The sequence below is a fragment of the Zingiber officinale genome, chromosome 8A (genome assembly GCF_018446385.1).
Source record: "Zingiber officinale cultivar Zhangliang chromosome 8A, Zo_v1.1, whole genome shotgun sequence".
NCBI classification, from domain to species: domain Eukaryota; kingdom Viridiplantae; phylum Streptophyta; class Magnoliopsida; order Zingiberales; family Zingiberaceae; genus Zingiber; species Zingiber officinale.
This window is the reverse complement of record NC_056000.1, coordinates 133,152,598-133,223,833: the sequence shown is the minus strand read 5'-3', so window position 1 is coordinate 133,223,833 and position 71,236 is coordinate 133,152,598. Positions and strand designations below refer to the sequence as shown.

Sequence of the window (71,236 nt, the reverse complement as noted above, 5' to 3'; positions counted from 1 at the left end):
TTACCAAATTCGTTTTGGGGATATGCTCTGGAAACAGCAGTATACATTCTGAACTTAGTACCTTCTAAATCAGTTTCTTCTACTCCCATAGAATTGTGGAATGGGCGAAAACCCAGTCTAAGACATATTCGGATTTGGGGTAGTCCAGCACATGTGCTGAAACCAGATGCTGATAAGTTAGAATCTCGTACAGAAGTTCGCGTGTTTATAGGATATCCCAAAGGAACGAAGGTGGTTTATTTTATAGTCCTAAGACCGTAAGGTCATTGTTAGCACCAATGCCCGCTTTTTAGAAGAAGACTATATAATGGATCACAAGCCCAAGAGTAAAGTTGTTTTAGAAGAACTTAGAGAGGACATGTCTACTTCAATAAGGACAAGATGAAGTACCACAAGAGACGCAACATGTGTCACACATGATACACAACCACGGCCTCGTCAGAGTGGGAGGGTTGTGAGGCAACTGAAAGATTCATGTTTTGGGAGAGTCTTCGACTTGATCCCTGGTGAACCTGATCCTCATATGACGAAGCACTCCAAGATATAGATGCAGATCTTGGCAAAAGGCAATGAATTCAAATAGAGTCCATGTACTCTAATAAGGTTTGGGAGCTTGTAGAACCACCGATGGTGTAAAAGCCGTTGGATGCAAGTGGATCTACAAAAGGAAAAGAGGGATGACGGAAGGTAGAAACCTTCAAAGCTAGGCTTGTTGCAAAGGGTACACTCAAAAGAGGGAATCGATTATGAGAGACCTTTTCACCGGTAGTCATGCTTAAGTCTATCCGGATACTCTTATCCATTGCTCATATGGATTATGAGATTTGGCAAATGGATGTCAAGACTTTTCCTTAATGGAAGTCTTGAAGAGAACATCCATATGAAGCAACCGAAGGGTTCATTGAAAAGGCAAAGAGCATCTAGTGTGCAAGCTCAATCGGTCCATTTATGGATGAAGCAAGTTGATCTTGGAACATCCGGTTTAATGAAGTAATCCAGTCATATGGATTTATTCAAAGTCCGGATGAGTCTTGTGTATATAAGAAGTGTAACGGAAATGTGGTGGTATTTCTTGTACTATCGTAGATGATATTTTGTTAATTGGCAACAATGTCAAGGTATTATCGTAAGGGTATGGTTGTCCAAACAATTTGATATGAAGGACTTAGGAGAATGTGCACACATTCTTGGGATCAAAGTTATAAGGGATCGTAAGAAAAGAATGTTGTGTCTATCCCAAGCTTCATATATAGATACAATCCTTGCTCGTTTTAGCATGCAGGATTCCAAGAAAGGTTTCTTACCTTTAGACATGGAGTAGCTCTATCTAAAGAGATGTCTCCAAAGACATCAAAAGAGATAGAGGACATGAAAGCAATTCTTCATTTGTAGGAAGCCTAATGTATGCAATGCTATGACGAGACCGATATCTTTGCCGTGGGCATGGTCGTGAGATATCGAGTAACTCGACAAGGACATTGGATGCGGTAAAGCATATATTGAAGTACCGAGAAGGACTAGAGATTATATGCTAGTTTACCAAGCAGACGATCCGCTCCCTGTGGGTTACAGTTTGATTTCCAATCAGATAGGGATAATAGTAAGTCTACATCAGGCTATGTGTTTACTTTAGGAGGTGGAGCCATTTCATGGAGGAGTGTTAAGGAGGAGTTTCGGACTCAACCATGGAAGTGAGTATGTAGCAGCCTCCAAAAGAAGCGGTATGGCTCGGGAACTTTCTAATGGACTTAGATGTGATTCTGGTTTGCCCAAGATCATCACAATTTATTGTGATAATAGCGATTGCAAACTCGAAGGAACCACGAGCTCATAAGGCAAGTAAACATATAGAGCGCAAGTACCACCTGATACGAGATATCGTGAAGCGAGGAGAAGTTGTCATCGCCAAGATTGCATCAGCGGATAACTGGCGGATCCTTTCACTAAGGCCCTTCCGGCGAAAGCTTTCGATCGGCATGTGGAAGGAATGGGAATCAGATGTATAGTAGAAGATATGGCAGCTTAGTCATTAGTATAAGTGGGAGATTGTTGGAATGTATACTGAAAGCCTAAGCTTTGTAAACATTTATTATGAATAAAGAATCACATTTGGTCTAATTATCTACATTTATTTGTAGTTGTTCATTTAATTTATATTGTAGATAACATAGTATGTGGTGTCACATACAGAAGATGATGTTATCAGTACCTTATAAATTATAAACAGTAGCTCACGACCAAAATGGAAAAGGAACAAACCATTAGAAGGTCGTAGTGTAATTAGATATTAGTTTATCTTGACTATATAATTACACTAGTACACTCAGAGTGTATTGAGTAGGACCATTTGAGGTCGTTTCTTTTATACTGACTTTATAAAGGAACAAAGACCTCAGTTATTATGGAAGTGTGTGCTCTTAATCCTAATATAATAACAAGCACATATATTTGATATTTATTTCTTTAATTTATCAATGGGTGAGATTTAGTTCGTTGAATCAATAAACCCGATAAGTTGGGAAATGGTATTACTTATAGTGTGTGTTGTTGATTATAGAAGGAAACTGTGTCCTAGAGATACTAGGTTGATAATGTCCTCAAGAGGAGCTCATAAAGATTGTCATGTTAAACCCTGCAGGTGGACTTAGTCCGACATGACAATAAGGTTGAGTGGTACTACTCTTGGACTTAGATATTAATTAAATGAGTTGTCAGTAACTCACTTAATTAGTGGACATTCGATATCTTAAACACAGGAGACTAACACACTCATAATAAGAAGGAGCCCAAAATGTAATTTGGGATTGGTGCGGTAGTTCAATGATAGTTCTCTAGTGGAATGAATTATCATTGATAAAATTAAGTTGTGTGTTCGGGGCGAACACGGGATGCTTAATTTTATCGGGAGACCAAAACCAATTCCTCCTCTCGGTCCCTATCGTAGCCTCTTATTTATAGAGTTCTATACCCACCTATACCCACCTTCTATACCCACCAATAGGGGCGCCAAGCTAGCTTGGGAACAAGCTAGGGCCGGCCTGGGTGGTCGGCCCTAGCTTGAACCCAAGCTAGTAGGGTCGGCCAAATAAAATTAAAAAGAAATTTAATTTTAATTTTTATTATTATGTGGAAGATATATTTTAAAGAGAATTAAAATTAAAATATCTCTCTTGTAAAAGATCTACAAAAGATTAAAGAAAGAGATTAGATCTCTTTCCTTATTTGTAGATTGGAGAGATGTTTTATTTTTTCTTTAAAAATTATTCACATGTTGATAAAATTAAAATTATAGAAATTTCCTTTTATCAACCATGAAGAGATTTTAAAGAGAAATTTTATTTTTTAAAATTTCCGGAAACAAATTAGGAAGTTTTAATTGTTGATTAAAACTTGTCCTCTTTTGTTTCCAATGATGTGGCCGGCCATCACAAGTTAATTGGGAAATATTGTTTTATTTTTCTCAATTAATTCATGTCAAGAAAAATTAAGGAAATTTTATTGTAATTAAATTTCCTAATTTGCCTAGGCCAAGGAATATAAAAGAAGGGGTAGGGGTGCCTTCATGACACAACCTCTATTATTTTCTCTCCCTCTTTTGTTCCTTGGTGTGGCCGGCCATCCTCTCCCTCTCTTCCTCTTGTGGTGGCCGAACCTCTCTCCCTTCCTTGGAGCTCTTGTGGTGGCCGGATACTACTTGGAGAAGAAGAAGAAGAAGGAGAGAAAGCTAGCATCTCTTGGAGCTTGGTTAGTATTTTGGTTTTCTTCTTTGGTGAAGTTCTTCCTTTGTGGCCGAACCTTGCTTGGAGGAGAAGAAGGTGGTTGGTGGTTTCTCATCTCGGTAGATCGTTGCCCACACAACGTCCGAGGTTAGAAGAGGAATACGGTAGAAGATCAAGAGGTTTTTCTACAAGGTATAACTAGTAATTTTTATTTCCGCATCATGCTAGTTATTTATGGAAATAATACCAAATACAAGAGGCTTACGTTCTAGTATTTCGAATATGTTTTTCGAAGTTGTGTTCTTTTGTTTCTTTCTTTTCCTTGTGATTTGATTGTTCTCTTTGGTTAACCTAAAGTTATTTTAGGAAATTAAATATTAGCTTTCTATTAAAGGTTTTGTCTAGTCGGTGGTGGTTGCTCCCATATCCAAGAAGGCCATGTGCCTCGCCACGTCAGTACTGGGAACCTTTTATGGAAATTAATATTTAATGGAATTAATAACTTAAGGAGACTTGGGTCGAACGTGTTAAGTTCCGCAGGAGATCCAAGTCAAAACCTAAAAGAACAAATAGATTAAGTTTTGGATCAAACGTGTTAAGTTCCGCAGGCGATCCAAAATTTAATTTAAAAGAACACATGGTAGCTAGGAAAAGGTTCAGACCTTTGTACAAAATTTTTGTACAGTGGAACCTATAGGTTTTCCGAGTAGCAACCAACATACCTCTCTAAAACTTTGGCAGTTCGGTTTCATTTCTCACCATATATGTTTTTTTTTGGTGCTGGTGGCTCCGGTGCTCACTCATTGCCCCATTTTACCACTTTGATAACCCTTAGAAAGAAAGTAGTGGGTGAAGGGACCTCTAAATCTAAGTCACCTGAGAAATCCAAGTCCCAGGCACCCTCCCGACCTCAACCTTCTTCTTCTTCAAGATTCCCGAACCGCCAATTTGAGCAAGCATTTCAACAGAGGACATTCAAGCTGCTTCCATGTCGATCTGTGGATCGAAAGTACATGGATGAATTTTGTCCCTCTATATCCGAAACCCTAGCCTATTATAAACTTGACTCGGTAGTCTACTTAGAAAGGGACATCAACCTTGACCTAGTTTCTGAGTTCTATAATAATCTTCATCAGAACAGTGATGGTGTTTATAAAACCCGAGTCGCTAAACGAACTATCGATTTCTCCATCAGCGAATTCTTTGGGTATCTAGGTTGTCGGATGTGTTCAGGAGATCTTTTTCCCATCTATCCTGATTTACCAGAGTCATTACCTCCTCCACTTGATGTATCACCTGACTCTATCTATGAGTATTTCTTTGGACATCCTAGACCTGATGGACTAGATGAGCTAGATGTTGACTTCCCTACTTTTGCAGTCTTGAGATTATCTCCTCAAGACTACATTCTTTTTAAGATTGTCACGAACTGCCTTCTACCTATCACATCTAAACCATTATCAGAGATCCGACCATACCACTGTCTTATACTTTATGGTTTACGTCGGCGTCTCGATTTTGATATTATGTCCAGCATCTATACTTCGATCATCTCCTATTCTCAGCCTAGCAGCTCCACTGTTTATATGCCTTATGGGCATATAATTACCGATTGACTCGAGACCCTTCAAATTGATGTCTCTAAGGGTAGAATAGTTAAGATGGTCAGACAGGATTGCAGACTTGGGAAGCGGGCATTTTCCAAGTCTGGAATCATAGGACAAAATGGGGATGTTCGGTGGAAGGATGGGAGAGCTCTAGGTGAGTTACCACGGGGACCTCCACGACAGGTTGCTCCTGTTGCTGCTCCTCCTGCTGCTGACGATGGAGAGGCCGATCCTGATCTGCGCTGGCAGATCGTCGAGTTGGAGAGTCGCTTTGATCGACACGATGAGCTGCTGGCTGCTGAGCTCCATGGACTGCGTGTTCGGATCGACCAGCGCTACGATGACTTGCGCAGTCAGCAGCTGGTGACGCAGCAGCTACTTCTGGGCTGGATGGCCAACTACCCACCTCCGCAGCATTTTTCGGGCCATCCACCTTCGAGCTCCAGCATGTCGTCCCAGGGTTACGAGCCTCCCGCAGATGGTGATGAGTTTCCTCATGTTGAGGATATTGATTGATACATTCTGTATTTTGGATGCTACTTGTTATCTTTGTCTGACCTGGATACTTATGCTACTCGTATATTTTTACTATTCATTTGTCTATTTCTTGCTTTTCATTATGCTTCAGTTCATATTCATATGCTGTTTCTATGCCATGACTTGAGGGAACTCTTACTGTCATATAATACACTTCGAGGGAACTCTAGGTACATTAAGAAACGACAGTATGGGTTAAGGGGGAGTCTTTTGAGTCTCATCACCCCATTCGCGCCTTTTTGGTGTTTGACAAAGGGGGAGAGATAACTAAGTTTAGAAATGAATGAAAGGTTGATTTTGAGTCTTTTTGAATCCTCTTACCTAATTCGCACCTATTCGACTAAGCTAAGTTAAGTGATGAATTGACTTCATCAAGTCAATATGAAAAAGGGGGAGAAGATAACTAAGGTATATCCGTCTTAGGGGGAGGATCCTGATTTCCCTAATAATTATGGGTATATGAGCATTTCTGATCTAAACTTAAATCGTGTTGTCAAACAACAAAAAGGGGGAGATTGTTGATACAGTCTGACCTGACACTGATTTAAGTTTGTATCAGATATTTAACTCAGATTAATTACTAATCTAGGTTGACTTGGTTGACCTGATTGAGGAAGTCCTAACTGGGATGTTAGGCAGTTGGAAAGTCCTGGTGAGTGAAGCCAGGCAGATTGAAAGTCCTGGTGAGTGAAGCCAGGCAGATTGCAAATCCTGGTGAGTGAAGCCAGGTGAAAACCCTAGTGAGTGAAGCTAGGTGCAAGTCCTGGTGAGTGAAGCCAGGCAAGGGAAAATCCAGATGGATCAAGGGTGATCGGACATCTGGTGATGAAAAGTCCAAGAAGGAAGCTTGGCATGCAAAGTCAGAGAGGGCTCGGTAGCTCGTTCTCTAGGACCAGATGAAGTCGGAGAGGGCTAGGGAGCTCGTTTCTCCGGACTAGGTCAGAGAGGGCTCGACCCGGACTGAGTCAAGAAGCTGGATCGGTCGGCAGACCGATCCAGTGAAACCTTGGACACCTGATCGGTCTGGCGACCGATCAGGAATCGATCAGTGGCTACTGAGCGATTACTGATCGGTCTGCAGACCGATCAGAAATCGATCAGTAGTCTACTGTGATTTTACTGATCGGTCTGGAGACCGATCGTGCGTCCAAAGAGCGACATCTGATCGGTCTCTACGACTGATCAGATTAGTTCCTGATCGGTCTGGCGACCGATCAGGAATCGATCAGTGGCTACTGAGCGATTACTGATCGGTCTGCAGACCGATCAGAAATCGATCAGTAGTCTACTGTGATTTTCCTGATCGGTCTGTGCGCATTTGAAAAAGCGACATCTGATCGGTCTCTACGACCGATCAGATTAGTTCCTGATCGGTCTGCCAGACCGATCAGCGATGATCCAGAAAGCGTGGATCGGTCTGCAGACCGACCCACGGTATTGTTTGTTTTACATGCACTTTTTCTGGTTGCCGTATTTGTTTTCACCCATCTGTTTTTAACCATCTGCTGTGAGTCTTTTTTAGCTTGTAGGTTGCAGGTCACACTCTCATGGTTAAATTCAAATTGAGCTTCATTAAGAGAAGAAGACAAGTGCTCTTTTCACTGTGATTTGCTGCAACAGATGCATTTGAGGCATCTGATTGCGATGAGGCTGCGCTCAGTTTGACCTCTACTTATTGGTTCGTATCTAGAGATGCCAGTGATTTCCATTGGCATGGGTTCAGAGAACCAGATGAGGAGGAGAGGTGATTGGCTACGCCTTGTTGGCAGCAGCGATTCTGCAGGCGGCGGTGATTCGAGCCAGTAAAGCAGAGAGAAATAAGAAGGAAGAAGAGAGGTTCAAAAAGAAATAGAACTCTCTGTTTTCCTAGCGATCAATCTTTTGAGAAAGCAAGTTGGTGAAGCTGTGAGCTCCTTGCGAAGAAGGTTGTAGTGCGCTCTCTGCTCTGTTTGCTTTCCTTCGCGTGGCTGTAAGCTCATCTGATTATCCTTCTCAGCCACTGTAAGTCTTGTGCTTAATTCTATAATCATCTGAGACTCTGTTGAGAGGTTGCTCCACCGAGAAGGAGACATCTTTAGCCGGATTTTGTCCGGGGTGTGATCTACCGAAAGATCAAGGAGTCGTCCAGCTTACGGACACGCCAAGGAGTAGGGGCAAGTTATCCCCGAACCTCGTAAATCTCTGAGTTAGTGTGTTGTGTTCTCTCTTTGTTTTAGTTTTCTAATTCCGCTGTGCTAACAAAGTTCGTGAAGAAATTTGTGTTTAGTATTGTTCAAAGAGGCTATTCACCCCCCCTCTAGCCATCTAAGATCCCAACAGTAGGTACTCGCCGTCTCTCTCGTTGTTCGCCGGACGTTTCGCTGTTACCTCACCGCACGCGTGAAGTCGCCTCCACTGTCGGACAAGCCTTAGACCGTCAGCGTCACTCCCAGCGAGCCACCTCATTGCCTCTGTTGCCTTCTGATGACCACGCTGGCGTACTCCACGCGACACCGATAGCCTCCTCTCCCTGCTCTCCCACACAACCGCCTCCGGTCACCACCGTCAAGGGGGCACGCAACAGCTGCCTCCACCTCTTCTCAGTCACCGCGGCCAGCCAACATCGTCCGTCAAGAACGCCGCCGACCGCACCTTTGCCGTCCAACATCTTCATTCTCTCCATAGCCATCGACGAGTGATCCCTAGTGGTTGGCACCGTTGTCGGCTCTCCCACCGCCGGATTTAACCACTCGACATTCTCGCCTTCCAATTCAATGGTTCGACTCTCGATCCGCATTGTTGTCTGTTTTCGCAATCGATCTGGCCTCCGGACCACTGTCGCTATTATGCTCCGATTTGACTTGTCTCTAGCCTTTGAGCTGTGGTTGTTCTCGATTCTCACACCGTTATCTGGTTCTAGCCCATGTGTCATGTTCTGACCTTCATGTTGTTATTGTATCTCGGCTTACGTGTCAATGTCATATCTTAGCATGCATGCCGATGTTATATCCCAGCATATGTGCCGAGGTCGCATCCGATTTCGTGCCACCGCATCTAGTTCTGCATCATCAAATCCATCTCTTCATCTTGTTCACGGGCATCTACCCTTCCGGGTCAGGGCAACACGAGCATCATCCCGACCAACTCACTGATCCACCCGAGGGCACCCCCTTGGGCTTGGGCACGTTCTTCGTTCATATTTTATACGCATTTCATTATTTCATATCTTAGTTTGTTACTTATATAGTCGTTGGATCTGCCTTGAGTATCGAGGTACCAGGGACCGGGGCGACCCGATCGCTGGCTACAGGTAGCGTTGACCAGAAGACTTCTGACAACTTGGTCAATATATAAGTCATCTCAGCATACCCCCTCCAGGACGTCGCGATTCAGTCAACATTCCATTCATATCACCAGGCGGTCCGTCTAACTTAGATTCCAGATAAGATTAATTTGGCGCCGTCTGTGGAAATCTTCTCCACCTGTTTTGGAACGTGAAGATGAACGATGTCGGGAAGTTCTCTGCCATTATCACAGTCCCGAAGGATCCTGACAAACATACTATCTTCTTCTCTCGCTCCATGGGTATTTGAGAGTCAAAGGATTGAGTTAGATCTTCAACTGGCCGACAAATTAGTTTTTCCATTATATTTTTTCCTTGACTCCATGGGTATTCGAGAGTCAAGGGACCGAGACAAACCCTCAGCCGGTTGGCACGACGCCTCGATTAGGTACGTTACGGGCTCTGTTCCCTTTTTACGATTATAGGATCTGCTATAGCTCCCTGATAAGAGAGTAAGACCCTAGTTCCTTGATCAAAGACTAAGACCTTTGATCTTTGATCGGACACTAGGGGCACAGCTCCTCGATCATACATTAGGGGCTCAGCTCCCCGATCAGGCACTAGGGACACAACTTCTCGATTAGTGACTCACAGTATAGCTTCTCGATCAGGATCTAGGGGCCTCGCTATTTGATTACAGGCTAGGGACCTTACTCTCCGATCAGGGACTGGGGGCCTAGCTCCCCGGTCAGGTGTGTTATAGGCTCTGCACCCTTCACCATGGGGCTCTACATCCGCTTATTGCTATAGGCTTTGCACCCTTCACCATGGGACTCTGCATCCACTTATTGCTATAGGCTCTGCACCCTTCACCATGGGGTTCTGCATCCTCTTGTTGCTATAGGCTCTGCACCCTTTACCATAGGGATCTGCATCCTCTTACTGCTATATGCGTTGCACTCTATTACTACTATATGCTCTATATCCTCCACCTGTTTTGCATCCTCTTACATCTATAGGCTTTGCTCCCTTCACCCACGGTGCTCTGCTTCCTTCTATTGCTATGGACTCTGCTCCCTTATATTACCATGGGGTTCACTCCCTTTGACGGTCAGGACTCAGATTATTATCTTCTCCCCTCGCTCCATAGGTATTCGGGAGTTGAGGGACTGAGACAGATCTTCAGTCGGTCAACACCACTCTGCGGTCAGGTATGATAAAGGCTCTCCTCCCTCATATTGCTACGGGCTCTGCTTCTATGGACTTCAGGGCTTCACCTCCCCCATTCGGGGTCAAGCTATCGCCACTGGACTTGAACCATAGTATCACCACCAGTCTCAGATCGGAGTATTGCTAACGATCTCTCGGTCGGGCTTCCAGACCAATTCTCGGTCGAGCTTCAAGACCAATTCTCGGTCGAGCTTCCAGACCAATTCCCAGTCAGGCTTCCAGACTACTTCCCGGTTGGGCTTCCAGAACAATTCTAAGTCTTCCAGAACAATTCTCAGTCGAGCTTCCAGACCAATTCCCGATCGGACTCCAGACTCTCGTCCCAGCGCGAGTTATAAGTGGGCATGCTCTCACGCCTACAAACTCTCACCCCAGTGCGAGTTATAAGTGAGCATGCTCTCACGCCTCCAGACTCTCACCCCAGCGCGAGTTATAAGTGAGCACGCTCTCACGTCTCCAGACTCTCGCCCTAGTGCGAGTTATAAGTGAACATGCTTTCACGCCTCTAGACTCTCACCCTAGTGCGAGTTATAAGTGGGCATGTTCTCACGCCTCCAGACTCTCGCCACAGTGCGAGTTATAAGTGAGCATGCTGTTGGATCGAGAAGCGCTAGAGGGGGGGTGAATAGCGCTCGTGTCTATTTCATTTCAGAATCGTAAAACTTGAGTAATAAACACAGCGGAAATTAAAAGAAAATAATCACACACAAAGACACGAGGAGTTACATGGTTCGGAGCTTGTGACGACTCCTACTCCAAAGCCCGTGATTGTTGATTGCTTCCGGTGGGTAACAACTATAAGCTCGAAAATTATTACAATCTAAGTACAGCGAGAAAAAGTAATTAAATTAATACTGACAACAGAATACTGAAAACTGAAGCTCCGGGTTGTCGGGATGACGTTGCAGCACTTCGGGATCGTCTCGTTAGCAGCTTGTAGCGTAACGATTGCTCAAAGGTATTCTACTGGGCTGCTGGTCGAGACTCCCTTATAAAAGGTGTTCAAGGCGCCTCCATCAAGCTCCAAGGCGCCTTAGAACCTAAGTTTTATCCCGCTTCAATCGCTGTCTATCAAGCTTTGACCGCTGCTCATTATCCACTTGAAGGCGCCTTCAATGTCGCTCCAAGGCGCCTTCGAGTAGTGATCCAAGGTGCCTTCGGTCCTCATGAAGGCGCCTCCAGCTCCTCTGCACAGCTGGCTTCGGCTTGCCCCCGAGGCGCCTCCAAGCTCCATGGAGGCGCCTCGGACACTGTTCATCCGAGGTGAAAGTTGCTCATTTCTTCCTGCAAAATGTGTTAGTCCCAAACACATACCCTGCAAAACAAAGTTAGCACACAATAGACACAATAAATATAAAATATTGATAGTCTCCGGACTATCCTGGGTCTGACTTCGGATTTCCAACCGGAAACCTTAGGTCGACCCGACACCTACTGTTCCCTCTGCGGGGAACGCGTCCTCACCTACTCCTCTCAAGAGAGTTACCTGTTGCCAGTGCGATCCTTCAGATTGACTGGACTTTTGCTCGGCGCTCGATGCTTCCGAACTTTCTGCTGAACGATCGCTCCCCGACCTGTCCAGTCTTCCACCTGGTTCGCGACACCAAGACTTTTCACCTAGGGTTACCACCTCTAGGACTTTTGCCTGAAGCCCGCGACCCGCCAAGACTTTCCACATAGAGTTACCACCCCCTATGACCTAGGGTTACCACCCCTAGGATTTTCCACCTGCCTAACCTCAGTTAGAATTTTTGCCTAAGTACACTTAGGATTTTCCTGCAAGGTCATTCAAACTTGTTAGATCACAACATAACCTTAACTTTGAATCCTTTGCCAATATCAAAACACTGGTTCGATCATCAGATGCTTCCCGCACCAACAATCTCTCCCTTTTTGATTATGGTAACTTAAATTCAAAGTTAAGTAAAACAAGCATAAGTAAACGAATGTATCAATAAACATAAGCAAGCTTTTTAAGTAAAAAGTTCAAGTAAGAACATAAGCAAGCTAAATGTATAAGGCTCCCCCTTAATAAGAGCTCTCTTTCTCTTATCCTTAATTTGAATTTTGAATAATTTGAATTTATCTTACTCTCCCCCTTTGCCATATATCAAAAACTTTTGTATGGAGAACAATAGTAAAAAGACAACATGAAAGGAACAACTTACATTTTCAGCTTAAAAGTTATATTTTAAAATACTTTAAAGTAATATTTCTTGTAAGTGAAATTTGCTAAGGGAAAACTTGTCTTTGAAATAAACAAATTAAAGCCTAAGAAAGTTGATTTTAAGAAAACTGAGTTTAGTAACTAATTTAGCTAAAAAGATTTTTCTTTGAACCGAAACATAACTAAATTAAGATTACTGAACAACTCCTTTAACTTAGCCAAATTTTGTGCAAATTTAGGAAAAATTGAAACAAATGATTTTCGAAAGGCAAGTTTTGAAAAATAGTAAGCTTAAGTTTTGCAATAAAAAATGACTTAGCTAGTTTCGTAAGGCTTTGTTGAAAAGTATTTCATTAAAAAAAAAAATTAAAGCCGTTTTTTAAAAAAAAACATTACTTTCGCAAAGCTTTTTCGAATAATTTTTAAAAGTTTTAAAAAAATAAACTGAGACTTTTTGTAAAATGCTTGAACAGAACATTTTTGAAAATTGTAAGTTAAGTTGGAGGAAAAAAAATCTTTTGATTTGACTTAGTTAAAAGATGATTATGGAAGTCGTAATAAAGAATTTTAAATTAACGGCCAAGGAGGAGCAATTAATTAAGAACCTAATGTCCAAGCATGAGTCAAGTTAAATGGATTTCAAATTAATCAATTTCCTTTAGTGAGGTATCAGAGCCCTAAAGTGCAAACATGAGTCAACTTGAAATTTTAATATCCTTAACTAACTGTCTAACCTTTAGTTACTGGCTGAATACCTAGAGGGCAACAGTTTTCACTTGGTTAGTCAAGTTAAGTTAGTAATCCAGTTAGATTTAACTATGGCTGGATCATTTAACTTGATTAATGTAAAGTTAGTTTTAACGCCCAGACTCACTATGATGCACAGAAATAAACATTCTGGAGTCCAGACTATACCCTATGCATCTCACGTCGTTCTAAGTTTCTTTCAAAACACAAGCAAGTTATGCCTAGTGTGTTTGTGAGATGCTCTGGCTGAAACTAGGGGAACATGATTTTTAGGGGGAAGATCCTAGGCTAAGTCCAAATTTTGAAAAACTACTAAGATTGGGATTTTGAAAACATTATTTTTCCTAGAATTTTAAAAGATAATTTTAAGGTTAAGCTATTTTGAAGATCAAAAAAACATTTAAAATTAGGTGTAGGAAATTTGTTTGAAAATCAAGATCTATTCTACCTAACACATTCCTACTTGTGCAGAATTAAAACATAAAAAGACTGGTAATCAGAAGTAAGCAGCGTAACTGAATTCTACTAAGTACAAGTTCAACTAGACTAGGAAATGAAAGTGTCTGTATCCAAAATCCAAGGTACAATGCATGAAAGAGATGACATCGATGAGTGGGATCATCAGTTGGAGGGTCGTCAGCTGGAGGTGGTGCAATGGGCTGCTCGGGTGCAGGTTGTCCCTACCGACGTATCTCATCCTGGAGAGAGGCGAATCCGGTAGCTATCTCGGATCGGAGGGATCGGAGGGAGCGATGGCTATCTAGAACAGCCCGTTGCGTCTGAATGGACTGAACCTCGAGACGAGCGAGTCTGTCCTCGACGGAGAGTGGTGCCGAAGTCGAAGGCCTGACTGAAGTGGAAGGCCCGGCGGAGGTGGAAGGTAAGGGATCTCTGAAAAACTCCTCGGCTAAGAAGTCGGGCCACTTCTCTCCCTCACCCGGGACAATGTCGGGCGGTGCATCCTCGGCCTCTGGATCAATCGGAGCAGCAGCTGGCTGTGGTCGACCCCTCCAGGCTAGAATCTCCTCATCAGTGACGTGAACACGGGCTAACTTAAGATTGCACTGACCAAACTCATCATATAAGGTAAGAGGGATAACTGCCCCTCTGGTAGTATCTATCCTAAGGGTCGAAAAGATGTAGGTCAAAACATGACAGTAGGGCATATGGACTACATGGGATGTGACTGTACTAGATACATAAATAATGTTCTGGAACATATGTAAAGCTATGTCTATGTCCAACCGGTGACTCAAAGCATACAAAAGGAATGAATGCCAGGGTCACATCTTCGGGATGTCCCGAGATGAGATCGACAAGATACAGGCTGTCAGGACTCTATACATAACATAGTCCTGAACCCTAAGAGAGATTGACTTGAACTCAGTCAAGCCAAGTGGTCTCTCCTCCTCGAAAAAGTACATATAGATGATATCTAATGTAATATGGGAGTAGAGATTGCCAAATGGCAAATCCCTACTAGGGTAGCATAGAAAGGGACATGCAGATGCCCTAAGCTCTAAACTAGTACGGATGAGTGAGGGGGTAAATTGGATGTCTGTCCCACCAACTCTGGAAGAATATGTACTATCATCAACCTACTCGAGGTTGTGATAGAACTGTGCACATAAATCATGATTTACTGCATTACTATAGTAAACCAGTCTACCCAGTTGGTAGTACTCTATCATCTGGACTGATGGGTGACAAAACTGATCAAAAAAATGATCTTCTTAGATACCAAGGTTTGATAGTTTTAAATGTGTATCTAGCAAAGTTAATCCTATGTTGTTTTGAGGGGAATCTGAGATCCGTGGATGGGGTTCTAGCCGAAGTATGATCAACATTGCGACGTTTCCTATTTTTGACAATATACAAGAAAAATAGCAAAAACTAGCACTAAAATCATGTAGGAGATGATTATGAGTAGTTTAGAGTATACCTAAGAGGCATTGCTAGGTGTAGAAAGGGAAGAGTTGGCTTGAAGGCGCCTTGGCTGATGGATTTGAGTAGAGATCGCACGAGAAACTTGTGGGAGCTTTCGGCAAAAGGCGAACAGAAATCTTTCTATTCGTGGTAAAAAGCATGGGTTGAAGGCGCCTTATAGGTGTTCTAAGGCGCCTTAGACATCCTATTTGAGCGCCTCGGAGATGATCCGAGGCGCCTTAGACAAAGTCGGCGGGATTATTCCCGTCGTTGTCGAGGGCGCCTCCCTTGTGTGGGAGGCGCCTAAGTTAGGCCACGGGTTTTTTTTTAAGAAATATTAAGTTTATTAAAAAAAATTAAGTTAATTAATTTTGAAAGAGTTTTAAGTTAAAAAAAAATTAAGAAAAAAATTAAATTTAGGTTAATTAATTTTTGAAAAATATTAAGTTAATAAAATTTTGAAAAATGTTTAAGTTAATTAAATTTGAAAAATATTTAAGTTAATTTTAAATTTAAAAAATATTTAAGTTAATTAAACATTGAAAAAGTGTTTAAGTTAATTAGATTTGAAAAATATTTAAGTAAATTTTAAATTTGAAAAATATTTAAGTTAATTAAATTTTGAACAATTTTAAGTTAATTAAATTTTGAAAAATGTTTAAGTTAATTAAATTTGAAAAATATTTAAGTTAATTTTAAATTTGAAAAATATTTAAGTTAATTAAACTTTGAAAAAGTGTTTAAGTTAATTAGATTTGAAAAATATTTAAGTTAATTTTAAATTTGAAAAATATTTAAGTTAATTTAATTTTGAACAATATTAAGTTAATTAAATTTTGAAAAATGTTTAAGTTAATTAAATTTGAAAAATATTTAAGTTAATTTTACATTTGAAAAATATTTATGTTAATTAAATTTTAAAATGTTAAGTTAATTAAATTTGAAAAATATTTAAGTTAATTTAATTTGAAAAATATTAAGTTAAAAAATTTTAAGTTAATTAATTTTGAAAGAGTTTTAAGTTTAAAAAAATTAAGAAAAAATTAAATTTAGGTTAATTAATTTTTGAAAAATATTAAGTTAATTAAATTTTGAGAAATGTTTAACTTAATTAAATTTGAAAAATAGTTAATTTTAAATTTGAAAAATATTTAAGTTAATTAAACTTTGAAAAAGTGTTTAAGTTAATTAGATTTGAAAAATATTTAAGTTAATTTTAAATTTGAAAAATATTTAAGTTAATTAAATTTTGAACAATATTAAGTAAATTAAATTTTAAAAAATGTTTAAGTTAATTAAATTTGAAAAATATTAAAGTTAATTTCAAATTTGAAAAATATTTAAGTTAATTAAATCTTTAAAATGTTAAGTTAATTAAATTTGAAAAATATTTAAGTTAATTTTAACTTTGAAAAATATTTAAGTTAATTTTAACTTTGAAAAATATTTAAGTTAATTAAATTTTAAAAATGTTAAGTTAATTAAATTTGAAAAATATTTAAGTTAATTAAATTTGAAGTTAATTAAATTTTAAAAATATTAAGTTAATTAAAAATATTAAGTTAATTAAAAATATTAAGTTAATTAAATTTGAAAAATATTAGGTTAATTAAATTTGAAAAATATTAGGTTAATTAAATTTGAAGTTAATTAAAATTTAAAAATATTAAGTTAATTAAATTTTCAAAAAATGTTAAGTTAATTAAATTTTGAAAATATTAAGTTAATTAAATTTTGAAAAATGTTTAAGTTAATTAAATTTGAAAAATATTAAAGTTAATTTTAAATTTGAAAAATATTTAATTTAATTAAACTTTGAAAAAGTGTTTAAGTTAATTAGATTTGAAAAATATTTAAGTTAATTTTAAATTTGAAAAATATTTAAGTTATTAAACTTTGAAAATATTGAGTTAATTAAATTTTTGAAAAATGTTAAGTTAATTAAATTTGAAAAATATTAAGTTAATTATATTTGAAAAATATTAAATTTGAAAAATATTAAGTTAATTAAATTTTAAAAATATTGAGTTAATTAAATTTTTGAATATGTTAAGTTAATTAAATTTTGAAAATATTAAGTTAATTATATTTGAAAAAAATATTAAGATTTAATTTAATTTAATTTAATTTAATTTAATTCTTAATTTAATTTTTATTTTAATTTAAGTTTTGTCCTTAGTCATCTCACCCGATCTAAAATTTTCAATCAGGGGATCCTATAATTTTGTGAGATGAATTAGTTTCAATTATAGGGTTTGATTTAACTTTATGTTAGATTCAGGTTTAGCTTTGGGCTCAACAAATAGGCATTCCTTGGATAAACTTCTAGGCTATGGTGAGTCACATGAACATCATTAAAGTAACCATGCCTTCGAGGTTTTCTAGATAGTCATATCCACTGAACTTAGTACAAAACATTGGTCTAACTAGTTAGGATTCATAAAGGGTAGTTTCGGTCAGTTCCACTTAGCCAAATCCACCAGGTCGAAGCTATATCTTCCAAGACATGCATAGACTAAGCTTCCCTAACGTACTATCATCCGATACTTCACCAGTACCGTGGGTCAAGTTAAGCTTAGCCCTTTTTATTCTAACCCTAATTACCCTACCGGGTAGGTTGAGATTCCTTTTAGAGGTGCCAGCTATTCTGGAGCCTCCATTATTGATTTTCCTTTTAACTTGTTTTTAAAGTTTTAATTTAGAATTATATTCCTTTCAATTTATGTGTTAAGATAATTTTTATTTATTAAAATAATTTTAACTTAATTTAATTAATTATTTATTTGTTAAGATAATTTTTATTTTTATTTTATTTAGATAATTTTAATTTAATCTAATTAATATTTATTTGTTAAGATCATTTTTGTTTATTTATTAATTAAAATAATTTTTCTTTTTGCTCCCTCTGGATCATAGCCTCGATAAGGTTTATCAAGGTAATGTACTTTATATTTGGGGACCCAATATTGACCAAGCCCAACTTGATTGACCAAGTTAGACTTGGGTACCCATGCTTGGACTAGTTTACTATTTGGTCTGTTGACTAAGGATAGATATGATCGATATTTCTTCTTGGTTTTGAAACCTAGTCCAGTTCTATTGTAAATGGCTCTTTGTGTCCCAAGAATTAGGTCAAGGTTCTTGGACCCCAAAGAAAACCGTTCTAGGGTCTTCTCCAAATCCTTGACCTGAGTTTTCAGACTAGAATTTTCTTCTTCAAGCTTTTGGACTTGAGTTGAATTTCCAGTCTGAACTGGGTCAGGCAAGGTTTTGGAGTTAGTCACTTCTTTAAAGACTGTTACTTCCTTTAGAAGTGACTTGACCCGAATGTTTGATTTTGCTAATTTGCGTAATAAGTAATTCACTAAATTATTTAATCGAGGAATACTTACAGAGGGATTGGGCCCTTCAGAAACAGATATGGATTCGTGGCTTCTTTCCGAGTTTGCTTCCGATTCGCTCTCGCTCTCGGACATGTTGATTTGGTCTCGAGCCATTAGTGTTAGGAGGCTCGTTTGTTCAAGCTCGTTGTTGGTATCTTCTTCTGTGGATTCTTCAAAGGTCGCTTTCAGCACCTTCTTCTTCCTCTGCTTCTTTGCATCCTTCTGATTTGGGCAGTTGGCCTTGATGTGCCCCTTCTGGTTGCACCCATAGCAGATCACCTCGAACTTAACTTTTGAATTAGGTTGAACCTCCTTGGATTATACTACCTTCTTTAGGTCTCTCTTGTTGAAGCTCTTCTTTTTCTTGTAGAGCTTCTTCATAAGGTTCACGAGTTCGGTTGTCAGTTCGTCGTCTTCTTCATTTGAGTCGAATTCTTCTTCCAGCTCTGGTTCGGTTCTTCGCCGTGTTCTTGGTTCACGTGTTCTATTGGTACATGCAAGCAAAGCTACACCTTTCTCGATTGGTTGCGCATTAGTCTGCTCATGTAATTCAAACTCAGAAAATAATTCATCTAGTTTTATACAAGAAAAATTCTTGGAAACTTTGTAGGCATCTACCATTGATGCCCACAATGTGTTCCTCGGAAAAGAGTTGAGTGGGTACCTTATGACGTCCCGATTCTTGACTTTCTGCTCGATTGCATGGAGGGAGTTGAGAATATCTTGTATTCGTGCGTGGAGTTGACTTGCTGTCTCTCATTCCTGTATTTTGAGATTGTATAGTTTATTAAACAGTAAATCTCTTTTACTCACCTTGGTGTCGGAGGTGCCCTTGTGGAGTTCGATCAGTTTCTCCCATAGCTCTTTTGCGCTGGAGAATGGTCCAACTCTCTTGAGCTCCTTCTTGGCCAGTCCACACCGGAGGGTGCAGGTCGCTCTAGCATTGACTTCCACCTTCTTGATTAGAGTTGGTTCCCAGTTCTCGTAGGATGTGGGCTTGCCGTCTTCGTCGGTTGGCAGTTGTAATCCAGTCTTGATGATCATCCACGTCTCGAACTGGATTTTTAGAAAGTTCTCCATTCATCCTTTCTAGTACCCGAAATCTTCTCCAGTGAAGAGCGGGGGACGAACTGTGTTGTAGCCCTCTTGTTGGGCCATTGATACCTTACACGACAAAAACAATAAAATCTATTCCAAGACTTGGTCTTGGATTAGTAGTGCGGGAATAAAAACAACAAACTCGAGTGGTGTTGCACCAGCTTCGAGCAAAACCTATTTGAACGAGAAATAGATCGGAATATAGTAATTATATTAATTCTGGTCGACTCCGAAAAACTGAAAATACCACGAAAAAATTGCTTGATTGGTGGTTGCACCAAATCGAAGCGACCCCGCTCTGATACCAATTATTGGATCGAGAAGCGCTAGAGGGGGGGGGGGTGAATAGCGCTCGTGGCTATTTCATTTCGGAATCGTAAAACTCGAGTAATAAACGCAGCGAAAATTAAAAGAAAACCATCACACACAAAGACACGAGAAGTTACTTGGTTCGGAGCCTATGACGACTCCTACTCCAAGGCCCGCGATCGTTGATCGCTTCCTGTGGGCAACAACTATAAGCTCGAAAATTATTACAATCTATGTACAGAGAGAAACAATAATTAAATTAATACCGACAACAGAATATTGAAAACTGAAGATCCGGGTTGTCGGGATGATGTTGCAGCACTTCGGGATCGTCTTGTTAGCAGCTTGTAGCATAAGGATTGCTCAGAAGGTGTTCTACTAGGCTGCTGGTCGAGACTCCCTTATAAAGGGTGTTCAAGGCGCCTCCATTAAGCTCCAAGGCGCCTCCATCAAGCTCCAAGGCGCCTTAGAACCTAAGTTTTATCCCGCTTTGATCGCTGTCGATCAAGCTTTGACCGCTGCTCATTATCCACCTGAAGGCACCTTCAATGCCGCTCCAAGGCGCCTTCGAGCAGTGATCCAAGGCTCCGGTCCCCATGAAGGCGCCTCCAGCTCCTCTGCACAGCTGGCTTCGGCTTGCACCCGAGGCGCCTCCAAGCTCCATGGAGGCGCCTCAGACACTGTTCATCTAAGGTGAAAGTTGCTCCTTTGTTCTTGTAAAATGTGTTAGTCCCAAACACATATCCTGCAAAACAAAGTTAGCACACAATAGACACAGTAAATATAAAATATTAATAGTCTCCGGACTATCCTGGGTCTGACTTCGGATTTTCAACCGAAAACCCTAGGTCGACCCGACGCCTACTATTCCCTCTGCGGGGAACGCGTCCTCACCTACTCCTCTCAGGAGAGTTACTTGTTGCCAGTGCGATCCTCCAGATCGACTGGACTTTTGCTCGGCGCTCGATGCTTCCGGACTTTTTGCTGGACGCCCGCTCCCCGAGTTGTCCAGTCTTCCACCTGGTTCGCGACACCAGGACTTTTCACCTAGGGTTACCACCCCCTAGGACTTTTGCCTGAAGCCCGCGACCCGCCAAGAGTTTCCGCATAGAGTTACCACCCCCTATGACCTAGGGTTACCACCCCTAGAGTTTTTCACCTGTCTAACCTCAGTTAGGACTTTTGCCTAAGTACACTTAGGACTTTCCTGTAAGCTCATTCAAACTTGTTAGATCACAACATAACCTTAACTTTGAATCCTTTGCCATTATCAAAACACTGGTTCGATCGTCGGATGCTTCCCGCACCAACACATGCTCTCACGCCTCCAGACTCTCGCCCCAACGCGAGTTATAAGTGAGCATGCTCTCACGTCTCAGTGCGAGTTATAAGTGACCATGCTCTCATGCCTCTAGACTCTCACCCTAGTGCGAGTTATAAGTGACCATGCTCTCACGCTTCCAGACTCTCACCCCAGCGTGAGTTATAAGTGAGCATGTTCTCACGCCTCCATACTCTCACCCCAGCGTGAGTTATAAGTGAGCATGTTCTCACGCCTCCAGACTCTCACCCCAGCGTGAGTTATAAGTGAGCATACTCTCACGCTTCCAGACTCTCGCCTCAGTGTAAGTTATAAGTCACACCTCCAGACTCTCACCCCAGCGCGAGTTATAAGTGAGCATGCTCTCATGCCTCCAGACTCTCGCCCCAGTGCGAGTTATAAGTGAGCATGCTCTCACGACCAATGACCTCCCGGTAAGGCTCTCACGATCAACTACTAGTCAGCCGGGTTACTCCCTAGTCAGGGGCTCACTTCACTAGTCACTCTGCCCGACACTCATCACACTCGCTTCACACGCCGCTCTACCCCTGAACTCACCATTCGTGTTTCGCTCACTGCTGTTGCTCGGTCGGCACTCACTGCTCACTCGTCGCTCTGCCAGGCACTCATCACACTAACTTCACTCGCTGCTATGCCTGACACTCATCACACTCACTTCACTAGTTGCTATGCCTGACACTCACCATTTACGTTTCGCGCATCGCTGTCGCCCGACCGCGAGTTATTGTCGCTCGGTCGACATTTTTCAATCGCCCGATCGCAGTTTATTATCACACAGTCGACATTTTTTGGTCACCCGGTTGCGAGTTACTGTCGCTCGGTCGACATTTTCTCGGTCGTGCACTTCACACTGCTCGTCCATCATCTTGCGACCCTCTCTACTCGTCTATTATTCTCTCTATTGTCCAGTTGCGATTTACTATCGTTCAATCGACATTTTTTCTCGATCGCGCTCCCCGCTCTGCTCGTCTATTATTCTCTCTATTTCCCAGTTGTGATATACTGTCACTTGATCGACATTTTTCTCGGTCACGCTCATGGCTTTGCTCGTTCATTGTCGTTTCACTCGTCCAGCATTCTCTCTATTGTCTGGTCACGATTTACTATCGCTCAATCAACTTTTTTCTTGATCGCGGTCACGACTCTGCTCATCCATTATCCTCTCTATTGCCCAATCACGATTTACTATCGTTCGGTTGCCATTTTTCTTTGTCGCGGTCACGGCTCTGCTCGTCCATCATTCTCTTGATTACTTGGTCGTTATTTACTATCGCTCAGCCAGCATGTTTCTCAATCGCGATCACGACTCTGCTCGTCCATCATCCTCTCTATTCCTCGGTCGTGATTTATTGGCATTCGGTAGCATTTTTCTCGGTCGTGCTCCCGGCTCTGCTCGTCTATTATTCCCTCTATTGTCCGGTTGCGATTTGTTGTGGCTCGGTTAGTATTTTTCTCAGTCACGCTCATGGCTTTACTCACTCGTCGTCGTTTCACTCATCCAGCATTCTCTCTATTGCCCAGTCACGATTTACCGTCACTCAGTCGTCATTTTTCTCGGTCGCGGTCACGGCTCTGCTCGTCCATTATTCTCTCGATTACCTGGTCGTGATTTATTATCGCTCGGTCAACATTTTTCTCGATCGCTCTCACGGTTCCGCTCATCCATCATTCTCTCTATTGCCTAGTCACGATTTACTGTCGCTCGATCGACATCAGCTCGGTTGCTCGCTTGTATCGCTCAGCCACTCGCTCAACATTCTCATAATCACCCGGTCTGCATTTGCTCAGCCACCTGCTCAGCCCATCCAACTGTCTTCTCGTTATCACTTGGTCTCCCAAACGACATTCAATCGATCGCTTGCTCGGCATACGCTCGGTCCCATTTTTTGTAGCTCATTTGGTATTACTTCAGTCACTTACTTGGCACCGTTAAAGCTACTCGTTCGACACTATATGACAAGCCCAGCGATATGACTCTGCATTCAGGAGGGATTTTGCTTTTCGTTTGGCTGAGTCTAGTCAGTCAGACTCGCGCCTCCTTCGACTAGACTTGAAGGGGAGACTTGTGATGTGGATATATCTAGAGAGCTTAGAGGAAATTAGGTAAAAGAGGAGGGGCAATTTGATCAAATCACCGTAGCACCCCTTTTAGGTTACTGTTCATGCGCGAAGGAAAGAGGGGGTTCATTTTTGGGGGTTGCGCTGCCACCACAAGCAGGGGGGAGCTTCTTCTCTTCGTCCTAGGACCTTGTTGTAGGCCAGCCACCGCCCCCTTCTGCTCCTCTATCCTTCTCCTCTTGCCAGGCATGCCAACATCGACACCGCCGAGGTCGCCAACACCGACGTCCTGCCGCCCTCCTCACGCCGCCACGATCTCGCTCATTGTTTCACCCCTTTTCTCTCCTCGCTGGACGCCACCATTTTGGACGCAGAGAAGTGACTGGCGAAGCCTCTCCTCTTCTCCCGTAGATCCGTTTGTAATGACATTGCCTCTTCCTCTCTCTTTCCTAGGCTGTCGCCAGTAGGTATTCGTTGTCTCTCTCGTTGTTCGCCGGACGTTTCGCTGTCACCTCCCCGCACGTGTAAAGTCGCCTCCACTGCCGAATAGGCCTTAGACCACCGACGTCATTCCCAGCGAGCCACCTCGCCGCCTCCGTCACCTTCTGACAACCACGCTGATGTCCGTCAAGCGGGCACACAGCCGCTGCCTCCACCTCTTCTCCGTCGCTGTGGCTAGCCATCATCGTCCGTCAAGCACGCCACCGGTCACACCTTTGTCGTCCAGCGTCTTCATTCGCTCCACAGCCATCGGGGGCGATCCCTAGCAGTCAACACCATTGCCGACACCCCCACCGGCGGATCTGGCCACTTGACATTTTCGCCTTCCAATTCGATGGTTCGACTTTCGATCCGCATTGTTGTCTATTTTCGCCATCGATCGGGCCTCCAGGCCACTGTTGTTATTATGCTCCGATCTGACTTGTCTCTAGCCTTTGAGCTTTGGTTGTTCTCGATTCTCGCACTGTTATTTGGTTCTAGCTCGTGTGTCGTGTTCCGACCTTCATGTCGTTATTATATCCCGGCATACATGCCGATGTCATATCTTGGCATGCGTGCTAATGTCATATCCCGACCTGTGTGCTGAGGTCGCATCCGGTTTCGTGCCACCGCATCCAACTCTGCGTCATCAGATCCAGCTCTTCATCCTTCTCAGGGTCTTCTACCCTTCCGGGTGAGAGCAATGCGAGCAGCATCCCGACCAGCTGACCGATCCACCCAAGGGCACCCCTGGGCCAGGGTACGTTCTACGTTCATATTTTATACGTATTTCATTATTTTATGTCTTAGTATGTTACTTATATATTCGTTAGATCTGCCTCGAGTATTGGGGTACTAGGGACCGTGACGACTCGGTCGATGGCTACAGGTAGCGTTGACCAAAAGACTTCTAACAACTTGGTCAACATAGAAACTATCTCAGCATGTCCCCTCCAGGATGTCGCGATTCGATCAATATTCCATCTATCTCACTAGACGATCCGTCTAACTTAGATTTCAGACAGATCAGTAAACAAGGCACTCTTCATAAAAATTAAGTTATTTGACAAAAAATTTGATATATTTTTTTTGTTTTCACAAAATATTCCATGGTTGGTCACACACAGCAATCATTTCTATCCCATCAAACTTAGAAACCTAATTAATTTCTATGTTTTTTTGCATCCGTTTTCCATCCATTTTGATTTTAAAATGGTTGTTTTGGCGATTTCTTCCTACTTTTAAGAGCAACCATTCACTCATCGCTTTCATTAAGAACTTATTCCTCTAATATAGATTGGACGGTTGAGAAATTTTGCAATCCAAAAACATAACTATTTTAACTCAAAGAATCCAAAGCATATTTTCATTCATTACCAATACGACAAAATTGATATGAAATTTAAAAAAAAAATGGATCTAAAAATTTTAAAATCAAAAGAAAATGTATTAGTTAACGTTCATTAATTGTTCTATGAAAATCTAATGCATTACACGTCATGAACTCTTATAGGCAATAAGCAATTTATGGCAAACAAATACAAAAGAAGAATCTAATTTCTCTCCGCCGTCAATTAATTGATTCTACGTGGACGGACGAAAACACATATTAATAGCCCCAGAGCACAGGCTGCACTGTACCTTCTCAATTGTTGAAATATTCAAGATCGAGATTCAACTTCCATAAATATTTAGACAGTTAATTAACTGACAAATTACCCATTGTAAATATTTCCTAATTTATGTTGATAGTCGATAAAACACTTTTATATGAAATATGACCAGCTCTTAAAATAAATGATAGATGGTAGCCCATGTCTAATTTTTAATTAACTTTTAATTTTGATTGATAATATATATATATATATAACAGGTTAAAATTTAATTTTTTTAATCTCATTTCATGTGGCGTTAGTAAAATTTAATTTTTTTCTCTTCATTAATTGTAAAATAATTAGCTCGTGCCTAGCATCGACTACTAATTGGAATTTGATCCATAGACCTCGTAAATTATCCATCCCGAAGGAACTTTTTTCTCTCATTTGATTGTATGTATGATAACTAACACTAAGGCGAATGATATTTGTTAGATAGTGCACCACTAATTTCATCTTGGTATTGATTTCTATAAATCAATATTAAAATGGATGATATTGATTTTTATAAATTAGTATTAAGATGAATGATACTGATATCAATATTACCTTAATGCTAATTTACATAATTAAAATAAGTAAAAGAGAATTATTATATGCAGATGATGAGAAGGTGATTAAAAAATTAGATTTTAATCATAGCCATCGCCGATATAAAGATGCGTGTATATATATATATATATATATATATATCCTATAAATTTTACGCGCAGTGATCTGCATGGCTTAATCATAAGCAGTATATATTCTATAAATTTTACCGCGCAGTATATATTCTATAAATTTTACGCGCGGTGATCCTGGGTGATTTAATCATAAGCATATTGACGTGGGTGATTTAATCTAATAGTTTATTTTGAGATGGGACAGTGGGCCCGACGGTCTCAGCCAATAGGGAGTTATCAAATTATCCACGCGGACACGCGCGGTTCGTCTCGGAGACGTCTGGCGACGAGTCACTGGCGATGCATGTGACTCCGTGTGTTTTTGTAGTAATAGTGGGAGTTTACGGTGGGAGGAGGAAGCAAGGACAGGACAACAACAGAGTACAGTGACGGAGAGGCGGTTTAGAAGAAGAAATCGCGAACAGCGAGTGTGACAGCCAATACCCCACCTTTTCTACTATAAAATGGGAACCAGAGGCGAGTCCTCCTCACCAATCCATCCCAGCTCCGTTCACTCCGTTTCCTTGATTGCGTTGCGTTTTTTTTCTTTTTTCTCTTTGTTTCTTTGGTTCCTCCATTCCATTTCTGAGCTTTCGAGCTCAGCAGGAACAAGGTAAAGCTCTCACCTTGCACTTTCCAAGAACAGATCTAGCTGCAGAATTACATGCATCAGAATGGGAAAAGGGGGTTTAGGCAGGGTTTTAAGTTTTAACTTTATTATTGTGGTCGTTCCATAAGGGAGTGAGTAATTTTTCAGATAAAAACTCTGCCTTTCTTCTCACGCTCGTTCCTCAAAACATTCCAAACATCTGGAGAATTTTTTTCATCACTTCACTATTATGTTGCAGATTCACTAGCAGAATTTCTTACTTCTAGTTAAATATATTTCCACTTCATCGTTTGTATCTGCAATATGCTTTAGATCTTACTTTGTGAATGCTTCTGTGGGAGATATAAGCTATTACCTAACCATGCACTGTGTCAGCTCATCATCACACTTGGTACCACAGATATCTGCAATTTTTTTTGTTTTAATTATCTTGTACCCAGACTTTCAAATCTTTGTTCTGTGTATGATAATAGATCTAGTTTACTAGTTTGCTAATACTTGTTATCAGAAACCAGTAAGTTGTTGACAGTAATGGATAGTAAAAATGTAATTTTTCTTGTACAATGAAAGTAAAAGTTTATAGTTGTATTTCTGTGAACTCCGTCTTCCAATTTTTCTGGAACTCAAAAGATCTCATACTTTTAGCTGATCTCCATGATATTTTTCTTAGATCTTTCCTAGATCCTCTTTGTTTAATTCAATGATCTGATAGATGCTGAATGATGCCCTTTTTCTTGTCACAGGATAGTCTCTTTGAAACTTGAAACACAGCATCCATAGCAATGCCTGAACGCAGCTTGACCCGTGCTCACAGTGTTAGGGAGCGCATTGGTGGCTCCCTTTCTTCTCATCCCAATGAACTGGTGGCTCTTTTCTCAAGGTTTATACTCGTCTAAATCCTTTCTCGTTTCTTTAAAAATATGAAGGAAATTAAAGAACTTTCTTCCTTATGGATGTGCCATACACATGCTTATTTATATTGATCAACAAGACGTAATACAGATTGAAATATCACCATAGGTACCAGCTTTGCTTTTATTGTTTCTGGAGAATACCTATAGAACTTCAGCTATCATACTTTCTCGCATCAAATGTGATTGACTATTTTTGATATCTGATTACAATTGATCTTGCCAGGTTTATTCACCAGGGTAAGGGTATGCTGCAACCTCACCAGTTGCTGGCTGAATATGAAGCTACCTTTTCTGAGGCAGATAAGGAAAAGCTGAAGGATGGAGCCTTTGAGGATGTTATCAAGGCAGCTCAGGTATAAGTCATACATCATGTTTCTCGCCTTCAGGGTTCCTTTTTTCCATCGTCTCCTTTAATGCAGGAAGCCATTGTTATTCCTCCATGGGTTGCTTTGGCAATTCGGCCGAGGCCTGGAGTCTGGGAATATGTCCGGGTCTACATCAGCGAACTTGCGGTGGAAGAGTTGACAGTTCCTGAGTACCTGCATTTCAAGGAGGAACTTGTTGAGGGAAGGTGGGTGAATCCGAGATTAGTATCAGTATCAGCATACTTCTTTGAGAAAATGGTTTAAGTTTTTGTACCCTTTCAGCCAAAAAAACAACAACTTTGTGCTGGAGTTGGACTTCGAGCCCTTCAATGCTTCTTTTCCTCGTCCCTCACTATCAAAATCCATTGGAAATGGAGTGCAATTCCTTAACCGTCATCTCTCTTCAAAGTTGTTCCAAGACAAAGAAAGCTTGTACCCATTGCTCAATTTCCTTAGGAAGCATAACTACAAGGGCATGGTAAGTACTTGATTCTATAGACCAATGGTGGATATACTTGATTCTATAGTCCAATAGTGGCATAACACTCTTTTCATTCTTGTGATGCAGTCAATGATGCTCAATGATAGGATCCAAAGCCTTAGTGCCCTTCGAGCGACATTGAGGAAGGCCGAGCAACATTTGCTGAGTATCCCATCAGATACACCATATTCAGAGTTCCACCACAGGTGAATGATAAGAGTATATTTCAGCTATTGAATTATGCATATTGTAAATACTATGCTATGATTCAAAAGTCATTAGTTCCATAACTCCATTTGATCATTTTCTTTCTTATTCGACTGGTTAGATTTCAAGAGCTCGGGTTGGAAAAGGGTTGGGGTGACACTGCTCAGCGTGTATATGAGACAATTCACCTTCTACTTGATCTTCTTGAGGCCCCTGATCCGACCACCTTGGAAACATTCCTAGGAACGATTCCTATGATGTTCAATGCCGTGATCCTTTCTCCGCATGGCTACTTTGCCCAGGCTAATGTTTTGGGTTATCCTGACACCGGTGGCCAGGTATGTAAAAGATTTAATCCTGGCTGATATACATTTGCATCAAGTTAAAAAAAAAAAAATTGTCTTACAGTAGTGACTATGGCACAGGTTGTTTATATTTTGGATCAAGTTCGTGCTTTAGAAAATGAGATGCTTGTCAGAATCAAGCGTCAGGGGCTACATATCACACCTCGAATTCTTATTGTAAGAAGTGGAATGAATTGAATGGGAAATTTCTTGTGCCATTGTACCTAAGATCATGTTGTTGGGATACTATAGGTTACCAGATTGCTCCCGGATGCAGTAGGCACCAGTTGCGGGCAGAGGCTCGAAAAGGTCCTTGGAACTGAGCATACTCATATTCTTCGAGTACCATTCAGAACCGAGCATGGAATAGTTCGCAAATGGATCTCCCGTTTCGAAGTATGGCCTTACCTAGAAACATACACTGAGGTAAACTTAGTCACACTACCTTTGTTTAAGGGACATTCTTTGCTAAAATTTTTGGAAGGTTTATGTCTTTTCTACTTCTTATAGGATGTTGCAAATGAGTTGGCTGGAGAGCTGCAAGCCACCCCCGATCTCATCATTGGAAACTACAGCGATGGAAATCTCGTGTCAACTTTGCTTGCACATAAATTGGGAGTAACCCAGGTTGGTTGCAACTTTTCTTAATCATCTGTGTAGCTTGTTGTTCATCAATAAGCTTAATGCCTTAGTAATGCTCATTTGTTCGGCACGCAGTGCACTATTGCTCATGCTTTGGAGAAGACAAAATACCCGAACTCGGACATTTATTGGAAGAAATTTGAGAATCAGTATCATTTCTCTTGCCAATTCACAGCTGATTTGATTGCTATGAATCATGCCGACTTTATCATCACTAGCACCTTCCAAGAAATCGCCGGAAGGTAATATTCAGTCTGAGCAACTTTCTGATTACACCTTCTTAGTATATAGTTCTAAATCAAATTCTCTACTTTTTTGGATTCAGCAAGGATACTGTGGGGCAGTATGAATCTCACACTGCCTTTACTCTTCCCGGGCTCTACCGAGTTGTTCATGGAATCGATGTATTCGATCCAAAGTTCAACATTGTCTCTCCTGGTGCTGATTTGTCCATTTACTTCCCATACACTGAGAAGCACAAGAGACTGACTTCCCTCCACCCTGAAATTGAAGAGTTGCTGTTTAATCCCGAAGATAACACAGAGCACAAGTATCCATTCCTGCCTTCCTGTGTATGTTTACCTTTCATGTTTGATTGATTCAGTGACTGACTCAAGAAACTTGCAGAGGTGTGCTGAATGACACCAAGAAGCCCATTATCTTCTCCATGGCACGGTTGGATAGGGTGAAGAACTTAACAGGCCTGGTTGAATTCTATGGCCGGAATGAGCGTTTGAAGGAGCTGGCAAATCTTGTGGTGGTTTGTGGAGACCATGGAAAGGAATCAAAGGATCTTGAAGAACAAGGAGAATTCAAGAAAATGTACTCTTTCATCGAGAAGTACAATCTGCAAGGGCATATCAGATGGATCTCTGCTCAAATGAATCGGGTTCGCAACGGCGAGCTCTACCGATACATTGCCGACACTGGAGGAGTCTTTGTTCAAGTACTTTTCTTCCTTTCTGAACGAATGGTCGATCCTTCAGTTATAGGAACTTTACTAACCATTTTACCTTTTTGTGTTTCGCTATCGTTTAGCCTGCTTTCTATGAAGCCTTTGGACTCACTGTAGTTGAATCAATGACTTGTGGTCTGCCCACATTTGCAACTGTCCATGGAGGACCTGGAGAAATTATAGTCGACGGGGTTTCTGGCTTCCACATCGATCCTTATCAAGGTGATAAAGCTGCTGAAATCGTTGTGAACTTTTTCGAGAAGTGCAAGGAAGATCCAACCTACTGGAACAAACTCTCCATTGGAGGACTGAAGAGAATTGAAGAGAAGTAAGAAGAATCCTTTGCAATAAAGGCTTTGCAGCCATTGTCTGACTTGCTGCACTCAATTGAAACAGGTATACCTGGAAGCTTTATTCCGAGAGGTTGATGACCCTCACTGGAGTGTATGGTTTCTGGAAGTACGTCTCTAACCTGGAAAGGCGCGAGACTCGCCGTTACCTGGAAATGTTCTACGCTCTCAAGTATCACCAACTGGTAAATTAAAGCCAGAGCTACATTCGACTTCATCCAGTCGATTTGCAAGTTTAACTAATGTTTGCTTTCTCAGGCCGATTCTGTTCCTCTACAAATCGAAGGAGAAGCTGCAGTTAATGGTGTCAAGTAGATGGAAATTCAGCAGGAAGCTGTTTGGCTTTTGTTACTGTTCTTATTCCATGAGAGTTGTTCATGGAATTAAAAATTCGTGTGTTTGCTTTCTAGTGTTGTTGTGTTCGGTAATCTTTGGCTACAATAAAATTTTTTATGCCAATTTCTTGGTGTTCGTAGGACAAGAAAGATCACAGCAACCTTTTTGTTTGTCCACAACAACAACAGCAGCTTTACAATTAAATATACATCTCTAATTCTCCTCAATAATAAACAATAATCACACAGATTCTATCTACAGTCACACTTCCACATTAAGTCAATTTAAGGAGTTGATGGAGGGGGAGGCAATCCACCTCTAGGATTAGTATTAGCTCCTGGTTCCTGATAATCCATGGTCACCTCCACCATTTCCCTTCCCTTCCACAACCCTAATTCCTGCAACACAAACCAATACACCAGTCAATTTAACTCACAGTACTACATAAACAAGAACAGGAGAGGAAACAAGAGCACTAACATCGGTTTCAGATGCAGATCTCACTCCATCAATTTTTGCTCCATCTACTTCAAACAAGCACAAACTGAATCAGTCAGCAAATATTTTACAGAAAAAAAAAAGAGGAAAAGAGAATTGCCTTGGGAGATGGAGAGGAAGAGCAGGGCTGAGAAGATGAGCAGCGTGAAGAAGCTGGACTTGGACGCCATGACTGACTGAGCACCGGTTTAAGGATATATGATTCAGGGCCAGGGGGTGATATATAAGAGCCTGTGGCCAAGAACCTGTGGCTGTTCTCTGTTAATGATATGGACTTAACACAGTGACCAACTGTTTCCAGAAGGCAAATGAGTTTAAACTGAGCTGGTTTCATGCTGAGTTTGACAGCATCGAGAGGTGGTAATGGTATCTCCTGGTTTCTGAAGCTCGAAGTGGTGTCTTTCTGTGGGCACTTCTGCCACAGTGGAAAGCAATAACCATTTCTCCCATCTGTTATCCTGTGGCCTCTGAGTCGAATTGTCACTGTCGTCTTATTTAAGATGGATTGTGAGATGATTTTTTTTTTAGCTTTTTAACATAGCGAAATTTGCAAAAGATGTATTTATTTTCTTTTTTACCTATCCTATCAATTATTAATGAACAATTTTAGGGGAAATATGATTTATGTTCCTCATATTTTCAATTTTTCCTGTTTATATCTCTAAAACATTTTCGTTCCCATTTCTCCTTAACCATATGATGTTAGATTTCAAAAAATAATACTGATACAAGAGGTAATCAGAGGACACTATGTGGTTAAGGAGAAATTAATAGTTTTATTGAAGTGATGGTTAAAGTCAACAAAAGGCAGCTCCCTGATTCTAGGTTGTCCCCGACTTCAGATCGTCCCCGGCTCCATGTTGTTCCCTACTCTAGTTCATCCCCAACTCCGCACCGCTCCCGACTTCATGCAATCTCTGTATTTGTACTGTTCCCGACTTTAGAGGTGAGGCGTGAAGTCGTTGCTCATAGAAAATACAGATGACGTAGCCGTTTTCTTAGGAGAACATGGGAAAACATAACCATTTATTTCAGGAAACGTCGGTAATGTAAGTGAAATCTCAAAACATGTGGAAGACGTGAATACACAGCCAAAACTCTTCTTCATTCTCTCCGGTCAGAGACTTACTTGAGAGTCAAAGTGGGTGCGCTTAGGAACCCCCAGCTGTCATTCTAACCCTTTATTTCTTATTCTTTTCAATTCAGGCTTTGGTTAATCTCTCTACCAGCCCTTATTGTTTCTAGGTGATCGATGACTTAGTCAACCTCAATACCAACTCACTAGTTTGTTCATCGACAGTCTCAGGCAAGATCAAATTGACGTCGTTTGTGGAAAGATTGAGTTAAGACCCGAACTAAGACGTTGAGATGGACGACACCAAAAGACTCAACGCCATCACCATGGCAATAGATGATTTCAACAAGCTAGTGGCTGCTACGATGTAGGAGGTGTTACAATGACAATCCCAACAGTCGACACCGCTAGTATCCACTACAAAAAAAAAAAAACAGTATTACCGACGGTCGTACCGACGGAATTAACATTCCGTCGGGGAATTTTGGGATCACCGACGGAAAATTAGTTCCGTCGGTACACTTTTGTTTTACCGACGGAATTTTAAAATTCCGTCGGTAAAATTTCAGATTATCGACGGAAAATCATGTTTCCGTTGGTAAAATAAAAGTGTACTGACGGAAAATGATTTCCGTCGGTAAACTTCCCTAAACATAACCCTAACCATCTTTTTTTTCCCTCACGCACGGCGCCGCTTTCCTCTCTTCTCTCCTGATTCCAGGTTTGTCGTCTCTCCGTCGACTCTCATCACCAGCGGCCGGCGACGGCTTCCTGCGGCCGGCGACGGACTCCTACTGCCGGCGATGGGCTCCTGTGGCCTCCTGCGGGAGGCGCCGGCGCCAGTGGCACCCTTCTGCCGCCAGCGGCACCCTGCGGCTGCCGGCGGCCACTAGCGCCCGCTGCCGGCCGCTGCTGTCCGCTCTATGGCATCCAAAGGCTTGTTTTGGCTGCCGGGTGTAACTTGTCTATTATTGTGTTAATTTTTTAGCTTTTTTTTTTTTTGTAAACAGGTAGTTTTTGCTGCTCGTCTCCGGTTGACTTATACATTTTCAGGTATAATTTAGTAATATATATATTTTTTATGTTGTATAACATGATTAAATTTATGTTATGTTAGTTTGTTAATCTATTACATAATATAATCCGTTTGTTTGTTTTTTGTTAGTATGCTAATATATGCTGATTTATAATTTTAAATTTATCAGTGTTAGGTAAAAATATCTATGAACAAAGCTTGGATGTATAATCGTTTAGAAAATGGATTTATTAGAGATGATTTTATTGCTGAAGTCGAAGAATTTGTGAACTTTGCTAAGAATCATCCCGAATGTATGAATGGTGCTGAGTTACGGTGTCCATGTAATCTTAAAAAAATGTAGGAATAGAGCCTTTCGTGATGAGGATACCGTGAAAGTACACATATGTAGAAATGGTTTTGTGGCAAATTACTATAATTGGTATTGTCACGGAGAGCCTTATCTCTATGAATCAATTGACCCTTCTGGTAGTTCGTCATATGCCACAACCTTTACTGCTCATGAATCATCAATTAATGATAATGCAATGCAATCAATGGTGCACGATGTGATGATCATTTCATATAAAATCTGTTATATATATATATATATATATATATATATGCAAACAGTTTATTTAAACATCAACATGATCATTTTGTATTTGACTTTTACAGGTTTTTCTTTATCATTTAGCGTTCTTGTATTATTTGGATTACTTTCTAGTGTGGTATGTATTCTGTAAACTTAAATTTTGATATGGATATTTGCATCTATATATTCTCTAGATTGAGTTAGATATGGATTGTGTTTGTTTTATTTTGTGTGATAGTTATAATATATATTGATATGTGGATTGTATTTGATGTGTGCATTGTGTAATACCATCGTTTGTGATGGTAGTTTATATATTTGAAAATGTATATGGAGATGATAACCAAAACAAACAGAAGTTGTCTGTTTTTTTTTTGTTTTCCGTCGGAATACCGACGGAATAAATTCCGTCGGAAATGTATCGCATCAGAACGATACAGTCCCGACGGAATGCCTATTTCTGTCGGGGATTACCGACGGAAATAGGCATTCCGTTGGGAATTCCCGACGGAAGTATCTACTTCCATCGGGGATTCCCGACGGAATGCCTATTCCCGTCGGGAATTCCCGACGGAAATGCCTATTTCCGTCGGGAAAATATATGTCATTTCCAGCAATTTCGGGATTCTCGGAACAGTGTTTCCGGTAGCATTACCGACGAAAGTTAATTTCTGTCGGTAAAATTTTACCGACAGAAGCCTTATTCCCGTCGGTAATCTCATCCCGTCAAATATATTTCTGACGGAAATATTTCTGTCGGAGGTCCGTCGTTATCGGCCATTAGCGACGGAATACCGACGGAAAATTCCGTAGGCAATGCTGGTTTTTTTTTTAAGTGATCCAACCCTTCACCATTCAAGATGTCGTCTTGATCGACTGAAGCACTACAAGCACCTTGTCAAAAGTCGACTTGACCAACCGAAACTCCCCATGCTATGATCCCCACTCCAATCAGGACATCAACCGTGCGACATCATCCTTGGAATCCTCCGGAGAGATCCCACATCGAGTTCCTTCAAGGAGAAAGTCTCCCACCCCTAGCGGAACGAAGGCCCTCTAAGTCCCTTCATTTTCAAAGAACATCTTTCAAGATAAATTATTGTGACATTTTCGAGCGCTGCATATCGGGGAATATAATGGAACAATTGATCTCAAAAACCATATACGTAAATTAAAAAATGTCTCTTTATTGAACCAAATTATGGATGACATCAAGTGTCGAATCAACTCTCTTAGTCTCAGCACAAAGGTGGTTCAATCGTCTTCCTGCTTCCTCCATTCGAACCTTCAAGAAGTTCAAGACGGTGTTCATGCATCACTTTGTGACTAGTCGGAGGTATCGAAAAACTCCACTCGATCTGTTCGTTCTTAAGCAAAAGGCCAAGGTACCTTTAAAGGAGTACATATTACAGTTCAATCGGGTAGCCATCATTGCTCCCTTAGTTAGCTTGGGCGTACAATGCCTTCTCCCAAGGCTTGTTGGAGGGAGATTCTTTTAGGTCTCTAGTCAAGAAGCCCCAGTTGATTTTGACGGTTTGCAGGTTTAGACGATCAAATATATTCATGTCGAGGAAGCTCAATCCATGAGAAGAAAAGAAGTTCCAACTTCGAGTTCCACCTCCTCTCAGACAGACTATAAAACTCCTCCTCTTCCTTTACATAATCAGAAATTCATGAACATGAGGGGAGAAAAGGTCATACAAATGGTGGAAATAACCCCGACCCTGACATCTCAGTCGGGTCGAGAATCCACTACGGTAGATCGTTATTGTGCATACCATCAGTCAACAATATGTGAGGGAATTGCAGCAAGATATTGATCAATGAAAAACCAATCAAAGTTGACTGAGTAGAAGATATCCGGAGCCCTACCAATGCCCTCACTATCCAATTCGGCATGTCACTACTGATCATCAGTCAGATCGGCGGGTTCACTTGCCCTCTAGGAAGTCTGATGCTCATCCTGATCTCATAGAGAGACGGGTCTGTAAGTATCTTGGGTTAGTTTCGATGTGATCAAATCGAGTTAAGCTAGATTCTACACTTTTTGATGCCTTATATCTAACTGTGCAGGGACTTAAGAATACAAGAAGTTGAATGGAAGACGCAGCAAGTGAGAATGACGATATGAGAAGCGAGTTGATGGACTCAGTGCATCTGAGGGACAAGAAACTATGGAAGAGTACACTAGTGAAAGAGAAGGATGAGCGCAGTGCTTCCAAGGGACAAGAAGTCGGGGAGGAAGACTGCTCTAGGAGAAGGTCGGAATTGGGTTGGGAGAGCTCAACTCTAGGCGGTTGGAGAATCACCCAAGGTCAACTTGGAGTTGACCATGTCCAAGCGCCTAGAAGGTAACTGCTATGCCAGTGAGTTGTTGAAAAGAGGATCAATGTTGGAGTCCACCTCAGCAGACTCCAAGCGCTCGAACCAGGTCCAGGCGCCCGGACCGAGTTCAGGTGCCCGGGAAGCCGATAACCGTTGGAAAGAAGACATTCTAGAGTGGATTGAGTGACATCTAGGTGTTGAGAGCTACTATAGGTCCCCAGTCGGCCGACAAGAGGGGGTGAATTGCTTGAAATTGAAAACAAACCCTTTCTTGATCTTTAGAATAAGTTAGGCAAACACTTGTTTATAAACTGAAAGTAAATGTATAAAATAAAGATAGAGGTAAGAAATATTTACTTGGTTTGCAATTAAAGAATTATTAATCCAAGGGAAATGTGGCTTACTAAAATATGCTTCTTCCAAAGGCGGAGTAGCCTCTTATAACATTGAAAGCGTAGAAAAGTAAAGAACAGAACTAGAAGTTGAAGCACAGAATTGGTTTACTAGTGTTGTTCCAAACTACTGAGACCAAGACTCTATTTATAGCGTGTTGGTCAAATCTGACCATTTACTGACCTGACAACTTCAGACACCTAGGTGTGGATAAAACTTTATCTACATTGTAACGGCTCAGCAAAGATAAAATTTATCTAGACTGGGCTCCCAGATGCCTGCGCTCATGCAGGTTCCTACGGAGGCGCCCTGGGCAGTCCATAGTCAACATCCTGTTGACTGCCCGTTTCTTCTCCATTCCGGCTCAATTCACTTCGGTGATTTCGACCATTTGGAATAGGGCTCACCCGAATCTATTTTTCGGTCTTCTCCTCGAGCAAGCTTTCTCTTTGACTCCTCGTCCCTCGAAAATGTCATGTGCTTCCTTCTCATTCGCCAGCGTACTCTTTTGTAGCACCTCGTCCCTCAGACGCACTGAGCCCGTCGACTCTCTCCCATGCCGTCTTTCTCACTAGCTGTGTCTTTTGCTCGACTTCTTGTGCTCCTAAGTTCCTACACACTTAGACAGAAGACATCAAACAAACATAGGACCTAACTTGATTTGGTTGATCACACTAAACCACAACAGGAGACTTATAACTACCATGTTAGCCAACGACTAACTTCGACCAATGGACTATAAATAGAGCTCTGGTCCTCGAAGTTTAGAACAACACATTTGTTTTAACTTCTATAATATTCAGTTCAATTGCTAGTGCTTTCAACGTTTGTAGGAAGCTACTCCACCTTCACCGAAGGAGTCATTTTTAGTAAGCTTACTTTTACCTTGGATTAACAACCACACAGGTTGTAACCAAGTAACACCTCACCTCCTACTTTTGTTTATGTTTTTATTTGTTTAATTAATGTGTGCTCCCTGCTAAAGTTAGAAAGTAAGAGAAAGTGTTAAATTTTGATTGTAGGATTATTCACCCCCTCTAGCCAGCCTTACATAGACACAATTGGTATCAGAGCAAGATACACTTTATAAGAACTAATTCTGTCAACTGAAGCAACAAGAAGATGGCCGAAGCAAACAATCATCCACTGAAGTTTGAGGGGGATTTCATGATTTGGAAATAGAAAATAGAGGTATTTTTTAAAATAGATTTTGATATCTTATTAACTATCAAATATGGTTTTGTATCACCCAGAGATCACCATAGTGACGAAAAAGTAGAATATCTTTGGAGCAAAAAGGAACAGGTCGACTTTGTGGCCAATGAAAAAGTAAAGTTCCATCTGTTGAACATATTATCACTATAAGAAGTCAACCAGATCGACACCTATGAATCTGCCAAAGAACTCTAAGAAAAGTTCTTAGAGTTACACAAAAGAACCTTGTGTTAGTGTAGTTGGCATCAATGATCAAATCTGAGTTTTGATGAATGACAAATGAATTAAGTTAGATGTGTTTGCGATCTAACCTTATTACCGAGTGTGTAGGGTTGACTAACTTGACGAGTCAAGAGGACATGCAGGAAGATCAGTCAGGATGTGTGATTCCCGATTAGTGAAGTCCAGATGTGGGATTCTGACAGGAGGTATGGATGTTCGATTCCCAATGGGTTGAAGTCCGGATGTGCAATTCCGACAAGAGGTTTGGATGTTCGATTCCCGATAAGCGAAGTCCGGATGTACGATTCTGATAGAAAAACCTGGTGGGTCAGATTGGACATCAAGGAGGTAATTCGACACTTGGTAAGTGAAAGCAAGTTACTAGAGGAGAGTGACTCAGTGAGAACGCGTCTCGGTTGAGGGGACAATAGGCGTCGGTCCAATTTAGGTCTATTTCAGAAACCTAAATTGAATTCTCGACTAGATCCTGGTCTCAGAGAGACATGATTTAATTACTATTTAATAATATATTTATTGTGCTAACTCTGTCTTGTAGGATAGATATTTTTGTGTTGGACTAACACATTTTGTAAAATAAAAGGAGCACAAAATGTCTTGGGTGAACAGTACCCGAGGCGCCTTCGGAAGCTTGGAAGGCGCCTTTAGTATTGTTTATGGAAGGCGCCTTCAGTTGGATAACACAGAAGACTTCGACGACAATAAAAGCTAAAATTGCAGGATAAACTTTTTGGGTTGAAGGCGCCTTCAATGCTCAATAAAAAAGAGTATCTCGACCAACCACTCTCACACACTTCTACTACGATCTTCTACACGTCCATTTGATGTTTCGACTACTCTGGCTTCGTGTTGTTGCTATGCTATGACTCTACTGCACCCGACTACTGCTAAGGAGTCGTACAACACCGACTAAAATGACCGTTGTTGACGTGACACATCTGAGACTTTTCAATTCCAACGGAGGTGCCTCAATTCCAATGGAGGCACCTCAGTTTGGTTGGATGTGATCCACTTTGCAACGTTCCTTTGGTTGAGCTAGCGGATTGGATGCACCTCAGTTCATTTGATGCGCCTCAGGTCGGGTGGCATGGACTCCACTGCTTATCTCCGAGGCAACGACTCTAAACCTTTGAAGGCTCCTCCAGTAATTGAAGGCGCCTCAAATTCTCTAGATGTCATCTACTCCTCTCTGCATATGAGACGCTTGGGATCCATCTGAGGTGCCTCGGGTCTTTAGATCAGGGCGTCTCCGGTCAATCAGAGGTGCCTAGGATGGTCAACTTCTGAGTTGACCATCCATTTCTTCGCACGCTTAGGTGATGCTCTGATCATTTAGAGTTGAGCTTACCCGAATCCAACTTTGATCTTCTTCTCGAGCAGACTTCCTCTCGGCTTCTTGTCCCTCGATGCATAGTGTGCGTCATTCTCGCTCCACTAGTATACTCTTCAACAGCTCCTTGTCGCTCGGATGTACCAAGCACGTTGACTCCCTTCCCATGGTATTCTTATCACTCATGAGTCTTCTACTTGACTTCTTGTGTTCCTAAATTCCTGCACATTTATACACAAGGCATCAAACACACATAACCTAACTTAACTCGGTAGATCAACATCAAAACTAACTCGGAGTACTTATAATTATCATTTGAAACTATTATTCAATGATTGACTTATTCGATTCAATTCGTTGCCAGTAAAATTTGACTCAATGGATCTGTACCAAGGAGCAGAAGATGACTGTGCAACCATCGATATGTATGACACAGAGAAATGAAATATGAAATCAAGGACCGGAGGACCAACAATCGATCAAAGTTGAAGGCGGGAGGCAATGAGCAGGCACTTACTAAAGAGTTGGACATGGAGCACTCAGAGACGAAGAAGAAGACAACGGTGGTCACAGAAACAAAGGATGCAAGATAAAGGCAACGATATCTCTTTTCAACCTAATATATCTTTGGCCATCCGATTTTGATCGTTTGATCTCTGCAATCAAAATGGTGAAGATGGATTTTCAACTGCTTGATCCAGCGGATGGGTCAACCAAATCTCAGTAATCATTGCAATTTGGGCAACATTTCATTTTTTGTAGATGGTCATATCATATTACTAGACACACCCTCAGAGTCGTACTACTAACACACACTCAACTTGAAGATCGAGACATATTGCGCACAATACACATTTAATAGGTATGGTCATAATCAATGTGCAATGTCATTTGAAACACACCTGAAATTCACCATGTAGATATTATAGTCACTATAGAAAGAACCACCATATTCAACTATACAATAGTCCAGTTAATTGGACTTCAGTTTCCTTTGACTAGACTTGAAGGAAAAATAGTGATACGAGAGGTAATTAGAGGGAGCGATGTGATTAAGGAGAAGTGAATTAGTCCTGTTAAGGTGTGGTCCCGCTTCTGGATCATCCCCGACTCCATGTTGTTCCCTACTCCAGTTCATTCCCGACTTCATACCACTCTCAGCCCCGTGCAATCTCCATAACCTCGTTCTCGACTCCACAAGAGAGGCGTGAAGCCGTTGCTCATGGAAAATAAGAACAATGTAGCTATTTTTTTTTCAGAGAATGTGGGATGCATTTATTCCAGAAAACGTGTAATATAAGCGAGATCCTTGGAATATGTGGAGGATGTGAAGACACAATTACAACTCTATAAAAGGTCGTCTGTTTCTGTAGGCGTAGGTACGCGCACCTACATCTAAACTTCCTAAAACCCTAAACCACTGTTTCTTCTTCTTCTTCATTCTCCCTTGTCAGAGACTTATTTTAACGTCGGAGTGGCCGTGCTGGGAAACCCCTAGCCGTCATTCTAATCTTCTCTTTCTTGTTTTCTTCCATTCAAGCTTTGGTTATCTCTCTGCTAGCCCTTATTGTTCTCAGGTGATCGACGACTTAGTCAACCACAACGCCAACTTACTGGTGGTTCATTCGTTGACGATCTCAGATAGGATCAAACATCATTATATGTGGTGTTGCATTACAAAAATCTAAGTAATGCTGATTTTTTTAAATTAACATCATAGTGATCTTAATTTTTGAAGACAGTATTACAATAGTATTATTGTTTGAATGCAACACTACAATAATTGACAAGAAGGGTAGAGTGGGAAATCTAAAAATTAAGTGCGTCTTTTAATAATTACATAATTTTAAATACGGCCTTTGGTTAATTTCTTATGATTTTTTTGGGAGGGGGGATTAATTATTTATTTTAATATGTTGATAAATTTATTAAATTTATTTATTAGAATAATTAAATTATAAATTTTAATAAGAATATTATAATTTTTTTAAAATATATAATTTAATTTTTAATGAATATTTAAATTTATAATTTATATTTATTAAGCTCGTTTAGGCTGAATAAAAATTTAAATAAGCTCGTGAGTCATGAATATATTTGTTAAATAAAGCTCGAGCTCAACTCGATTATAAACAAATTAAAATCAAATATCTAAGAATTTAATTCGACTCGATTCGATGGAAGATGAGCTGACGGATGTACGAGAAAGGATAAAGAGGTGAGTAACGAGAGAGAGAGATGATATCTCTTTTCATCCGTTCAGACCCTTTCCTTCTTTTCTCCTTTTTAATAACCGGTAGCGAGAGATCCTATGGGGAACGGGATCCATTGATCACGGGAACTGACCTTATCAACGCGCATCTCCGACGGTGAAGCGACAAAGAGGAGCATAAAAAAAAGCTTGAAAAAGGAAGATCTAAAAAAGTGACCTTTGCATGGATGACCACACGAGTGAAGCGCCACCCTTTGATCGACTCCACGAGGGAAGCGTCGCCGGAGATGGCCTAAGTGCCGAATCGTGGTTCCTCAATGTAAATGTTACCGTTTTCCCTAGAATCTACGTGTAGAACATAAGAACAGCACACTGAAAGGAAGGGCTTAATTAAGAAGCCGATCAAATTAATAATTGTGGCCCGTGCCACGTGGAAACCAATTGAGTTCGATTGATCATGACATTGGACCAACTCCATGACAAAGTCGGCAAAAAAAAAAAACATTCTAGAAAATCAACAAGCGACATTTGTCCTAATTAATAATGTAAATTCTTTTTTTTTATTATTTTTGGGTTTAAAGTTTATTTGCTTATGTATGAGTAATATTTTATCCAATGGAAAGTTTTCTTTTTAAAAATCGAGCAAAGTGGGATTAAAGGTTCGTGAAAAGTGGCGTTTTCTCATAAGAGTACACACCAAGAGATGATCGATAGTGTTACTAATTAATTTTGGATTTTAACCATGAAATGTTGTTATGCTAAATTAGATGTGTGATTAGGAAGAAAATTAAATTTTTATAATATAAAGTCTATTTATTCTCATTTATTGCACCAATTAATTTTCAACTTGAACACGAATGGCTAAATATTTATTATTATTATTAATAATAATAAATAACTCAAACGTGTATAAATAAAATGATGCCAATAGATTGTTCACTCTAAACATTTTTAGATTTACTCTGAAAAATGTTTATAGAGTGGATCACTCCTAATATTTACCAATTATAAAAAAATAATGATAATTTTATACCTAGAGGATATATAGCAATTTTAAAATATTAAGGGGGTATTTTAAAGTTAAAAGTTAGCGGGCAAAGATAACGCCGCCGCCTATTTTGGGTGATTCTCTATGGATTTTATTATTTATTTATTTATATTTTTACGTATTTTTTTAATTGTTTGGGTCTGCGCACTCAAATACCATGAAACAGGAGACCCACAACGCCCCACTTTACTGAAAGGAGAGCGCGTAGAAGTGTGCGTCGTCTTGGGCCTCTCGGCTCGGCTCTGCTCTGCTCGCTCTGTGTTGGGGACCGACGGACTGCTCGCAGTCGCCGAGAGAGAGATAGAGAAAGGCGATTGCGTGGTTTCTGCCAATAGGGCGCCTAGACGACGGAGAGAGGAATAGGTGGGGCTTGAGATTTGAGTGGCGCAGGGAAAGAGATAGAGATGGGTTCTGGAGCCTTGCTGAGTTTCGTCGCCAGGAATTTTGATGTTCTCGCTGCGTATGTATCGCCTCTTCGCAAAATCTTACTGCGACCATTCTATTTTCTTGTATTTGATGAGTTTCTTGGAGAAAGTTCTGATTTTTCGGTGGGATCAGTTCGATTTAACCTCTATCTCATTTAGGGATTATAGGAGAAGATTTGCAGTTGCTTCGGATTGATCCGAGACAAGGAAAATCCAACACGATAACAATAAGCCATTGTTTTTTTTTTCTTTCTAATTTATAGAAAAAAAACATTTTGTTCTCTCTCTCTTTTTAATCTACGGATTTGGCTTCTGAGTTCTTTTTTTCTCTGTGTTCATGGTTTACAGCAGATTTGCTGTTCTGGGATTTTTGGGAGTTGTTCTGGTCATTTCTTCGTTTAAAAGGCATTTTTTGTTTTTTTTTTTTATCGAAGTTCAAGTTTAACAAAATAGTTTTGTTGTAAAGGGCAGGCGAGATGCTGACCAAACTCTTTAAGTTTGCTTTTCATATTATAAAAGATCTAAGAATGTTATCTCTTCTGTCAGTGGATTCTTGCAAGATGAAACCAACATTCATATTGAAATTGCTTGAAAGATAGCTGCCTTCCTAATCTGCGGAACAATGATTTTTTTTCTTTCTTAACCTGTTCTTTCCATTAGCTTTTATATTCAAAATAACTGCCAATGGGACATCATGATTCTCTTTGAAGCTTTCATATTTAAGAAATCTCCTAACAATCTTTTATAGCTGATCTCTTAATTTCCACAGATGATTCTCTTAACATTCATCATGATTCTGTTGTATCTAAAGAAGAATGTTCTTGATATGTGATGTGATAATAATTAGATATGCCACTGTATATTTCATTTGTCTTGGCAAGTAACTGTAAGAATATTAGACATCCTCGACAGCTTTATACTGTTTTTTCTTAACAATTAATCTTGTAAACTACATATTGGTGGGTATCATGTGGAAAAATTTCTTTCTGACACATTTTATATTTATGCAGGCCTTTCGTGACTCTTGTCTATCCTTTGTAAGTACCATTACGAACTGATAAATTCAAGATGATATAACTTCTTATATTGAAACAATACCAATTTTGCAGATTTATTCCTAATCAGCATGCCTCTTTTGGTCTTGTCAGGTATGCTTCTGTGAGGGCAATAGAATCTGCATCTCCAGTAGACGATCAACAGTGGCTCACTTATTGGGTGTTATATTCTCTACTTACATTGTTTGAGCTGACATTTTCACAAGTCATTGGATGGTAATTACTTTCTTATGCATTCATTTCTTGTTCCTTTGTTGTTGGATCAGTTATGCTAAGATTTTCATAACTTGAATTTTGTAATCTGAGTATGATTATGGAACTCAGAAGCTGACAAAGGATAAGCAGTGCTCCAAACCATATTCTTGAGCTTGGGTAGTTTAGAGATCGATTGAGTCTTAAAATTCCTCCATGTTGCACAGGGGGCTAATTTGACATGGTGAAGATAAATGTTTATGTCTTTTGACATACATGATGTTAGATATTAAAACAAAACTGAACAAGAGAAGCTACTTTAAGTTACAAGGATAATTCTTTAGCTGGCCAGATGTTTTGCTCTGGATGCTACATCTTTGCGGCTATTGGATCTTACCTGATCATTGGCTGTGCCACAGGTTTCCTTGATGATGAAGACCTTAGTCCTACATTAGTAGGGAATGGGTGTTCCAAGATATCCTCTATTTGAGAAAGCGAAAACCATATAAGTGAGAATTAAACCAAAATGGAAGTACCTTGACAGATTCATGATAGAGTTGATGTGCAAAAACTATCCTCCCGGATTACTAATGTGTACATAAATTGACAAATACTTAGTAACCATGTCTCTTGTTTGATGCTGAATGCAATTTTGTAATGTATAACCGACAGAACCTTTTCCCCTATGGATGGTGGCTTTTAAACTGAAAGCCTTTATTATCAGTCGATATCTGATTGCTAATAGATATCTTCCCTTTGTATAGTTTAACCATTACTGTGTCTTGTTATGTTTAATAAACACTAGTCTCTACTCTCTAGGATTTCCTAGTTATCCTTTTGTGGACTAATGTCAACTATAATAGTGAACCCTTCCCTATTGCAGGATCCCGTTTTGGTCTTATGCAAAGTTGATATTCAACTGCTGGCTGGTTTTGCCATACTTCAATGGTGCTGCATTTATTTATGACAATTATGTGAGACCAGTGGTCTTGAATCAACAGGGAGTATTGTGGTCTGCCCCTTCAGGAAGCAGCAGCTTCAGTAAGCCAGATAATCTACTATTAGCTGCAGAGAAATTTATCGAAGAAAATGGAACAAAAGCATTCGAGGAAATTATTAGCAAGGTATATACACGTTCTCTATATTCTCAGCCAAAGTAAAAGTTGAAGGTATGACCTTAGTTGGTTGTGGACTTCATTTGTGAACTTCATTCTATTCCGCGGTAGTGTTGATGTCTTAGGGCGATGGTAGCAATTGTATGCTCGACAATTAGTCTAATGCTATTTGGGAGATAGGTGTAATGTAAGAATTGACGACACTAGTACTAGTAGGAGAGCCGCTCATAAGAATCAGTAACCCAAGCTCCTATTGTTATACTAAGGTTTTCCCGACGTCATAATTTCATAGTGAATTCACCATACTCACAACCACTACCATGATACTTAACACCAACGGACCCAAGAATGTATCATTAACACAACCTCACCTCACACATATCACTCTATCTATCTTAAGGAGCAAGGGCTCCATCAACAATCGTGATGGCAGCTATAGTTGCTTGATGATTTTTTTTTTTTTTGTGAATTTTTCGTATTGTGATATATGTTCTCAGATATCTTTCAATCATCAAAATCTTCTCTGGTCCATAAAATTTATTGGAATTGTTTCAGCAGTTCTTAACTCATCAGCAGATTACTAGCTGAAAATTCTGCTAGTTCAAAGAATTTGAGTTTCCTCTACTTTTCTGTGAAATCAGAGATTATATGCTGATTGAGAAATGTTCAATTCTTTTACTGTCTTCACCGTAAGCATAGCCTAAGGCTGTTACATCTCTGGCAGACTCAATATTAAACTTCTAAACTTTCATCAATAACTTCTGTTGGTGTGACCAAACAAGTGTTGATCAACTTATCTTTGTTTTTGTTTTGGAAGGCTGGAGGTGTGTCAAAGTCTAAGAAGAGCAAAAAACGTGTAACATTTTACAATGAGGGGAATGCCAGAAAGGAGTCGAAGTTACAGGAAAGTTGACAAGGTGGATCCTGAAAGGAGTCAAAGCGTTGAAGGTTCAGTGGTCATGTCAGCAAGCTCCTGAAGAAATAGAAGATTTGTCTTTTGGACGATGATGCTACTAAGTATTGGAATCAAAATATCAATTATACATATTTGGAAGAATCTTGAACAGATTCATGTCATCTCCTCGTTGATCTAGAGCTAGTTTAGTCTGATGTATACTTTCGTTTTTCTTTCCATCTGCCATATAGATGTTTGTTTTCATTCTTCTAGGGGAGAACGAGATCAGCATGTTTCATAGGAACAGAATTAACTTGAGTCAGACACTTAGTTTGCTTCAGTTTGTAGTGAGTCTGTGCAGTGTTTCAGAATTCAGATCATACGCAATGCTTGAGAAAAACCAAAGTTGAGTATATTTAATGTTCAAATATAGCATCTGAGAGATATAGTTACTTGCTTCATTCCTTTCTTCTGCTTTTCCAATATGAAATTTGTTAAGTGTCTTAAGACCCTAATGAATGCTACAAGTGAAATGATGGAGAAACCCTTGCGATGACAGTGTAGCATCACGACATTGGAGAAGATGATCAGATGAAGCTCAGCAGAAGGATGTCCTGTGCAAAGTTAGTACATGCGATAATACTCCAAGATTACATTAGAAAATCTATTAGTATTTAAGTATATTTAAAAACCTTTTAGTTCTAGAATACGGAATTAAAATCTCTTAATTTTCCCACGTACGCTTCCACCCTGCTGCTGAATGCAAGGTTGCAAGAAAAACAAATGTCCTTGTGCCCTTGCAACTAATTTGAGCACTCGTCTACAGAAAGTTCCTGCTGCGCTGCAGCACTTTCACTTCAGATTTTGTACTCTGTTAGTTCAGATGATCCTCTCATCTCAAAAACAACAATGTTTGTAGGCGATCAGATCACAGGTACAAGGATTTTATTTCTAAGGTCGATGTATGACACAGATAACTTTTTCAGAAATATCAACCAAGATCCTATAAGAAAAGAATTGTATATTTCAGTATGGCAAGAGTGTTTAAAAGTTTGGTGCAGACAAGTTGTACAAGAAAACACCAAATGAGACCAGAAGGTTTATCAAAAGAAGGATATGGAATGCCAAAATGAACTCAATCTGATACATGAAGAGGAATCAGAGAAAAGTAAATTCGCTAATGCTACAGAGATAAGAGTTATATAATTGCAGATCACAAGATGAAGAGCAATGCGTTAAGGCATCTTCATTTCGATCAAAGGTCCAAGTAAAGTGGCAACACGATCCTGAGTACATCGCAATCGCCATGCAGAAAAGTATTTGACAAAAGAATATTGACAAGATTTATATCTTAACGAGATAAGGAAAAAAAGATCTGAAAGTGACTATTTATATCTAGACCAAAAAAAAAATCTAGTCATTAATGAATAAGATTCTGGCTTCCAATCGGTTGAGTAAGCATATGGAAATCGTTGTCTGAATACAACAATTATTTTATAACACAAAGAAGAGAAAATTCTTTATATGTTTGTTCCGATATTGGACAAAATAGTGACAGGAGATACACTTTATAAAAACAAGTTCAATTTGCTAATCTAAAGTTGTCCTGCAGTTGCCATATCTTAAAATCAAATTATCTGAAAAGGAAACTGCATCTTATATTATTGATCCAACATTGTCCAGGAAGGTCTTAGAACTACTAAATAGAGCTCCTAAATACAATAAAGGAAAGAGGTGAAAAATAATGCAAAATGACAAAGATCAAAACTTACATAATTGTCGGACCATCAATTCAATTGAAGTTTGAATTTTAAGGGAAGACAAGTACTATCTATCCATTGTTGAATTAAGCATTCTATTCACCTCTTAAAAGCTAGTACTGGTACAAATCTTTCTCATATGAAAGTAAAATCACCTTGTTGTAGATAATACAATCAGGAGTTCATGATGGCACAGTTATAAACAAACTTTCCTGAATGATTGGTAGCAATAGTGTTCCATTGAGGTGGACCCCCAGTCGGAATCCAAGAATTTAGCTCAACTGCTCCTGGGTGAGTTCCTTGCTGCCCAACAATAACAATGAGCCGATCGCCACATGCTCTGAATGCAAGGCCCCAACCATTCATTGAAACAAACCTTTCCGGGAACTTTCCCAATGTTGACCATGTATCTATCTCCATGTTGTACTTCATTACCTCCTTATTGGCATAATGAACAGCATAAAGCTCATCGTTCACCACAGCTACGAGTGGGGGCGCACCATTTGCACCATTAAGACCAACAGACATGTTAGGAATTAAGCGCCAAGAATGATGCTTCAAATCATATTCTTCTCCACATGTCAAGACTTTGTTATTGTTGGTTATTCCACCAATGACATAAAACTTTCCATTCATGAATACACCTGAACACATCTTCCTCGCTTTATTCATTGCAGGCAAGGTTTCCCATGTCTGAGTCTCAGAGTCATAGAGCTCTGCAGAGCACAAAACTGAATTGCCATTGGTACCACCGGCTACAATAGCTTTCCCTCCAAGACTAGCAGATCCAAACAAACACCTAGCTGAATTCATTAGGACTCCGGGAGACCATGAGTTGGTCAAAATGCTATACTTGAGCACAGTGTAGGAGTTCCACTCCTTACCAAACACAAGTAGCTCAGTGCCCACAGCAAGCGACTCTTTATCCGAGAATCTAAAGGTGTCTGTAGGGCTTGAAGGCATTTTAGGCACACTTAACCAATTTCCTTTATCGGGATCATATGCTTCCCATTCCAGGGCATTGCATGAGAAAAAAATCCAGTTGTTTCCCTGCTGTGGACGAAGCCTATAGACCTCCCCACTCTGAATAATTGATCGGAAAGCACAGTTGATGCGTGCGACTGTGCCATAATTAGATGGTGGAAGGTTCACCAAACAACTAATTACTAAATCCAAGGGGAGCTGATCAAAATAGTTTGTCGGATCCAGGTACTCAGTATCAAGATGCTGCTTTGCTTCTTTGGTATTACTGGTGGCATGATGCTGAAGCAACTTCTTCCTTTTCATTTGACACTCTTGCTCTTCTTCTCCCTGCAATTCCGCATCTACTACTCGTTTCTTGAATTCTTGCTCTGAGGTGCTTTCAGGCATCCTGGAGATCAATTCAGGCCGGTCTTGTGACAGATCTCTGAGTGCCCAAACAAGAATAAACCTATTTCCCAATTATGAGAAGCTTCGGATTCCTGTTTACCCAGAAAATTCATAAGCAAGAAAACTGAGATATGGAAAATTATCCACACTAAGGCTGGAAATTGGCGTTGTATTTATGCCTATATACTGAAATGGGATCTCGGAAATCCACGTTTAAACACTAACAACATGGATACTTGTGCAAAGAAAAGCTAATAAAAATCAGATCTTGCGTTTGTAATCGATCTGACAACCAGAGAAAAACACCGAATCATCAATCTGATACCGGGAAATGCAGCCTGCCTAGCTTATCAAGCATATGCCCTATAAAAAATCAGGAAAGAAAAAACAACGATCAAAACCAATAAGCAATACCTAAATCTATCCACCAAAAAGAGAAGCAATCCCTAAATCTAGCTCATAGTACAAAGATGCCAGCTAAAAGATACAGACTTTGATCGCTAACTAGCCTCTTCGCTGCGGAACTGCGCCCCTTAGTTCAAAAACATCACGAAATCCCACGTTCGACATCCCTGTACAAAGAAAAACCTAAGATTCATGCATCAAGGTGAGAAATTGCAGCAAGAGAAAGGGAGAAGAAGATCTAACAGACGGCCAGTAAAGATGGAAGCTTGAGATCGGCTCCGAGAGGAAGTGATGGAGAGGGGAGTAAAAGAGGAAAGGAGGTCGCTTTTCGAGTTGGAACTAAACTAATCTACCTCCTACGCCATTGCCAGCCACTCCACCACCGTCGCCTCTTTCTATCATCAGGAGATCAAGAACTAGATCGAACGGACGCGTCCTTCACCCCTGGATTAGTGCGCGTTTAATTTATTTACGACTTCAATCCATGTTTATCCAAAATCCTTTAAAATAATGAAATCGAATAGATTCTTTATCACGACAATTTTCTTGAAATATTTTCAATTCTAAACTTGATAAAAATTATTTCTATGTTTCATTAACATAAATTAATCCTTGTTTTTTTTTTTACTTCATTCATATTCAACTTTGTTAGTTAATTCATGATTCAAAATTCATGATTGTTAGTTAATTAATATCAACTTTGTTAGTTGTTAGTTATATATAATGGTCAATTTTATTTTCTTAAGATTTTTAGGGTAAGAGTGTTGTAATAGAATACATCTAAATATTCATGATTCAAAAAAATTTTGAATTTCTAGACTGTCCGTTATACGTATTTCTTGATTTATTCTGATGACTGATAGAAAAATTTTATAGGATTAAATTGATCATTTCAAGATTAATCAATATGATTAATTGAATTTATTATTATTTTATTTCTGTAAGACATGTTACATAAATTAATCATCTCGCTAAGATATTTCTTAGTTAATCATATTGAGGCTTCTTTTTTCTTCTCAGTGATTGATTACATGTGTAGTTACTTACACGGCTCTCTCACGTTGATATTAAAATTAATAGTATTAACTTTAAGCACGCGGGTTAGCATTAATTAATCCAGTGCAAAGATGTAGTTAGTCAAAAGCTAATGACTAAAGTGCTTTGAAGTAACTTCCATGTGTCACTTGATAATGATGGATAACTATACATCTCCAATGGAAAGGTTTTTAAAATGGTTTGTAAAAGAATATTTTAATCATTATGGATAGAATAGGATATCAAAAATGAATATAATTGGCCAATATGATCTAAAAAATATCGAGTACATATTGAGGTTTTTTAGATTTGGATCGAATTTGGATCGGAGGTTTTTGGGTTGAGTTGAGATTGACCTAAATTTAAGATTTAGTATATTTTTAGGATTAAATTAAATTTTATTTTAAAAATTAAAATATTTTTACGTATAACAATATTTTAATACAGTAATAATGAAGTATTAAAATAAGAGTAAAAAATTATAAGAAAAATAGTAAAAAAAATATTTTTAATCAGGTTATTCGAGTTGATAGATTTAAATTTGGATTTATGAGTTTTGGATTGTATTTGAATTTAAGTCAAATTAAAATTTTTTATAATTTTTTTTTCAACTCGACTTGACTCGGCTCATATAACTTAATACCCCTAATTATGGATGTTATATTTGAGATTTTAGTTTAACAATGGTAGTAAAATTTCAAATATTCTTTCATCTCAAAATATTAGTAATATAAGTGAGACCCATAATTAATGAATATATATATATATATAAAATTGATAATAGCCTAGAATAAGTTATAGATATGTTTTTATTGCATAAAGAATGATAATTTTTTATATTTTTGATATGATATTGAGATCACATATTAGGGATTAAAAAAAAGACCTTTTATGTATTCACACAAGACAATTTGGATATCAAAGCCACGGGAATTAAATTGGCCAAATAATGTGGTTATTAGATTATTAATAATCGTATGAAAATTTTCAAAATGTGTTTTTTTTTCAAATTACAAATGGAAAATTTTACATTTGATTTAGACTTTTTTTAAAACAATAAATATTAATTAATCTTATTTTTTTATTTCGTTGGTATTAAGAGGAGAAATTTTTTTGGAATATTTTATTATGTAAAATAGGGAAATCGGGAGTGTTACTTGTAAATGAATCGAATCAGCTCGCGAGCTTTTCAAACTGGTTCAATAAATATTTGATTCATATTTAAATTTATTGAATTCAAGCCGAATTCAAATAAGTTCGAACTTTTTTCAAGTCTAATTTAAGTTCAAATTATATTATTGGATAGTTTGTGAGCCGCTCACGAACTTTAATATTTTATTAATTTAAGTTAAATATATATTAAATAAATAAATTTTAAATCTTTTGAGTATTTATTTTCGAGTAATAATTCAAATAGTCCATGAGCATGTTTGAATCTTTCAAGCTGAACTCAAACCTGAGTCTTAGTTCGAACCGAACACGAATAAATTTTTTTAAATTTTTCGAGTTTCGAATCGAAGCTCGAACTCTAATATATTTATTTTAAGCTGAATTCAAACTTTAAATTTTTTTATATATTTAGTACGATTCGATTCGATTCGTTTACATCCACGCGGCAGCTCTGTCAAAAGGCGAAAGGCGGAAATGAAGATCTAATGCTACACTTCCTTCCTCTCCACTCCCTCTGCCTCCTCTCACTTCAACGGAGCCATCTTCGGGCCTCAGATTCGTCGGTGTTGCCTTCCAAGTTCTTCTCCCTCTCTTATTCGTGACGCCTGGTAATTTTCTTGTTTCATCCGGGGCATAGGGTTCACTTCAGTTTTTGAACTGTGGTCAACTCCGTTGACAGGACTTGTAAGGTCCAAGTGTCTTTTGATGCAATAGATACCTATCGAATCCATTGATTTGCACACAAATATTAAAAGAGCTCTCAATTTTGTTGATTCTGTAGAATGTCAGCAAATAAACAATCAAACTTGATTGTTTGGGGGAAAATGATACAAATTCTTACAAATCAATATTTTTTTATATCAACTTAAATAATTATTTATATAGACTATAAATGATAAGACATAGAAACATAAGATAAAAAAAATATAAACATACTAAAAATAATAAAAAAATATTCTAAACGTACTCAAAATATAAAAGATAAAAATTATCAAAAATACTCTAAATATTAAACTTGACAAAAATAATAAAAATTTAAAATTATTTTTTTTGAATTGCTCTTTTATCCATATCATTCTCCTCATAGTGGAAAAAATTACTCTCGAATGGTTGGTCATATCATCATCAGAAGCATTGTCAATGCGTTACGATCATCTTAGTGTGATGCACCAGAAAGCTATTAAATCTGCTAATTCACGTACTATTATTGGAAGCAATCTTATAAATCCTGTTGATTCACACACTAATATTAGCAAAAGTCGTTGTTCCTGAAAACGATGACTATTGACTCCACAAGATCAACCTCATTCTAATACCAACTGATGAACGGATAACTATCGAATCCGTTGATTCAATATGAATACCGGAAGTGGTCTTCTAAACTCTATTGATTCCGTATAATACCAAGAGATAAACAACCAAACTCAATATTTGAGGAGAAATGACATGGCCATAAATTCTTATTAATCAAAATTTCTTTATATCAACCTAAGTAATTGTTTATATAAATTTCAAACCCTAAGATACAAATAAAGGAAAAAAATTCAGAATAAAATGTAAAATTCTAAACATAATAAAAATAAAATTTTAAACGGGCATAAAATTTAAAATATAAAAGACAAAAATATCAAAAACACCTTAAATATAAAAAAAATTAAAATTATTTTTACGAATTACTTTTCTGTCTGTAGCACCTTTTCATTGAGATCTACACGAGATTCCAAACAAGTATTGCACAACTAGGTCTGAATCTTGTCCTTATGAATTCTCTAGTAGATTCTCTCGCTTCAAGTTGTGATAAGAATAACCTACAGTAATCTAGATATATCAAGTTATATAACTCTATCAGAATTCATGCTCATAGAATTTGGCAATTTTTGTTTAAGTTAGCACCAAATAGTTTAATCTTAGGATGACCGATTTAGTCCTATAAAAATTTTTTACTGATCATAAAGATAAATAAAAAAGTATTCATAGTGAATTAATCATCAGTTCAATATTCTTAAATCAACCGTAATTAAAAAAAATCATCTGTTAATTTATTAAAAAAAATTTAAAAGATTGAAACTATGAAACAATATATTTGGGTGAAGACAACCTACGACCTTGGCAACAACTTCTTAAGTCTTTATGAACTAAGCTAGTTGGCACACATGACAAAATTTGATACTTATGATCAGTGCCACTTCAACCGGTCAACCCATGAATTAGAAGGCAACCTGGTCGATTGGATCAACTGAGAAAACAATTGAACTTACTTTGGTACATGTGAACAGAAAATGGGCAACCAGCTGGACCACCAGTTCTATAAGTCAGTCTATTGTTTAAAAAAATATTTTATCAACTTGCCAAATTATTTTGTTTGATCATATTACGCAGACGATTAGTTATAAATTTTATTTATTTAACTTATCATTTTATTTAAACACAAATTTAATTTTTAAATTTGGGATATGCTAATTTGAACTTCGCCCATGACGAACTAGTTATGACCGGTCCGAAACTCAGATAAAGAAGGAGGGTACATTAGGTTGCCAACCAACGTTAAAACTCTGATAAATGTTCAATTAATGAATCTATTAAACTATTGTGTTAATGATATGTTGTTCCCTGAAAAGAACACATTGCAATGTCCGATTATAACGTCTCAATAAGGATTACTATATCTCCAGAACTCGGGTGCAGTGCTAAATATATAAGCTAAGAGTTTGTATTGCAGGATTCGATTGTAATGTATCAGCAAGGACGGCTACATCTCCATGAAAACTTGAGTATAATGTTAAATAGGCAATAGTTCTCAAACCATAGGTTGGATAAGAACAAATATGATAGAAAAACTAATAATCTAAGATTTGAAACATGGAACGTAGAAACCTTCACTGATAAATTAACGGAGATAGTAGATACGGTAATTAGGAGAGTAATTAATATTTTGTGTATACAAGAGATAAAATAGATAGGCAAGAAGACAAATATGATAGAGAACTCGGATTTTAAGTTATGGTACACAAAAAATAATTAAGCAATAAATGGAGTAGGTATTGTTGTAGATAGTTTGTTAAAAGATGAAATTGTAGAAGTAGTTAGAAAAGGAGATGTTCTTAAGATAATAGTGGTGACAGAAATTATAAACATAATTAATGTATATATACCGCAAGTGTGATTAGATGAAACTACCAAATTAAAGTTTTGGGACGACTTATATGAAGTATTACAAAATATTCTGCCAAATTAAATGATTTTAATATGAGGTGATCTAAATGGGCATATCAGAGTAAAAAATGAGGAATATAAGAGGATATATGTGGGTTATGAGTTTGAAACAAGAAATAAATAAGGGAAAACTATATTAAATTTTATGATAGCATACGATCTTATATTAGAGAAGAATACTTAGTCATATTTAAATGTGAGAATAATAAATCATAAATTGACTTTCTTATAGTTAGAAAAAAATGATAGAAAGATTTGTAAAGATTGCAAGGTCATCACCGGAGAAAGCTTAACTACCCAACATATGTTAGTAGTGTTGGATATATATCTCATGCATAATATCAATAGAAAGAAAATATATATGCCTCCTAAATTAAGTGGTGGAAGTTAAAGGATTGGAAACAAAATATAGTTAATGAGAAGGTAAGAGTACAAGTATTAGGTAAAATATATGGTGACTTCAATACGACATGGAATAGGATGATATATATCAAAGTTGAAAATAGTAGCTAAGAATGTATTCGGTGAGTCAAAGAGATATGCACCACTAAATAAAGAATCTTGGTGGTGGAATGAGAAAGTATATAAGAAGGTGAAGGAAAAATAAATAGCTTATAAAAAATTATATATTTGTAAGAAGGAGGAAAATTTTAAAAAATATATAATAGACAAGAAAGAAGTGAATGAAGCAAAAAAAAAACTTTTGAAGATCCTTGCGCATTATGAGCTTTAATGGTTTGGTCGACCAATCACCTTGTTCAGTCGACCGAACAGTGAATTTTCCCTGTTTACCGAGATTCGCACTTAATACATCATTAATGAAGTGATCGTTCGGTCAACCGATCCCTCGGTTTGGTCGACCGATCAGCCTGGTTTCCTTCTTTACTTCGACTTGATCTAATTTGCGCTCAGTACCCTATCATCAAGGTTCGGTTGATCGATCAGGTTTCTGACCGAATTCTGCTTTGGTATGATCTATGATCTGAGTCAACCTGATTCGATCGATCAATCCCTAGATTCGGTCAATTGATAAGGTCGGTTCCTGCAAAAAATTGGATACAAAAGAAGGGGAAAGAGATAGTTATAGAATAGTTAAAGTGAGAGAAAAAAAGACAAGAGATATTATCCAAATAAAATGTATTAAAGATAATGTAATAGAGTACTAGTAAATGATGGAGAAATAAAAGAGTGGTAGAAGAGGTATTTTCATAAACTTTTTAATCACAATAAAAAAGTTGTTGGACCAAATGGTATTCCGATGGAGGTATGGAAATGCCTAAGAAAACAAGATATTGAACGACTTATAAAATTTTTTAATATGATATTTGATACGGTGCATGATCGTAGGGTCCGGAAGATGACGTGGTCGGAAGTCAAGCCCATGGGATGGTCAAAGGTCAAGCTCACGCGGCGGTCAAAAGTCAAGCCCACGTGGCGGTCAGAAGTCAGGTCTACGTGGTGGTCAAAAGTTTGGCCTACAGGGAGGTCAAAAGACCAGACTACGTGGAGTTCAAAAGGCCTGGTCACAAGATGGTTTAAGTCAGGCACATGTTACGTGCCGGGGTTGGGCCTGCATAGCTAGTAGGAACCCGGAGGCCAGGATCCCAGGCTGGGATTTATAGCCCTGCGGGACAGGATAAAGGGATCAAAGCGTACAGGTCGGGATATGCAAACCAAGGATTACAGGCCAGGATCCCAGGTCGGAATTTATAGCCTTGTTGCGCAGGACACATGGAAAAAAGCGTACAGGTCGGGATGTGTCAGCCAAGGATACAGGTTAGTACTTATAACCTTGCGGCGCAGGACACATGGATAAAAGCATACAGGTCGGGATGTGCCAGCCAAGGATACAGGTCAGGACTTATAGCCTTATGGCGCAGGACACATGGACAAAAGCGTACAGGTTGGGATGTGCCAGCCAAGGATACAGGTCAGGACTTATAGCCTTACGACACAGGACACATGGACAAAAGCGTACAAGTCGGGATGGGCCAACCAAGGATACAGGAATCGCAGGTCGGGTTGGGAAATACAGACCAAGGAGTACAGATCGGGATAGACGGAATCAGACTAAGGCGTACAGGTTGGGACAAACAAAATCGGACTAAGGAGTACAGGTAAGGATAGACGAAATCGGACTAAGGCGTACAGGTTGGGACAAACAGAATCGGACTAAGGAGTACAGGTCGGGATAGACGGAATCGGATTAAGGCGTACAGGTCGCGAAAGACAGAATCAGACTAAAGCATACAGGTCGGGACGTAGGATATGTAACGCCCCAAATTTTCTCAATTAGAGTCCTAAAAGTAATTTAAAAATATTTAAAAATGCTATAGAAATATTCTAGAAATTTTTAGAGTATTTTTATGTAAATTTTGGAGGTCGTTTGGTATTTTTACTAAACGAAGGAAGTTTCGACAAAAAAATATTCAAGTCAAGATTCGAACCGTGGACCTCGGACCTGAACCGAGCCTTAACCGAATCCAACTAGCCAACTGTTCCAGCGAGCGTTTCTTATAAAAGAATGAGAAATATTCTATTTAAACAGTAGTTAAGAAATAGGAAATAAATAGGAAGAAAAATAGTTGCAGCCGAGTTTCGAACCAGCAACCTTTGGCTCGGTCAAAACCCGGCTGACCAGATGTGCTGGCGATCGTTGCTGATAAAATAAGAAGAGAAATTTATTTAAGCAATGATTAAAACAGAAAATAAATTGGAAAAAGGGTTCGGCTGAGGATTCTAACCAGCGGCCTTTAACCCGGTCAAAACGCAACTAACCAACTGTTCTGCAAATGTTTTGTGAACAAATATGGAACGATTTATATATAAGTTATATTTGAAACCCTAGTTATAAGAAAAGAGAACTTAAGTTTTCTTTTTCCCCGAACCTTTCTCTCCTTTTCTCCTCTTCCCTTCTGCGACGGCGCCAATTCTGCCGAGCGAAGAAAACGAAACCCTAGCTTCGTTTCCGGCGACTGACGAGGGCGTTCTCCGAAGGTTCCTTCACCGTCGTGATTCTTGCGTCGAGGAGAATCCGGGAGCACGAAGAGGAGGCCAAGATCTCAGCCAACCGAAACCCTAGAAGTTCTTCTCCTTCGGTTTGAATTCAGGAATCGTGGTAAGTTACTACTCACCTGCGGTAGGAGTAGTTCCGGACCCTAGTTTCTTCTCTAGTTCAAGTTTTTTTGGGATAGGCTACAGGTTGTGTGTTTTCCGGTTGTACATGCAGTTTTTAAATCCATTGATAGTGTAGTTTAGTATTTCAATTTAGAAATTTCTTTGTTAAATCTGAGTATGAAATAGTTTAGTTCTTTTGAGCAAGTAGTCTTTATTTCATTTGTCACAGTGATGAGTAGTTTCGGATTCCTTTATTTACTGCCATGAATTGAAGTTTCAGATTCTAGTTTCCGTTTGTTAAAGAAGAGGAGAAGGGATTTGAATGGAGTTAGCATGCTGTTTAGAATTTTCTCTTGCTGTTTAGTTTTCATTTGTTAGTAAAGCATGAGCAGATTTATTTTACATTGCTAATAGAAGTGCAGTTTTTCTAGCTTTATCTTAGCTATTTGTAAGCATGAGCAGATTTCTTTTCCATTGCTGATAGAAGTGCAGTTTTCCTTTCCTTGCTACCTTATTTAGCATGAACAGAACATATATGTGTGTGGTACATTTTCCTTACTTGAACCAGCACGAACGACCTTTATTTTTAGCACCTTTGTGTAGATTCTAGCCCTAGCATTAAGCCTTCAGTTTTAGTTTAGCTTTTAGTGCTACTCTAACATTTGTTCCAGATTCCTGGATTTAGCATTTCAGTTTTCACCTTTAGTTTAATTGCTATTTTAGATCTTTCCGTTGGAAGTTTTAAGCATGCAGATTTGGTTTTCAGCCTTTAGTTATTTACAGTTTCAGATTTCAGCCTGTTTGATTCCTTTATTATTAGATGAGCATGAGATATTTCTTTATTAGAGGTATTAACAAGTATAAGAAAGATAAAGAGAAGAAAGAAAAAGGCCAAAGCCTTAAGTAGATCCCAAAGTCAAGACTTTAGGGATTTTGGCACACAAGGTGCTAAAGAAAATGCCAAGGCATTATATAGAATTATTAAAAGATAACAAGTATTTTACTTTTATCAGTGGCACTGTGCTGGACTCTTAGTTGTCCTTGGGTTGGGCTCCCATAGTCGTCCCTAGGTTTAGATAACCTAGTAGTAACGGCACGGCCAACGGTCGACGGTCGACGACCCAAGGGTCGCCAAATGGGTTGGGTCGTTACAAAAGTAAAAGCAAGTACAGTTGCCGGGCCCAAAAGAAGTTGATTACTATTTTGAAGTATTATAAGTATAAGTTTTTGAACAAGTAAAGCAAGTTTTACATAAGTATAAAGTATTAAAGAATAAGTTTTAAACAAGTGAATTAAAGAATAAGTTTAGAACAGATGAATTAAGTTTCACTTTGTTTTAAAATCAGCAAGTTGAGTTTTCTTTTATGCTAGCATGTTATTTAGATTAGCTTACTGTTCTCTGCTATTTTCTGAGCGTGAGTAGTTTTACATGTTTAGCATTTCAGCATGTCTTGTTCTTTTATTAGTAGATGAGCATGAGTAGTCTTCAGTAAGTAATCAGTTAGATCATGTTATAGATATATGTACATGCATATCGAGATTTTGTGAGTTAGATAGCGCTTACTAAGCATTTTGCTTATAGTTTGCATTTCCTCTTATTGCAGATACAGGAAAAGAAAAGTGTTAGCAAAGGAAGGCGACAAGGAAGTGCGGATGGATGTGTGATGCCAGGACTATGGAGAGACCTGGGAAGTTTTGAGTTTTCATGTTTAGTGGATAGAAATAGTTGAGTTGTACCTTATGGTTTATGTCTTTTTATTGTATTTTCATTCCGCATTGTTAGTTTGGTTATTTTCCACTGTTGGAGTTTTATTCATTTGTTATTGCTAGAATAGTTTTTTTTTTTTAGTTGTTGTGTCTTATAAACTGCGTGGTTGTTTGATAAATGTTCCAGTCGCCTGTGGCTGTGTATATTATGTTATGTATTAATGATTATGGTCACCAGTACAGGGGAGACTCTGCCAAAATTTTTCGGTAGGGATTCCTCGTGGTTTTTAATTATACCGGTTAAGTAGAGTTAGTAGTTAAGTAACGGTCACTCTTAGAGAGTAGTAGAGTATTAAGAAGGGTGGTCATTACAGTTGGTATCAGAGCAGTTCCCATTCTCCAACATCACACATCAGCACCAGCCTTGCCGTCTTCAAGTAAGAAAGTATTTAAGTTTTCCTTTTAGGCTTTCTTTATTATTTGCAGTATCGAATAATTGCTTATATGCGCTTTAGTAAGATAGAAGTTTTGTTTCTCTTATATTCATATACATAAGTATGTTTAGAAAGGATAGAGAAGATATCAAGCCTTCCAAGGACCACTAATGGGTACAATGCGATATAGGTGATAATGGACAGAGAAGTTAAGAGACTAAGAAACAAAGAAGTACCACTAGTAAAGGACAGTATAAGACAGAGATATCCAAAATTATTCTAAGTTCGAGGACGAACTTTTTATAAGGTAGGGAGAATTGTAACGCCCCAAATTTCCTCAATTAGAGTCCTAAAAGTAATTTTAAAATATTTAAAAATGCTATAGAAATATTCTAGAGATTTTTAGAAATTTTTAGAGTATTTTTATGTAATTTTTGGAGATCGTTTGCTATTTTTACTAAACGAAGGAAGTTTCGACAAAAAAATATTCAAGTTGAAATTCAAACCGTGGACCTCGGACTTGAACCGAGCCTTAATTGAATCCAGCTAGCCAACTGATCCAGCGAACGTTTCTTATTAAAAAAGGAGAAATATTCTATTTAAGCAGTAGTTAATGAATAGGAAATAAATAATAAGAAAAATGGTTGCAGCTGAGTTTCGAACCAGCGACCTTTGGCTCGGTCAAAACCCGGCTGACCAGGTGCTGGTAAAATAAGAAGCAAAATTTATTTAAGCAATGATTAAAACAGAAAATAAATTGGAAAAAGGTTCGGTTGAGGATTCAAACCAGCAGCCTTTGACCCGGTCAAAACGCAACTAACCAACTGTTCTGCAAATGTTTTGTGAACAAATATGGAACGATTTATATATAAGTTATAATTGAAACCCTAGTTATAAGAAAAGAGAACTTAAGTTTTCTTTTTCCCCAAACCTTTCTCTCCTTTTCTCCTCTTCCCTTCTACGACGTCGCCGATTCTGCCGAGCGAAGAAAACGAAGCCCTAGCTTCGTTTCCAGCGGCCGACGAGGGCGTTCTCCGAAGGTTCCTTCATCGTCGTGATTCTTGCGTCGAGGAGAAGCTGGGAGCACGAAGAGGAGGCCAAGATCTCAGCCAACCGAAACCCTAGAAGTTATTCTCCTTCGGTTTGAATTCAGGAATCGTGGTAAGTTACTACTCACCTGCGGTAGATGTAGTTCCAGACCCTAGTTTCTTCTCTAATTCAAGTTTTTTTGGGATAGGCTGTAGGTTGTGTTTTCCGGTTGTACATGCAGTTTTTAGATCCATTGATAGTGTAGTTTAGTATTTCAATTTAGAAATTTCTTTGTTAAATCTAAGTATGAAATAGTTTAGTTCTTTTGAGCAAGTAGTCTTTATTTCATTTGTCACAGTGATGAGTAGTTTCGGATTCCTTTATTTACTGCCATGAATTGAAGTTTCATATTCCAGTTTCCATTTGTTAAAGAAGAGGAGAAGGGATTTGAATGGAGTTAGCATGCTGTTTAGATTTTTCTCTTGCTGTTTAGTTTTCATTTGCTATTAGTAAAGCATGAGCAGATTTCTTTTCCATTGCTAATAGAAGTGCAGTTTTTCTAGCTTTATCTTAGCTATTTGTAAGCATGAGCAGATTTCTTTTCCATTGCTGATAGAAGTGCAGTTTTCCTTTCCTTGCTACCTTATTTAGCATGAACAGAACATATATGTGTGTGGTACATTTTCCTTACTTGAACCAGCACGAACGACCTTTATTTTTAGCACCTTTGTGTAGATTCTAGCCCTAGCATTAAGCCTTCAGTTTTAGTTTAGCTTTTAGTGCTACTCTAACATTTGTTCCAGATTCCTGGATTTAGCATTTCAGTTTTCGCCTTTAGTTTAATTGCTGTTTTAGATCTTTCCATTGGAAGTTTTAAGCATGCAGATTTGGTTTTCAGCCTTTAGTTATTTACAGTTTCATATTTCAGCCTGTTTGATTCCTTTATTATTAGATGAGCATGAGATATTTATTTATTAGAGGTATTAACAAGTATAAGAAAGATAAAGAGAAGAAAGAAAAAGGCCAAGGCCTTAAATAGATCCCAAAGTCAAGACTTTAGGGATTTTGGCACACAATGTGCTAAAGAAAATGCCGAGGCATTATATAGAAGTATTAAAAGATAACAAGTATTTTACTTTTATCAGTGGCACTGTGCTGGACTCTTAGTTGTCCTTGGGTTGGGCTCTCATAGTCGTCCCTAGGTTTAGATAACCTAGTAGTAACGGCACGGCCGACGGTCGACTGTCGACGGTCGATGACCCGAGGGTTGCCAAATGGGCCGCCAAATGGGTCGGGTCGTTACAAAAGTAAAAGCAAGTATAGTTGTCGGGCCCAAAAGAAGTTGATTACTATTTTGAAGTATTATAAGTATAAGTTTTTGAACAAGTAAAGCAAGTTTTACATAAGTATAAAGTATTAAAGAATAAATTTTAAACAAGTGAATTAAAGAATAAGTTTAGAACAGATGAATTAAGTTTCACTTTGTTTTAAAATCAGTAAGTTGAGTTTTCTTTTATGCTAGCATGTTATTTAGATTAGCTTACTGTTCTCTGCTATTTTCTGAGCATGAATAGCTTTACATGTTTAGCATTTCAGCATGTCTTGTTCTTTTATTAGTAGATGAACATGAGTAGTCTTCAGTAAGTAATCAGTTAGATCATGTTATAGATATATGTACATGCATATCAAGATTTTGTGAGTTAGATAGCGCTTACTAAGCATTTTGCTTATAGTTTGCATTTCCTCTTACTACAGATACAGAAAAAGAAAAGTGTTAGCAAAGGAAGGCGACAAGGAGGTGCGAATGGATGTGTGATGTCAGGACTATGGAGAGACCTGGGAAGTTTTGAGTTTTCATGTTTAGTGGATAGAAATAGTTGAGTTGTACCTTATGGTTTATGTCTTTTTAGATTGTATTTTCATTCCGCATTGTTAGTTTGGTTATTTTCCACTGTTGGAGTTTTATTCATTTGTTATTGCTAGAATAGTTTATTTTTTTTAGTTGTTGTGTCTTATAAACTGTGTGGTTGTTTGATAAATGTTCTAGCCGCCTGTGGCTATGTATATTATGTTATGTATTAATGATTATGGTCACCAGTATAGGGGAAATTTTGTCGAAATTTTTCGGTAGGGATTCCTCATGGTTTTTAATTATACCGGTTAAGTAGAGTTAGTAGTTAAGTAACGATCACTCTTAGAGAGTAGTAGAGTATTAAGAAGGGTGGTCGTTATAGGATAAGTGGAACCAAACCAAGGCATATGGGTCAAGATACAAGGTAAGGCAGGTCAGGAGTTTACAAGACAAGACATGCAGGACAGGGCTGGTGTACAGATCTGGATTTATGAAGCAGCAAACGTAGGTTAGGAATATAGGTCTACATCCCACAAAGTGAGGCCGGCAGGCACAGGAGCCCAGTCCAGGGTTAACAGATCGGGGCAAAGCATGCACTACACGACAAGCAAGCCATGGACTCGTAATAACCTGTCAGGGAATAATCACTGTCTATCAGAGAATATGCTAACAGTCTGGTTCTCACCACCCTCTGATTCCCTCCTAGACCTATAGGAGGGCACCACATGTCATTCACCGCCAGACAAAACCTGACATTCGACATTCCCTGACATCCATCAGACTCCAGAAGCATCCTGTGCAGTATAAAAAGGGAAGCTTTGTCCCTTACGGAGGTACACTCACTCATCTTTTCACACTCGTCTTTCACTTTTCGTCCTTTCTCTGTGCTTCTGGGGAAAAAGTACCTGACTTGAGCATCGGAGGGCCTGACCCGGGGACTTTTTCCCTGGTTTCTGGTCTCTAACGACTCGTGGGCTCGTCTGAATGTGCGCAGGACCCTTGCTTCGTCATCACCCCTCGTCATCCGCTCGTGTAAGCTTTCCCGGCGGGTGCCAGATCGACCAGGCTTTGCAGCGACTTTTCGTCAACACCAGCGACAGCGCGATTGGCCTCCATCCGACTCAGCTTCCGGACGGGATCAAATTCCGTCTGTGGGAACACAACTACCTGATCCGGGACATAACGATGGAGGACTCTGGTCGCATCAACATGTCCATGACCGCTGGAGAGTACGAGCTCTTCAAAGAAGCTAAGAAGCGGGCGACCTCTGGAAAGCAACAAACTACTGCCTCTAGACCAAAAAAGTTACCTGAGGTTTCCAAAGAGCCAGCTCACGCTTCAGACCGAGGGTCCAAGAGGAAACAACCCCTGGAATTTCCTCCTGCCTTCTATAAGGAGCCAGGTCAGGGTTACTATCAACCAGAGCCTGGATACTACAGTAACAAGGAGCAACCCCAAGTTTCTGTGGCTGAAAGTTCATTGCCTAAGGATTCAAAGAAGGGGAAGGCCATCGTCCTCCGCGACGAATGGCGAGTGGAGCCAAAAGAGAAAGTGCCTTTTTCTTCCAAAATCTTGGAAGAGAGGCTACCCAAAGGGTACCGACCCCCTGCTATAGGGGAATACGATGGTAGTAAAGATCCTGAAGACCATCTCCACAAGTTCCAGAACGCAGCTCTGCTGCATCAATATAGTGACGCCGTTAAATGTCGAGTGTTCCTAAACACTCTATCAGGCTCTGCCCAAAAGTGGTTTGATGGGCTGTCGCATGGGTCCATTACCTGCTTTTCTGACTTCAAGATTGCGTTCCTGTGCCATTTCACCAGCAGCAGGAGGTATCAAAAGACGGTCATTGCTTGTTCGCTCTCAAGTAAGGGTCCGTCGAGCCATTAAGAAGTTACATCAAGCGATTTAATCAAGTGGCCCAGGACGTTCCCTCGGCCACATCTGAAATACTTATAAGCATCTTCTCTCATGGGTTGACCGAGGGAGAGTTCTTTAGAAACCTCATCAGGAATCCTGTAAGGAATTTCGATGAGATGCTAGAGAAAGCGACCAGCTACATCAACATAGAGGAAGCACAGGTGGCCCGAAAGAAGGCAGATAAAACGCCTCCCTCTACTAACAGACCGGAGAGAAGAGCACCTCAACCGCCTGCTCAGCCTCTCCCTCCACGTGCTCAGGAAGCCAGACCTACTTTCCACCCCGGTTAGGACATTCGGTCGGGCCTGCGTGTAGCAGTAGTCCAAGTTCCCCGACCTGGCCCTTGGGGAGCACGTTACTGTACTTATCACCGGTCGCACACTCACGCCACTAGTGATTGTGTGCAGTTCATGCGAGACTCCCGTCGTGCGGCTGAGTTGGGCCTGCCACCTCCAGAGCTGGTGCCTCAAGTCCAGAGAATGATGGAGGAAAGACGCAATGCTGTGGGGCAAGCCGACAGACCCCGAGCAGAGCAGGGAGGTCCTAGCATGCCGCAGCAAGGGCACACTGGGAGCCAGGAGAAGCCCGTGAGGTGGAGAATCGGGGTAACGCAGCTATCCGAGACATCGGCATGATCTCTGGAGGACCCACCGATGGAGACTCAAGCCGGGTGCGCAAGTCCCATGAGCGTCGATTGGAGATCCATGTTGTCGGATGCAGCCCAGAGCAAGCTATTGGCCCGGTCATCAGCTTCGGACCACAAGATCTAAAAGGGTTGGAGCTGCCCCATGATGATGCCCTCATCATCAAGGCTGTTATTGCCAACAGTTGCGTGGCTAGAGTTTTCGTTGACACCGGCAATTCTGTCAACGTATTGTTCAGATATGTTTTTGAAGAAATGCAGATCGATGCCAGCGAGCTCCAGCCAGTAACCACTTCTTTATATGGTTTTACCGGTAACGAGGTAAGACCTATGGGCCAAATCAAGTAGGCCATATCCTTGGGAAGTGAGCCACTAGTGAGGACCAGGAGGAGCACATTTATCGTGGTGGACTCGCCCTCCTCTTATAATGTCATATTAGGCCGACCAGCCCTGCATGAGTTTCGGGTTGTCGTCTCCACCTTCCATTAGAAGATCAAGTTTCCTGTGGGAGAGCAGGTCGGCGAAGTTCGAGGGGAGCAGAGGGTTTCTCGACGATGTTACATCGACATGGTCAAGGTGGAAGCTCGCAAGGCTCAGAGGACACAGGACGGGGTTGTTCACGCCATTCAGGAGGAGCTCATGCCAATGACGGAGGAGTCTATCCCCTGTGAAGAGGTCCAGCTATATTCTGAGCACCCGGAGACTCTTACTCGCATAGCTAGGGACCTGTCGCTCGAGCTGAAGGAAGAGTTGATCCAGTGCTTGATCCGTAATAGGGATGTCTTCGCCTGGTCCCCTGAAGAACTACCAGGGGGCAAGCCTGAAGTGGCGGAGCACAAGTTGCATCTCCTGCCAGATGCCCGGCCTGTAAAGCAAAAGAAGAGAAATTTTTCGACTGACCAGAATAAAATTATCAGAGCTGAAGTGGACCAGCTCAGAAAAGCAGACCACATTAGGGAAGTACAATTCCCGTCCTGGCTTTCCAACGTGGTTCTAGTGGCGAAACCCAACAATAAATGGAAAGTCTGCATAAACTTCTGGGATCTCAATAAAGTCAGTCCTAAAGATTATTATCCTTTGCCAAGAATCAATCAACTGGTGGATTCAACTACCGGTTGCAAAAGAATCTGCATGATGGACGCTTATCAGGGGTACCATCAAATCCCCTTGGCTGTGAAAGATCAAGATAAGGTTAGTTTTATCACGGCGGATGATATCTTCTGCTACACGGTCATGCCTTTTGGGCTCAGGAATGCCGGGGCCACCTATCAAAGGATGATGGGCAAGATCTTCCGGGAGCAAGCCGGGCGCAATGTGGAGGTTTATGTAGATGACATACTCATCAAGTCTCCCTTAGCTGCAAATTTGATAGCTGATGTGGGGGAGACCTGTGGCACCCTCCGACAGTATGGAGTAAAATTGAATCCCTTAAAGTGCTTATTTGGAGCTAAAAGAGGGAAGTTCTTGGGTTATCTCGTCACTGAGAGGGGAATTGAAGTCAACCCTGAAAAAGTCCAAGCGCTCCGGGATATGAAAGCCCCACAAAACTTGAGGGAAGCTCAAAAGCTGGTAGGCAGGATAACAACCCTGTCTAGATTTATCTCCAGATCAGCGGACAGAGCTGTGCCCTTCTTCAAGGTGCTCAGAAAAGCTTCCAAATTTCAGTGGAATGAAGAATGTGCACGCACTTTTGAAGAGCTAAAGAAGTATCTGGAGACTCTGTCTTCTCTGTTCAAGCTTATTACGGGAGAGCCGCTCTGGGTTTACCTGTCAACCACCCCTGAGACCGTGGGGGCGGTATTAGTGAAGGAACAAGACAATGTACAACGGCCAATGTATTTTTTCAGTCATCTATTAAAGGGAGTTGAGTTTCGGTACACAACTCTGGAAAAGTTGCTCTATGGATTGGTGCTCATGGCTCGGCGTTTAAGGCCTTATTTCCTGACTCATCCTATCACGGTCCTAACCAATAGCACTATAGGTAAAGCCCTTACTAACATTGAAGTTGCTGGGCGGCTCATAAAATGGACAACCGAATTGGGAGAATACAATATCACCTATCAACCTTGCACGACTATCAAAGCACAAGCTCTGGCTGATTTCTTGACCAAAGTGCATCAGACTGATTCAGAAGAAACTTGGAAAGTATATGTGGATGGATCAACCACACGTCAGGGAAGTGGCGTCGACATTCTTCTGATATCTTCTCAAGAAGACATCTTGTAGCTAGCTGTATGATTAAACTTCCAAGCTACCAATAACGAGGTGGAGTATGAGGCTTTATTGGCAGGCCTACAAGCAGCTCGTCATGTGGGAGCCGCTCGAGTTATCATTTATTCAGACTCCCAATTGGTAACTCAGCAAGTAACTAACAACTTTGAGATCAACTGCGATAAGCTGCAAGTATATCGGGAGGCTTATGAGAAGATGAAAAAAGAATTCAAGGAGGTCACAGTCAGCAAGATTCCTAGGGAAGAGAATGGCAGGTAGGGCTGTAAACGAGTCGAGCCGAGCCGAGCTTTAGGGTGTTCAAGCTTGTTTGATAAGGTAACCAAGCCGAGCCGAGCTTAAAATGAACCAAGCTTTTGAAATGAGTGTTCAAGCTTGGCTTGGTTTATTTTTGATGAGCTTGAGCTTGTTTGAAGCTTGGCTTGAGCTTGGTTCGTTTAGATGTTATCGAGCTCTTAATTCAAGCTTGGCTTGAGCTTGGTTCGAGCTTGGTTTGTTTAGATGTTATCGAGCTCTCAATTCAAGTTTGTTTGATTGTTTAAAACTTTCAGTTGTTTGATTGGTTATTGAGCTTGATAATTTAAATTTATTTATTTTATTTTATTATTTATTTAGTATATTGAAAAGAATTTTATTACTGAATATGGTTCATGAACATTGTTCATGAACGTTGTTCACGAACGTAAACGAGCTGAACACATATGTGTTCAAACTTGTTTGTTTAGCTTAACGAGCTGTTCAAGCTTGTGTTTGTTTAGTTAATCTTGTGCATATTGAACGAACATAAACAAGCTTTTACCAAGCCGAACACCAAGCTTGTTCACGAACGCTTGGTTCATTTACAGCCCTAATGGCAGGGCTGATGAGTTAGCTAAAATGGCCAGCTCCCTGGCTACCTGGGTACTGGATTGGTCGATGGCATAGACCTTTCTCATAACCCAGATAAATCTGCAAAATAATAGGGACGAGATTATTGATTGGAGAGCACCGATGATTAGTTATCTTCAACAGGGCACCCTGCCAACAGACTTGGAACAAGCACGACTGGTCAGGAAAAAGGCTCATGCTTACACTATGATAGGAGATCAATTATATAAGCAGACATTTTCCAGACCTTTACTCAAGTGCTTAAGTATAGAAGAGGTAGATCAGGTTTTAAAAGAAATACATTTGGGGTGCTGTGGCAGCCATGCTAAAGGCCGAACACTAGCTCGTAGGGTACTGTTGGTTGAATATTTCTGGCCCACTCTCCAGAGGGATGCTCAGCAACTGGTGAACACTTGCTTGTCCTGCCAGAAACATCAAAATCTAACGCATATGCCTACCTCAACATTGAAGACATCTATAATCTCTTGCCCCTTCGATAAGTGGGGTATGGATATTGTTGGACCTTTTCCTATGGCATCCGGCCAAAGACGATTCTTACTGGTGGCTGTGGATTACTTTTCCAAGTGGGTGGAAGCTGAAGCTCTGGCCAGGATCACCGAGAACGCGGTTATTCAATTCTTATGGAAAAATATTCTGTGTAGATTCGGCATACCCCATAAGCTAGTATCAGATAACGGAAGACAATTTCAAGGCCGGAAGATTCAGGCCTGGTGTCAAGGGTTTGGAATTATTCAGGCCTTCACCTCCATAGCGTATCCACAAAGCAATGGGCAAACTGAGGTTATCAACCAAGAAATTGTGCGAGGACTAAAGATTAAGCTAGACCACGTTGGAGGAGATTGGGTGGAAGAGCTGCAAAGTATTCTCTGGACGTACCGTACGATACCCCGAGAAAGCACAGGCCTTACTCCGTTTCACCTGGTCTACGACAGTGAGGCAGTGGTACCTGTGGAGGTCGGGGTGACTTCAACTAGAAGAATGATATATGATGAAGAGAATGCCGAGCGACAACTAGCAAAGTTGGACCTCATTAGCGAGACTCGCGAGCGAACGACAGCCCGGCTAATGGCTTATCGACAGAGGATAAGGCAAAATTATGATAAGAAGGTGGTTCCTTGCTTCTTTGGAGAAGGGGACCTGGTCTGGAAGTGAGTGAAACCCGTGGGAGACGTAACTAAGCTAGTGCCTCAATGGGATGGACCCTACCAAGTTATCAAAAACTTGGCGTCTGGTGCGTACTACTTGCAGGACGACCAGGGCAGGAATATAGACCGGCCCTTGAGCGCTAATTACCTTTGACCATATCGTACATAGGGGCAGGTCTGGAGGGGGTAAGATAGGTCAGGCCAAGAAACCTGCCTGATCAGTGTTGTTATCTGATAGAGCCGGTCGGGAATTATTAGCTAGTCAGTTAAAATGCATGTCTGGTCAGGAATGTTATATCTT

The 71,236-nt window shown here is 39.7% G+C and overlaps 4 protein-coding genes across 16 annotated transcripts; 2 read left to right on the top strand and 2 right to left on the bottom strand.

Annotated features, from left to right (window-relative positions):
• Positions 1–26,655: 26,655 nt before the first annotated feature.
• On the top strand, positions 26,656–31,512 carry LOC122010305 (sucrose synthase 2-like). Its single transcript, XM_042566793.1, has 16 exons — positions 26,656–26,798; positions 27,539–27,675; positions 27,933–28,062; positions 28,129–28,280; positions 28,357–28,552; positions 28,643–28,761; positions 28,884–29,100; positions 29,188–29,283; positions 29,359–29,532; positions 29,617–29,733; positions 29,824–29,990; positions 30,074–30,298; positions 30,376–30,694; positions 30,787–31,031; positions 31,100–31,238; positions 31,312–31,512. The coding sequence occupies exons 2-16, from the start codon at positions 27,578–27,580 to the stop codon at positions 31,366–31,368; spliced, it is 2,451 nt and encodes an 816-aa protein (XP_042422727.1). The 5' UTR covers positions 26,656–26,798; positions 27,539–27,577; the 3' UTR covers positions 31,369–31,512.
• Positions 31,513–31,526: 14 nt separating this feature from the next.
• LOC122010306 lies at positions 31,527–42,682 on the bottom strand. Of its 5 annotated transcripts, none has more exons than XM_042566798.1 (4): positions 42,505–42,682; positions 31,988–32,132; positions 31,870–31,916; positions 31,527–31,787 (listed from the first exon to the last, which is right to left on the bottom strand). In XM_042566798.1, the coding sequence occupies exons 2-4, from the start codon at positions 32,055–32,057 to the stop codon at positions 31,674–31,676; spliced, it is 231 nt and encodes a 76-aa protein (XP_042422732.1). In that variant the 5' UTR covers positions 32,058–32,132; positions 42,505–42,682; the 3' UTR covers positions 31,527–31,673. The 5 variants fall into 5 exon arrangements, with proteins under 5 accessions (XP_042422732.1, XP_042422730.1, XP_042422728.1 ...); XM_042566796.1 differs by having other exon boundaries at positions 31,988–32,377; positions 42,505–42,681; XM_042566794.1 differs by having other exon boundaries at positions 31,988–32,370; positions 42,505–42,681.
• Positions 42,683–43,503: 821 nt separating this feature from the next.
• LOC122010303 (HVA22-like protein a) lies at positions 43,504–47,445 on the top strand. Its single transcript, XM_042566792.1, has 5 exons — positions 43,504–43,795; positions 44,771–44,797; positions 44,909–45,031; positions 45,891–46,131; positions 46,940–47,445. The coding sequence occupies exons 1-5, from the start codon at positions 43,740–43,742 to the stop codon at positions 47,033–47,035; spliced, it is 543 nt and encodes a 180-aa protein (XP_042422726.1). The 5' UTR covers positions 43,504–43,739; the 3' UTR covers positions 47,036–47,445.
• Positions 47,446–48,734: 1,289 nt separating this feature from the next.
• LOC122010301 (F-box/kelch-repeat protein SKIP11-like) lies at positions 48,735–51,029 on the bottom strand. Of its 9 annotated transcripts, none has more exons than XM_042566787.1 (4): positions 50,797–50,996; positions 50,641–50,720; positions 50,474–50,511; positions 48,735–50,240 (listed from the first exon to the last, which is right to left on the bottom strand). In XM_042566787.1, exon 4 carries the CDS (start codon positions 50,146–50,148, stop codon positions 48,952–48,954), a length of 1,197 nt encoding a protein of 398 aa, XP_042422721.1. In that variant the 5' UTR covers positions 50,149–50,240; positions 50,474–50,511; positions 50,641–50,720; positions 50,797–50,996; the 3' UTR covers positions 48,735–48,951. The 9 variants fall into 9 exon arrangements, with proteins under 9 accessions (XP_042422721.1, XP_042422723.1, XP_042422718.1 ...); XM_042566789.1 differs by having other exon boundaries at positions 50,801–50,996; XM_042566784.1 differs by having other exon boundaries at positions 48,735–50,511; positions 50,907–51,029.
• Positions 51,030–71,236: the final 20,207 nt, after the last annotated feature.

Bases quoted from the DNA above. Each gene is read 5' to 3' on its own strand.
- LOC122010305 (XM_042566793.1), top strand. From the start codon at position 27,578: ATGCCTGAACGCAGCTTGACCCGTGCTCACAGTGTTAGGGAGCGCATT. The intron at 29,533-29,616 runs GTAAACTTAGTC...TACTTCTTATAG, and splicing joins ACCTAGAAACATACACTGAG to GATGTTGCAAATGAGTTGGC. The intron at 31,032-31,099 runs GTAAGAAGAATC...CAATTGAAACAG, and splicing joins CTGAAGAGAATTGAAGAGAA to GTATACCTGGAAGCTTTATT.
- LOC122010306 (XM_042566798.1), bottom strand. From the start codon at position 32,057: ATGGCGTCCAAGTCCAGCTTCTTCACGCTGCTCATCTTCTCAGCCCTG. The intron at 31,917-31,987 runs GCAATTCTCTTT...GCTTGTTTGAAG, and splicing joins CTTCCTCTCCATCTCCCAAG to TAGATGGAGCAAAAATTGAT. The intron at 31,788-31,869 runs GTTAGTGCTCTT...TTTGTGTTGCAG, and splicing joins GATCTGCATCTGAAACCGAT to GAATTAGGGTTGTGGAAGGG.
- LOC122010303 (XM_042566792.1), top strand. From the start codon at position 43,740: ATGGGTTCTGGAGCCTTGCTGAGTTTCGTCGCCAGGAATTTTGATGTT. The intron at 43,796-44,770 runs GTATGTATCGCC...ATATTTATGCAG, and splicing joins AATTTTGATGTTCTCGCTGC to GCCTTTCGTGACTCTTGTCT. The intron at 45,032-45,890 runs GTAATTACTTTC...TCCCTATTGCAG, and splicing joins TTTTCACAAGTCATTGGATG to GATCCCGTTTTGGTCTTATG.
- LOC122010301 (XM_042566784.1), bottom strand. From the start codon at position 50,148: ATGCCTGAAAGCACCTCAGAGCAAGAATTCAAGAAACGAGTAGTAGAT.